The sequence below is a fragment of the Lissotriton vulgaris genome, chromosome 4_1, assembly GCF_964263255.1.
Source record: "Lissotriton vulgaris chromosome 4_1, aLisVul1.2, whole genome shotgun sequence".
NCBI classification, from domain to species: Eukaryota; Metazoa; Chordata; class Amphibia; order Caudata; family Salamandridae; genus Lissotriton; species Lissotriton vulgaris.
Window position 1 is genome coordinate 77425991 of NC_141691.1, and position 72089 is coordinate 77498079.

Sequence of the window (72089 nt, forward strand, 5' to 3'; positions counted from 1 at the left end):
GCATTACCGGCCTGCAGGTGTGGACACTCGTCTCGCCAATGCCCTATCTGGCCGCACCCATGACACGGGAACTTTTTCATGGCCTCCTCCCGACTCATTTTAACTCGGGGCTTTCCTCCCCCCCCAGCTGTTGCGTTCTGTGTGTTATTACTGGTAGTTAATTTGCTTAGCTGTTTTTCTTGTTGTTCAGCCAATTTCACTTGAGCCCACATCACTTTCTCCTTGAGGGCTTTCTTTTTATTTTCGATTTCATTCTCACAATATTTTGCATACTTCAGGACATCATCTATTGGTTTTCCCTGCCAACTGATTTTATTATCTCGAATCCATTGGGATATTTCAGGCCTTAATCCCAATACAAATCTATAACTGAAGTGGGTCATGTCCTTCATGTCGACATTATCAATACCACTGTAAGTTTTGAACACCAGTAGTAACCTTTCATAAAAGGAGTGAACAGTTTCGTCTCGCTCTTGGGTAGTTCTGTCTATTCTGGTCCAATCAGTTTCCTTAGCTGGTACCTTTTTCTTGAGGTATTGTATGACTTGTTCATACTTCCTCATTACTTCAGGTGCAGGAGCCCCTGTTTTCTCATCTCTGGCGTATTCTTCACTGGGCCAATCAATCTCAATTTTACAGTCGGTCCACAAATCTACAGGGACCACAATGTCGAAAAATCCATCCAGATCTTTCAGCAGACACTTCTGAACTTTTATGAAGCGTTCGACTTGTCTGTCTGTACCAGTCGACTGGCTTCTCTCGTAATTTTGGGAAATCATTTGTAAATGACACAATATCCTGTCGAGACCAAGGGACATGGACATATTTCCCTCCCGGGACCTCCCTCATGGGGCACAATTTTTCGGCTGGAGTCACTTCCCTTACCGCGAATTCTGAAGTCTGCGACCTAGCTTTACTTTCTTCCCTTTTCTTTGCCCACCGGGTTCTCCATTTTCCCACTTCTCCCCACTTCTGCAGAAGTTTTAACAATTCCTTTATTTGGATCTGTTTTCCCACCAAATTCAAGCTTTCCAAATCCTTGTCTGTAAAGTCTACTCTATAGGGTTTCTGAAGGATTTTAGAATTACTGACATCAATTCCCATCTCTGTGGCTGTATCCATTATCTTTTCATGGAGCGACCTAGCACTCCGGGTCAAGTTTTTGCTGATAAACAGTAACTCTTCTTCATTGTACGAGCTTAGGCGCTCAACTCCTACATTTCCAGCCATCATTTCTTCTATTTCTATCCTTAATTTATATATTTCCAATGCTTTGGTTTGGGGAGTGGTCTCCTTCTCCAGCCCCTTTGACCATCTGTCTAATTCTTCTGGGGATACTACCGTAGCACTCCTTACCCCTGACGTACCTTCAATCACTACCTCCTTTGGTCTAGCTCGACCTCTTGCCCCCGATGTACCTGCCCTAGGCTCCCTAATGGGCAAGTCCATCAGGACCACAGATTCACATTCACTTTCTTGATCTTCATCCATGTATACTTCCCTCTTCGGGGTCGGGATGCAAGGAATAGGCATTATTGGGGAGAGAACAGGAGGACGGGGACTAGTCATGTCATTTTTATACAGTGGGATAGCTGGACCAATAGTTACAGGAATAGTCAAGGAATCGGGATGGGGATGTATCTGGGTAAGGGTTCGAACTAACTCCTCTCGCTGTCTAGCCAGAGCTTCTCTCTCCCTTTCTCGCAACGTCGTGTCTGCAGAATTATCATGCAACACCTGAGGTACTAAGGAAGGATAAATACTCGGAGCAGTCGGAGCAACCAACTGTGGGGGCCCCTCTCCAAACGGCTGATAATTCGGGACCACAGGTTTAGGTCTGCAAAACCCATCCTTTTCACTAGCTTTACTGCTTGTACCTGTTCCACCTGTCTCGCTATCTCTTCGACTTCTGGGATAGTTGGAAAACGGGTTCATGGGACTCATTGGCTCAAACTCGGCTGCATAGGGACAAGGGGTTTTCATTAACAAGTCTTCTAGGTGCTCATCTTCTGACTCACCTATGGGCATGGTGTGATGGGTCTTTTCTTTACTTTTCCCTTTTTCTGGTTCTGCTACTCCCCTCATTGGAAACAAACCCTCTGTCATCATGTTTAGTCTCCACTGTTTCATCTTCTGCTCTTTAGTTTCATTATGGACCCTCGGATACCATCTACTCACTCCCTTGTCCATCCGGGGTCTATCCCTCTCAAAAGCCTCAATTTCCCACTCCTCTAAGGCTTCGTACTGGGTCAGTCGGGGTCTAGGATGCAATTCATTCATGCGGGACCTTAAGTTAGACAGGATCCTACCATTAAAGGTACCATTAATAGGAAACGCTAAAACTCCATCATCTGCAGAATATCTTACCCAATTTTCTAACCACACGCAAGTATGATACCCCCTCTCAAACATCATGAATGAAGCAGGTGTATTCGGGGGAGGAATGATCACCCCCTCCCTCGTTCTAATGGGCTTGTCTGTTTTAAAAAAATTCTTTATTTTATCAGGGAAGGACATTTTCCTTTTCTGTCCGTACATCTTTTGTGGTCTACCTCGTAGGGTCTGTTCTTTCTTGAACCCTAAGTACTGTGGATTTGGTATGAACTCTGGATACCACCTGCAAGTCTCCAGACTCGCTTCTAACTCGGCTTGATCAATTTTGTTTACCTTTGTGCTTCCAATGCTAGCGCGACTTTTATTTCACAATATCCAATCAGGTTAGAGAATACAAAAAACCTTAACCAATGGGTGCGCGGCCTCGTCGCGAGACGGAATCTCACGCTTCGGCACTCACCCCTCCTTCACAAATTCAGTTTCGCTACACGCCCGCTGTTCTGACTAATACCAGCGCGGCACGGAGTGACGTCAGAGCAGCTCGCCGACTGACTCCCTCCTTTACAAGGTAACGGAAACTTTTTACTTTTTCTAAAGTGCGAGTGCACGTTTTAGTTAACAACACACAACGTCTGCCACTATGTCTGAGTGTTCTTAAGAGATACAAGAATTTTCTTTCGCTACTAGTAAACCACTTCTGTCTACTTTTCATTCAATCGAGATAGACTTCTTTGCCTGCCTCTTCACACTAGTAACATAGAACCCGTTATTCCTCTGACTCATCCACCTTAGTCGGGGATATATACTGAGCCAGGCTTTCACCAGCGAACTATCTTACTTACCAGTCAAGCCTCGGAGACCTTACTACTCCTTCCGTATGCGCCCCTTACTAGGTGATATCGCAGTGAAAGTTTTATACAGGACTCGTAGTTATCATTCACTCCAGAAAAAGGTCCTAATTAGTGCTTCCAGTTATCCTTAACCCTGCACTAATACTTCAAACCTAGTGACTTCAACAGCTAACCGGATTCTGCTCACCGTTAGCTAAATACTTCCCCGGGGATTCGGACTACACTGAACAACCACAAAACAGTTCTTCGGTTAGTATAACATTTATAGCAGCAATGCAAAAATCATATTCCAACACATATAAAACCTTAAAACATTTCAAAATGTATAAACAGTTTTAAATCAAATACAGTAAAATCAGCAGCACATTTTATTTTCCACGGTTTGTTTATCAACTATCCTGTCTACCTAATCTAACTAGTCCAAACCATCCTCTGCTAGCCAGAAAATACTGTTAGAGCGCGCAGGCCACCCGGGTCACCAGAGCTTACTTACTCTTACACGCACTGGGCCCTGACGTGCAATGTTTCCAAAATACCACACTAATCACTTGTGGCGAACCGGGTGATGAGGGTTTCCTTTCCTCTTGCGCGCTTCTAAGAGTATTAAGGATTGGCTTCACCTCTGCCTACCATGTACCTGACTTACCACAGGCACAAATACTATGACGGACCTGGAGCTAGAAGGGAAAAGGTAGACAAAACCTAACCAATTGCTCTTAAAATCAGTACACTTATCCACAACTTCATGTAATGACCACAGACACCTGAGGAAGTTCAAAGTTTTATATAGAATTTCAAAGGAAGTATAACAGGTCAATAAGTGATAGGCAAAATAATACGTCACACATTAACACCAAGTAATCAGATAACTGAGAATTAACACTAGAACCATTGATAATATGGGAAACTAGTGGGAGGAATATTAGATTACAGTTAGTCACTGTCACTTTATACTAGAACACTGGATACGGACGGGACCTAGAACATGTACTTATCTTATGCGCTTAAAACTATTCTGGCAAGATTCACTGCAAACCAACTAAAGGGAGGGGGAAAAATCGGAACATTCTAGTAAAATGACAGTTTGATGATTTCCTAAGGGAAGGGAGAGAATTGGAACAATTCTAATAATCACTGTTATAACCAGCTTTCAATGTAGATAAAGTAGTTCCTAAGCATTTAGAGAAAGAGAGAGACAGAGAGTGACACACAAACCCACGGGACTATAATTACCTAATTCAGAGAGATGACTAACCCTGGCCACGGGTCAGTTGAAAGGACGGGGACAAGGACCCTCAGGTAGGAATGCCAGAGAGCGAGCAGGTACAGCTCACGGACAGCAAGGACAGGATACCCCTCAGGATTTGGGATCAGGACTGGGTTCACCAAGGTACGACCAACACCCACAGCTTTCCAGAAGCAACGCCTGCGTTTACTCCTTCCCGCAAGGATTCAGCCAGATACCCCAAATGGATTTTTGAATTTCCCAGCAAAGTGCTTCGCCAGCACTTAGGATTATTTCCACCCCTTAGGAGTTTGTGGAAAATATGGACAGAGTGCTCCGCAGCACTTCTCAAGTGAGCACCTATAGAGATCGTAGGGTCAGTGACAGGTCTGCTACTCGGACAAGTCGGACGATTTTCCTAAGCCAAACTAGGGCAATTATACTATTTTGGGGACCCTCAGACCACCCATCAATGTAGCAAGTGACAGTTTCTCATGTTATGATTGGTCAGGAGAGGTGGTGCGGACAGTACCACCTCTAAATTTCACCGTTCCCATCATGAATTTTTAATATTTCAGGCCCGCCCCTCAGGTTCACGTTCCCATCCATTTAGTACAATGAAGAATACGAGTTTTCAAAGCATTGCAACAATGTTCTTGGTTTCTCAAGGTGAGTTGCATCTCCTGAGCTGGGTTCTCAGGCGCATTTGGCTTCAGGAGCCAGCTGGCAGGCTTCAGCTTCTGCGCAGTGGAGTTCTGATCTTGTCATGTGACGATGCCCAGCAGAGCCTCAAGCATGGCTCCACTCCCGATTTCCCCGCCCCAGAGACGCGGTACATGAAAAGTAAGCGAAAACAAATTAATATCATACACAAAATGATCACACTGTATACCATGATAAATTCTAACCCACCCTTACTTTATAGTGGCTATACGATTAGAGATTTAGTGCAAAAGACAGATAGGCAAAAAGCAGCAGGGGCAAGCAGAGAGCGTGGTGAGAGACAAGCGGCCATTTCTGCATCAGTGCGCATGAGCAATACAATCCCTCCAGAATGCGAGTGCGTCACATCACATGGGTATGACCGACGCATGCGCAGACTGGTTTTCGGCAGAGCAGCCGTTTCTGTTAGTGCAAGCTTCGTAAAGATGAGAAAACACATATGCGAGCCTCTCGGGGACACCCGCGTGTAGGGGAAAATGCTAAATAAAGGACGAACAGATTGATTAATATGATTATACGTACGGCGAGGTTCTTGAATGGGGCAAGTCGTATTTTGGGCGGTGATGAACAGAGTGTCTGAGTTAAACAGACCACTCTTACCCAGTCCAAAGATCAGGGCTTGATCCATCACCGTTATTTATCTCACTGCCCCATCCCAGCTCAGAACCTGGCTATATGCAAATCAGTCTGTCCCTGGCCCAGTGCATCATGGGAACAGGGCAGACTAAACTACCAAGCCAATTCTTCACCAGAAAGGAGACAAGCTACCGGGGACCGGTTTCTGGCATTTCAGCCTTCTTCGGCCCGGCTTGCTTGAATCCTGATGGAGCAGTGAGAAAGGGACTCATGTCTGAGTATACCCTGCCACACCTATAGTGGCCAAAAACGATTTAGAAAAGGGGGTGGTGATGAACAGAGTGTCTGAGTTAAACAGACCACTCTTACCCAGTCCAAAGATCAGGGCTTGATCCATCACCGTTATTTATCTCACTGCCCCATCCCAGCTCAGAACCTGGCTATATGCAAATCAGTCTGTCCCTGGCCCAGTGCATCATGGGAACAGGGCAGACTAAACTACCAAGCCAATTCTTCACCAGAAAGGAGACAAGCTACCGGGGACCGGTTTCTGGCATTTCAGCCTTCTTCGGCCCGGCTTGCTTGAATCCTGATGGAGCAGTGAGAAAGGGACTCATGTCTGAGTATACCCTGCCACACCTATAGTGGCCAAAAACGATTTAGAAAAGGGGGTGGTGATGAACAGAGTGTCTGAGTTAAACAGACCACTCTTACCCAGTCCAAAGATCAGGGCTTGATCCATCACCGTTATTTATCTCACTGCCCCATCCCAGCTCAGAACCTGGCTATATGCAAATCAGTCTGTCCCTGGCCCAGTGCATCATGGGAACAGGGCAGACTAAACTACCAAGCCAATTCTTCACCAGAAAGGAGACAAGCTACCGGGGACCGGTTTCTGGCATTTCAGCCTTCTTCGGCCCGGCTTGCTTGAATCCTGATGGAGTAGTGAGAAAGGGACTCATGTCTGAGTATACCCTGCCACACCTATAGTGGCCAAAAACGATTTAGAAAAGGGGGTGGTGATGAACAGAGTGTCTGAGTTAAACAGACCACTCTTACCCAGTCCAAAGATCAGGGCTTGATCCATCACCGTTATTTATCTCACTGCCCCATCCCAGCTCAGAGCCTGGCTATATGCAAATCAGTCTGTCCCTGGCCCAGTGCATCATGGGAACAGGGCAGACTAAACTACCAAGCCAATTCTTCACCAGAAAGGAGACAAGCTACCGGGGACCGGTTTCTGGCATTTCAGCCTTCTTCGGCCCGGCTTGCTTGAATCCTGATGGAGCAGTGAGAAAGGGACTCATGTCTGAGTATACCCTGCCACACCTATAGTGGCCAAAAACGATTTAGAAAAGGGGGTGGTGATGAACAGAGTGTCTGAGTTAAACAGACCACTCTTACCCAGTCCAAAGATCAGGGCTTGATCCATCACCGTTATTTATCTCACTGCCCCATCCCAGCTCAGAACCTGGCTATATGCAAATCAGTCTGTCCCTGGCCCAGTGCATCATGGGAACAGGGCAGACTAAACTACCAAGCCAATTCTTCACCAGAAAGGAGACAAGCTACCGGGGACCGGTTTCTGGCATTTCAGCCTTCTTCGGCCCGGCTTGCTTGAATCCTGATGGAGCAGTGAGAAAGGGACTCATGTCTGAGTATACCCTGCCACACCTATAGTGGCCAAAAACGATTTAGAAAAGGGGGTGGTGATGAACAGAGTGTCTGAGTTAAACAGACCACTCTTACCCAGTCCAAAGATCAGGGCTTGATCCATCACCGTTATTTATCTCACTGCCCCATCCCAGCTCAGAACCTGGCTATATGCAAATCAGTCTGTCCCTGGCCCAGTGCATCATGGGAACAGGGCAGACTAAACTACCAAGCCAATTCTTCACCAGAAAGGAGACAAGCTACCAGGGACCGGTTTCTGGCATTTCAGCCTTCTTCGGCCCGGCTTGCTTGAATCCTGATGGAGCAGTGAGAAAGGGACTCATGTCTGAGTATACCCTGCCACACCTATAGTGGCCAAAAACGATTTAGAAAAGGGGGTGGTGATGAACAGAGTGTCTGAGTTAAACAGACCACTCTTACCCAGTCCAAAGATCAGGGCTTGATCCATCACCGTTATTTATCTCACTGCCCCATCCCAGCTCAGAACCTGGCTATATGCAAATCAGTCTGTCCCTGGCCCAGTGCATCATGGGAACAGGGCAGACTAAACTACCAAGCCAATTCTTCACCAGAAAGGAGACAAGCTACCGGGGACCGGTTTCTGGCATTTCAGCCTTCTTCGGCCCGGCTTGCTTGAATCCTGATGGAGCAGTGAGAAAGGGACTCATGTCTGAGTATACCCTGCCACACCTATAGTGGCCAAAAACGATTTAGAAAAGGGGGTGGTGATGAACAGAGTGTCTGAGTTAAACAGACCACTCTTACCCAGTCCAAAGATCAGGGCTTGATCCATCACCGTTATTTATCTCACTGCCCCATCCCAGCTCAGAACCTGGCTATATGCAAATCAGTCTGTCCCTGGCCCAGTGCATCATGGGAACAGGGCAGACTAAACTACCAAGCCAATTCTTCACCAGAAAGGAGACAAGCTACCGGGGACCGGTTTCTGGCATTTCAGCCTTCTTCGGCCCGGCTTGCTTGAATCCTGATGGAGCAGTGAGAAAGGGACTCATGTCTGAGTATACCCTGCCACACCTATAGTGGCCAAAAACGATTTAGAAAAGGGGGTGGTGATGAACAGAGTGTCTGAGTTAAACAGACCACTCTTACCCAGTCCAAAGATCAGGGCTTGATCCATCACCGTTATTTATCTCACTGCCCCATCCCAGCTCAGAACCTGGCTATATGCAAATCAGTCTGTCCCTGGCCCAGTGCATCATGGGAACAGGGCAGACTAAACTACCAAGCCAATTCTTCACCAGAAAGGAGACAAGCTACCGGGGACCGGTCTCTGGCATTTCAGCCTTCTGTTGTAAATATTTTTGTCCACCCTAAGCGTGGAAGGGTATTCTCAGATGTGAGACCCTTGCTCATTGCACCATCAGGATTCAAGCAAACCGGGCCGAAGACGGCTGTAATGCCAGAAACCGGTCCCCGGGAGCTTGTTTCCTTCCCAGTGTAAGAATTGGCTTTTGTAGTTTGGTTTGCCCTGTTCCCATCATGCACTGGGACAGGAACAGACTAATTTGCATACAGCCAGGTTCTGAAACTGGGATGGTGCAGTGAGCTAAAAAACGGTGTTGGATCTAGCCCTGATCTCTTGACTGGGTGAGAGCTTTCTGCTTAATTCAGAGACTCTGTCCCTCACCACCCCTTGTTGTAAATATTTTTGTCCACCCTAAGCGTGGAAGGGTATTCTCAGATGTGAGACCCTTGCTCATTGCACCATCAGGATTCAAGCAAACCGGGCCGAAGACGGCTGTAATGCCAGAAACCGGTCCCCGGGAGCTTGTTTCCTTCCCAGTGTAAGAATTGGCTTTTGTAGTTTGGTTTGCCCTGTTCCCATCATGCACTGGGACAGGAACAGACTAATTTGCATACAGCCAGGTTCTGAAACTGGGATGGTGCAGTGAGCTAAAAAACGGTGTTGGATCTAGCCCTGATCTCTTGACTGGGTGAGAGCTTTCTGCTTAATTCAGAGACTCTGTCCCTCACCACCCCTTGTTGTAAATATTTTTGTCCACCCTAAGCGTGGAAGGGTATTCTCAGATGTGAGACCCTTGCTCATTGCACCATCAGGATTCAAGCAAACCGGGCCGAAGACGGCTGTAATGCCAGAAACCGGTCCCCGGGAGCTTGTTTCCTTCCCAGTGTAAGAATTGGCTTTTGTAGTTTGGTTTGCCCTGTTCCCATCATGCACTGGGACAGGAACAGACTAATTTGCATACAGCCAGGTTCTGAAACTGGGATGGTGCAGTGAGCTAAAAAACGGTGTTGGATCTAGCCCTGATCTCTTGACTGGGTGAGAGCTTTCTGCTTAATTCAGAGACTCTGTCCCTCACCACCCCTTGTTGTAAATATTTTTGTCCACCCTAAGCGTGGAAGGGTATTCTCAGATGTGAGACCCTTGCTCATTGCACCATCAGGATTCAAGCAAACCGGGCCGAAGACGGCTGTAATGCCAGAAACCGGTCCCCGGGAGCTTGTTTCCTTCCCAGTGTAAGAATTGGCTTTTGTAGTTTGGTTTGCCCTGTTCCCATCATGCACTGGGACAGGAACAGACTAATTTGCATACAGCCAGGTTCTGAAACTGGGATGGTGCAGTGAGCTAAAAAACGGTGTTGGATCTAGCCCTGATCTCTTGACTGGGTGAGAGCTTTCTGCTTAATTCAGAGACTCTGTCCCTCACCACCCCCTGTCCTAATAGTAACCCAGCGTCTACTTGACATGGCTAATTGTTCAGAGATCATCCGCAGTCCGAGGAGTGACCTGCGGCAGCAGTACACTATCTACGCAGAATGAGTCTGATTCAGAGCCCCTAGATCCCTTCCCCAAAGGTGAGCTAGTCTCCAAGCTCAGTTCCCCTGATTTGATGAATTAAGCCATAGCCTGGAGAGCCGCCGCTCATTCTCGCTCTGTTTGGTTTGGACTCAGCCTCTTCGACGGGTTGTGTTTAGGTCCTCATTGGGACCATTTTCTGACCCGGAGGTCGCGTTACCCCTTAGCGGAGGCCATTCCTGAGGCCGGATCCACGGACCTATATGATTCAAGCCACTTCCAGGGTGCCTCTGGAGATTTGCAAAAATGAGTTTTGCCATCTAGGATTATGCGGAGCCTAGCAGGGAACATTAGAGAGTATTGCAGACTCTTATCTCGCGACACCTTCATGACTTCTGTGAAGTCATTGTGCAACATTCCGTCCATCATCTTGTGTGTTTTGCTGTTCACCCTATGTGGGAAGGGTATGCCCAGACGTGGGTCTCGTGCTCACTACACCATTGGAGTCAAGCTATCCTGGCTGAAGACGGCTGATAGCCAGAAACAGGTCCTAGGATACTTGATTCCGGTCCAGGGAAGTCATGGCTTGGCAGTTCGGGCTGGACTGTTCCCATGAGGCACAGGGTCAAGACTGATTTGCATATGGCCATGTCTGAACTGAGGTGGCTTGGTGAGCAAAATAACGATGGCTTAAACCCAGATCTGTGACTGGGGGTGAATGTTTTGCCATTGTGCAACATTCCGTCCATCATCTTGTGTGTTTTGCTGTTCACCCTATGTGGGGAGGGTATGCCCAGACGTGGGTCCTGTGCTCACTACGCCACTGGAGTCAAGCTATCCTGGCTGAAGACGGCTGATAGCCAGAAACCGGTCCTAGGATGCTTGATTCCGGTCTAGGTAAGACATGGCTCGGCAGTTCGGGCAGGACTGTTTCCATGAGGCACAGGGTCAAGACTGATTTGCATATGGCCATGTCTGAACTGGGGTGGCTTGGTGAGCAAAATAACAATGGATTAAACCCAGATCTGTGACTGGGGGTAAATGTTTTGCCATTGTGCAACATTCCGTCCATCATCTTGTGTGTTTTTCTGTGAAGGAGGCACGTCACCAATGTACCTCTATGGTGCAGTCAGCAAATATCGACACTTTACTTTTGTCAATCGTGAATGGACCTTTATCTTAACCTTTCTGCATAAGAGTGTCTCTGTCCCGGAAATGCAATAGCCTTGTCACCACTAGGCATGTGTGTCGGCCTAGCACGGGCGGCGGACCTGGACCCGATGAGCCCTCTCAAGGGAGTAGAAAGTAGAAAGGCCCTCTGGGGCCACCGCCTTGTGGAGCCATGATTCAAGAAAGGTTAACATGTTCTTGCCCTCAATTCCTTCCGGCAGGTCCACCACCCATATATTGTTCCTCCGGTTGTGACCCTCGGCATCATCTGTTCTTTGTTCAAGAACACGGACACGGTCTATAATCCCTTCAACTGTGTGAGCCAGGGTTTGATGCATGTGTTGAATGTCCACAGTTGAAGTTTCCACAGTCTACACACTTTCCACTAATTTGTGGTGTTCAGCATGGAGCAACCTAAGCCCTACAGAGACAGTACTGATGTCCTGGTGGAGAGTGGGCTAAGTGTCCACTATAGCTTCCAGTATTTTAGCTAATTGCTGTTGAACCGGGTCTGCCTATACCGGGACCTCCTACTGGTGCTCAGGAGTATCCTCCCCTCGATCCGTGGTCGCCCCCATCATTTTCACTCTGGACTTCCCCATCTCATATTGCACAGAGGGCTCAAGATGCACTATTGGGATCAGGCTGATGACCAATGAAGGGTTAAAATTATTTGCCCAGTGATGATCAGTGGACAAGGCGGTGTGCGTATGATTCCAGGGTGCCCGTCAGCTGGGGGCTCCACCGAAATCTACAAGAGCAGGACCCCCTTTGGGCAAAACAGGTCACCCCTCGTCTCCCAAACCATTGTCTGGTGGGGAGGAAGGCATGGGATGAGGCAGCAAGCCAACCAGACAGCCCTGTGGGGGCCGCAGTGTCACAGCTGACCCCACTGTGCCTCCTCTAGCCCATCCATGCACTAGGTCCAATTCACGTCGAGCCCCATCAGTGTCCCCGGTCCAGAAGGTGGAAAGCTTCTGCGGGTGGCAAGTAGGGGGGCACAGTGGACATATGTTTGAGCCACAAGAGGTCTTCGGCTTGGTGCTTCACGCTGGTGTGGGGCCTCAGGCTCCCCTCAGATCCAGGGTAGCATCCACCTCATGCCACGATTCCATGTCGCGGCCCCAGTGGGTACAAGTTAATACTCCACCATCTCCTCCCAGGGGGTGCCCGCACCATACCTCTCAGGAGCAATCAGCCTTTATTGTAGACCAAAGCTTCCTGGGCTTGAGAGATCCACTGTCCCCGGTGTAGCTGCGTGCAGCGGTAAAGTCTCCCATCCAGCGCCCGTCTTTGTTGGCCTCCAGCTCGTAAAGCAGCGGGTAAGAAGGTTGCAATGAGGGGGGGGAGCATCCTACTCGGCCCGTCTGGAGTCTACCGAAAGGGGTTTCTACTCCTTCGCAGTCAGACTGAGGTCATGCCCCCTCAGAGGCCCCCCCACAATCCGGGACTACGCCTGCCTCCACAAAGAAATAACGGTCGCAGCTGAGTACCAGCAGCCGCCTCCTGCCTGAACCCGTGGCTGCAACTTCAGTGATGACGCAGCAGCTCCCGTGGTCCACCACACTCAGGAGGCCTCCGTTCACCTCGCAGTGGCGGTGTATCAATGCCGTGCTGCTCGCCACCGACGTCCTCTAGAGAAATCACCGTGCCGCTGGCATGCTCAGATAGTCTCGGTTCGGGGATGGTCTGCCTTTCTGAGCTTGCTAGGCAAGCTCAGCTCCAGCTGCCTAAGTCGCCACATTGGGCTTCAGCACACGGAGCTGAATGCCAGGCTGTGGGCCTGCAGCGCCTGTTCCAGCAGTTCTAGACCCTCCCCCCAGATCTCAGCTACATACTATCTGGCGGGCATTGTACTTTTATGGGACTGCTCGTCTCTTCCACTATTAAGTGGTACAGTATATATGCCTGGAATTGATGGGGCAGCAGGCTCACACGTCCACCTTGCTCAGCAACCGAACCATGCCACCCACCATAAAATGACCTTAGATTTCTCAATAACTCCATCTCTATATATTTTACCAAATATTTTTCAACAACAGAAAAGAATATTCTTTACCCATTTTAGCCACTGGTCAGGCTCTCCGTTTTCTCAGTTCAACTTTTCCAGCCCAATTCTGCTGTGAAAGCATAACCATGAAGCTACTTGACAAACAGGTCTTTCTCTCTGCGTATCCCACTAGTCTGGTCACCATTTTCAGAGCACAACAAAGTAACTATCCTGAATCTACATACACCTCTTAAAAAAAAATAGGAACTCCGCTACAATCTTCATTCTTGGACCTCACCTTCACTAGTCTGTCATCTTGGTTATCTCTAGCCTCTATAAGACACTAGTGAAATGTATAACAAGCACAGCCTCGTCAAACACCATGCAAGTTGCTAATGGAAATGGAAGCTCTAAATCCACAGAAGGATGCCACTTCTTACCCACAATTCAGTGCTGTCAAGAAAATTCTCAGAGTGGCAATGCTAAGGGTCTCCTCTACCGAGTCATGCCATCCAAGGTGGCCATGCTAAGGGTCTCCTTCATTGAGTCATGCCATCCAAGGTGGCCATGGTAATGGCCCCCTCTGTTTAGTCATGCCATTCAATATGGCAATGCTAAGGGTCTCCTCCAATTAGTCAGGCCATCCTAAGTGGCAATGTTAAGACCTCCTCTGTGGAGCCATGCCATCCAAGGTGGCAATGCTAAGGGTGTCCTCCATTGAGCCATGCCGTCCAAGGTGGTATAACCAAGGGCCTCCTCCATTGATTCATGCCATCCAATGTGGCAATGCTAAGGGCCTCCTTCATTGAGTCATGCCATCCAAGGTGGCAATGCTGAGGGCCTCCTTCGTTGAGTCTTGCCATCCAAGGTGATATCGTTAAGGGCCTCCACCATTGGGTAATGCCATCCAGGGTGGCAATGCTAAGCACCTCCTCTGTTGAGCCATGCCGTCCAAGGTGGTATCACCAAGGGCCTCCTCCATTGATTCATGCCATCCAATGTGGCAATGCTAAGGGCCTCCTTCATTGAGTCATGCCATCCATGGTGGAGATGCTAAGGGCCTTCTCTTTTGACTCATGCCATCCAAGGTGGTATCTCGAAGGGCCTCCTCCGTTGGGTCATGAAATCCAAGGTGGCAATGCTGAGGGCCTCCTTCGTTGGGTCATGCCATCCAAGGTGGTATCGCTAAGGGCCTCCTCCATTGGGTAATGCCATCCAGGGTGGCAATGCTAAGGGCCTCCTCCATTGTGTCGTGCCATCCAAGGTGGCAGTAAAAAGGGCCTCCTCATTGAGTCATGCCATCCAGGGTGGCAATGCTAAATGCCTCCTCCGTTGAGTCATGCCATCCAGGGTGGCAATGCTAAGGACCTTCTCCGTTGAGTTGTGTTATCCAATGTGGTGATGCTATGGACCTCTTCCGTTGGGTCATTATATCCAAGGTGACAATGCTAAGGGCCTCCTCCATTAATTCATGCAGTCCAAGGTGGCATGCTGAGGGCCTCTTCCACTGATAGATGCCATCCAAGGTGGCAATGCTAAATGCCTCCTCCATTGAGTCGTGCCATCCAAGGTGGCAATGCTCAGGGCCTCCTCCATTGAGTCGTGCCATGCAAGGTGGCAATCCTAAGTGCCATCTCTATTGAGTCGTGCCATGCAAGGTGGCAATGCTAAGGGCCTCCTCTGTTGAGTCATACAATTCAAGGAGGTAAATGCGGAGCAGGTAAGTACCAGAACAGTCGAGTGTGACATTTGGTGAGTGTGCAATGTCTACACCCCGACTGTTGCTATTTGCAGTTGTAAAGTATGTTCTAGGATTTTAGGTCTCAGAATCGAAAACCACATATTTCCCCTCATTTCTAGGTTCGCATATCGAGGAGATTGAACTGTTGTGCAGACAAACCTCAGCGTATAGCGCCATCACCGCATGACTAACCACTCGTTTTGGGCGTAATCATGAGTTTGTACCTGAATCAAGAGTTCCACGAGTACATGACTTGTATTTTCAACACTTCTGATTTATTACTGTTCCTGGCACTTTACAGACAAGTTGTTTTTTTCACATTGTTTTCACTCTTCTAACTCTTCTAGTGCTGAGTGTTCCCAGAACAATCATTCACTTGGTTCCTCTACCTCATTTTATGTATCACTACCATGTGACCATCTACGAAGCCCAACATATTCATCTGTAAACCCCATTTATCTCCATTCCTCTCCAGCATCACTCTTCTTGGCACTGGCCCGTGCACAAGCTTTCTGAAGTCAGATGTGTGCTTCTCAGTAAGGATACTGGTTCCTGTAAACTTGGATCCTCTGCAAACCATGACCCCTTCCTGTTTACAAGACTAGATGACATCCTCAGCTAGTCTGTGATTGCCTTCTCAGCTTCAATGGCCCAATGCCACTACTGCTTCCAACAAAAACACAAAATCAGAACACTACCAATTTGCAATTGTAAATGTATTTATACAGCACTCACAATCACTGACGAGGCATTGAAGTGCTTTTTGGCGAGAGGAACACTACTCCAGAACCCAGGAATAGCAGTTAGTAGGGTTTAACCTTTTGTTTTCTTTCTTTCTTGTTCATACGTTGTGTTATGTTTGTGCTCTTGATTACTTCGGGGCTCAGTCGAATTTAGAATAGAGATAGTTTAAAAGTGGATTTGAAAAGGGAAAGTTATAAGATTGTTTTTGTAAGTAGTGTGTGTGTGTGCTTGTTAGATGGGGGCAAGGCAAACAAACATTGGAAAAACCAATAGGGCAATCTATTGGCTGTGGCATCTGGCATCTGGGAAGGGGGTGGACAACGGGAGGGCTTGTGGAGGTGGAAAACGGGAGAGAGGGTGGAGGCGAGGAACAAGAGGGCACATGCTTTAGGCCACTTCCCTGCCCTTGTGTTAATGATTGATGATCCACACGCATGAAGCATAGCTTGACTGCAGACAATGCAGCCGCCATCTTGGACTAGTTTCGAGTTATAAAGGCATCGGTTTGTGTAGCAATCATGATTTCTAGAAAGTTCAATGTTGGACATTGAATTGAATGCGTCTGCTCAATATCGATGCGTTCTACATAAAGTTAGGCGTATAATTCAGAAATAAACATGAATGTGAGTTGGGCGAGTTTATCTTTGTTTAAAATAACGAATTGTGGCGACGCACTCTAGTGTTTGGAGCGTGCGCCAGAGGCATTGTGGTTACGCGCGAGCGGCCATTTTTTGGTGCCGCGATTTGTGAGCGGATTTGCGAGCGGCTGCGGACCCACGTTCCCGGCGCTCTGATTAAAGAGTTATTTAGCCTAAACATAGTCCGTGTTTTATGTATAAACGGACCTCCATAAATTGGCGACGAGGCCGGGCTCCCAGACAGCGCGCTGGAGGACGGAGGCCAGAACCCACAGCAACTCACTAAATCAGAGCGTGGCAGAGGAGCGTGCAGCTCCAAGGAGCAGAAGACACCCACTGCAAGGCACCCACAGCATAGCGCGGCGAAGGAGACCACAGAACACAGTGGGCACTGCGCTCATGCCGCAAAGGGACACAGTGACACAGTGAGTGAACCACGAGGCCCACCCCACACCCAGGGACAGCATTGGCCGGGCAAGTAATAAGGTTGGGCCCCAATACAGACCGCTGCAAGAGAACTGGGCCCAGAACAGAGCAGCACGCGGAACCAGAGCACTGCTAGGCCCAACACGACCGGGCACAGCGAACGTTAACGCTCAGGAAGCCCAAATCTGAAGTAAACGCAGATCTTTAAGGCATTAGCTGGATCCGCCTCATCATTTGTGTCTATCAAACTTAAGCCTTACATTCCCAATTGTGATCTTCGTTCCTCCACTAAAAACCTATTGCATGTCTCCCGCTTTAAAAGGAAGAAACATGGTGGTCGGTGTTTTTCCTATTTGGCCCCTGCTTTTTAGAACTCCTTACCGCTTACTATCAGAACCACAGCTTATTATATGGAGCTCCACAAACTGTTGAAAACCTGGCTGTTTTCACAAGCCTCTGCTGAGTGAGTAGTTCTTCCTTTACATTTGTCCTTAGCGCCAAGAAACCGCCTGGTTATCGTGCACTCAATAAACTTCAATGCACTGGGAAGCTTACCGGGGGAAGGAATCCCGGCGTCCCAGGCCCCAAACCCGACAGGGCTTAGAACTGGAGCACCAATACACAGCCCGAGACAGGGAACAGAGTCCTGCTAGCATGCAGGCAAACGGCAGAGAAGAGAGACCAACCCCTGGTAGCCCACTAGGAATCGCCACTCAAAGAGACACAGCCCAGCACAGTAGGGAGAGAATGAGCGCGCAAACATCGTCCCTCACCAACCTAGTTCCGTTCTTACCCAAACCGGGAGAACCAGCCATGCCGTGGGAGGACTGGAAACAATACTTTCGAAAATACCTAGCGGACTTAGAAGATGAGGGAGAGGGCAAATTCTCAAGCGCAAGGAGGAAGAGTATACTTCTACATAACCTAGGTCCGGAGGGAATTAGGGTTTACGACAACCTGGTAAAGAAGGCCAGGCTCCCTAATGACACAGATGAGTTCCAGCATGCGCTAGAGGATTTAGATTCACACTACCGTCCAGTGGTGTACCTGGCGATAGAAAGGTGCACCTTCTTCCAAAGAAAACAAAACAGTGGTGAATCGATAGACGAGTACGTAGCAGCCCTGCAGAAGTTGGGGGTGACATGCAAATTCAGCACGCTGCACGATGAGCTCATCAGAGATCAAATTATAATGCACACAACAAACACAGTGATTCAAGAAAAACTGTGGGTCAATGGGGATGCCCCCTCAAGGAAGTGGTGGCCCTCATGAAGAAGGCCAAATGAATTGTCGAAGAGGTGTGCGGAAGCGGCAAGAAGAGAGACGGTCAACAAAACACCAGTGTGTAAGGTGACAGACAGGGGCAAGCAGTCAGCAAGCCCACAGCAGGCCCAACTGAACGCTAAGTTCCAAAAGAAATACCTGCAGAAACCCACCAGGACCCAAAGGCCACAAGGAGAGGGCAGGAACAACTGCTACAGATGTGGCAGCCAAACCCACGTCAGCAACGACAAGGAATGTCCAGCGTTCAGGGCTAAGTGCTCATTTTGTGGCATAATGGGGCATTACGAAAAGGTGTGCAGGTGGAGGCTCTGGAGATCGGAAGTGAAATATGTAACCCAAGGGACAGACGGAGAGGAAGAGGCACCAGAAGAAGAGGACCAAGAGGACGTAGTCTTGTGTGTGGATGACCAAGTCCTAGGAGTGAGTTGTGCAAAGTCCAGGAAAACGGCGTTACAGATGGAAATTGGAGGTGTACCGATCAACATAGTGGCAGATTCGGTCTCTCCATATACCATTATCAAGCGAGCAGTATGTGAAAGGGACTTTGAACCACAGATGAGCAAGGACCTGCTCCCAACAGACATACACCCGGTCACGTTCACTGGCGAACACATATGCATGGTAGGGTATTGCACCCTGAAGTTCGAGTTCAGAGGAAGGACAGCAGAAGGCAAGCTATATGTGGCCAAGATAGGACCCTCAGTCCTAGGATGGATAGACCAAGGAGCTCTGGGAATCCAACTCAACCCAAGGGGGACCACCCAAGTGATGATGACGGACACGGTGCAGGCATATGAGGAAGAGGCATGGAAGAGGAAGTACCCTGAAGTTTTCAAAGGAACAATCGGTCGGATGACGAAGTTCGCACACAAAATATGCCTAAAGGAAGGGGCGCAACCCGTGAGCCACAAATATTCCCTTCAGGATTAGGGAGGCAGTACAGGAAGAGCTTCAATGACTGGAGAAGAATAGCGTTATTCAATTCAATTCAAAAGTGCTTTATTCGAGTAATTACTCATAAAAGCAGACAAACAAACACATAATAAAATACAATTAAATTACAGAGTCAGCATGACTTTAAGCACAGACACGTTAAAAAAGGATGGTTTTTCCTTTTTTAAAAACAGATTTCATCAAGTTATAAACATCAAGGTGCAAAGTTCATATTATAAAAACATACATGATTAAAAATTAATTTAAATAAGTTTTCGACAGATAGACTCCAGGCATGGGAACAGAGAATAGATAAACTAGCAGTCTCTGAACAACTAGGCAGAGAGTAGTCACCCTACTAGCAATCTCTGCCTAATTACCCACGCCCACCCCAAATACTTTGCAGTCGCTATGATAATCCAGTTTAAGGGGGTAGTTTTAATAATGCGTAATGCTACCATGGAACTTTTTGTACCCAAATTTCTGCACATGGGAGCCAACCAGACACGTCTCGGAACAGAATATGCTTGACAAACAAACAAGAAATGCCCCAGAGTCTCTTTCCCTTCCCCACAAGCTAAACAAGTTGCTGGACCTCTATTTCTCCATTTAGATGTTAAATTACCAAGAGGTAGAGAGCCAGCCCTCAGTTGGAAAAACAGTTTCCTATCCAGGGATTTAGATATAATATCCCAGTACAACTCAAATATTGGAAACAGTTTAGCTTCGAGGAAGGCAGTCGTCATAGACCCATTGCTATTACTAAGAAGGCTCTTATTTGCAACATGTTCCCAGTAAAGGTTTTTTATAAACAACTTTGGTGGGAAGGGAGACCCGGTTGGATCCGACCACAGTTCACTCAACCCTAGTTCACTTAATGCAGTTCTCAGAGATCTAAACCATTTAATTTCATGAAATCGATCTGCCTTGATTACATCAGCAAATCCTTCTACAGACTTACTGCAACGAGGAGAGGCACGTTTCATCGTTCTGCTGGCAATTGTTTGAGGAAAGGCGCTTTTTGAACCTGAATGCCTGGAGCCCCGTAGCGCTAGTTGGTAGCGCTTTACACCACCTCTCGCGTTTCCCGCTTCGCGGGAAACGCTCGTAGTAGAGGGCCAGGCTGCAACGCAGGAGGCAGGAACATCAACGCCCACTGGACACCTGGGCCAGGAGCACCTCCCCGCCACGCCCCCCTCAGCTGGGTGAAAATCGGCACCAGCGCCGCGTACAGCGGGACGCGAGCGGGACGCCCGGACGAAGCCCGGACAAAGGGCGGGCCGTCTGAGGCCGTCCGAGGTTGTCCAAGGTTGGGTTGGGCCTGGTCTCTTGGCTCACTGCCCTGGAGCTGTCGTTGCTGAGCAGCGGATATTGTCGACCAGCTTGTTCGTAAGTTACATTGACTCTGGTTGCTTATACAGTTCATTATGCCCCCTAAAAAGTTAACCGTGTCTACTAACACTATGGAAAATTATCTGGTGCAGGTAGTAGAAAAAATCAACCTTGATAGAAGAGCCTCTTTGGGAATAGATTCATCTGCTCAATCTCCATTCATTGATATCGAGGCTGATGACCCTTTTGGCCGTTTACTAAATAACAGCACTAATAGTGCCACTCCTGATTTGTTCCCAGACACTATTACTATACAGCCAAGTGGTACTGTTGCTGGAGTTGAAGAACTGAGTGCCAACGAGGTACTGGCTGATATTACTATTAGCCAGGATCAATCTATTTCTCCTCCAGCACCGGTTCTGGGTAAACGGGAGTGCCTTAGGTCAGCCAAGAACAGAGTAGCAAACCCCCCGAGGAAATACTCTGAGGAAGAGGAGCATGATCTGACTAGTGAAGCGTATATTACACTTTCGAACGCCCAATTTCATAAATTGTTAACCTTAATGGACTCAAAGATCAAAGGTGCGATGAAGCCCCTGGTTAGCAAAATAGACAAGCTAACTTCTGAGGTCAATCGTTTGGAAGGTCTACTACAAAAATCAATAGACGTGTCTGGGAAACTTCCAGAAAGTGACTTTGCAAAGATAGAGGAATCTGTCAACAAATCAGTAATTGCAGCCATTGGTGGTCTTATCCCTGTTACTGCCCCGGTATCGAATACCCTAACGGCAAGGAATAACACTCTCCCAGGTGATTCTCTTTCTGCCTCGATCCCTGTTCCTGCTGTTGAAGACCCGTTTATTGAGAACGGGACTTTTGAACTTGTGGTTGAAGCTTCCCCATTGGTACTTGTCCTTGCCAATGTTCCAGCTCTGGCTCAAGGTGAGAGGGAAACAGCATCTTCTCTACGAAACAAATCTTTATCATGGTTAACCACCAACATGGTAATTACTCCTTGGGGAAAGCAGCAACTTTCTGAAGAACTTGTCAAAGCACGAAGGGTTCAGTGGATAGGGGATAGGGTAAAAAAGTTTAAAGGGGAATGTGTCGTTCTCCACTTCTCTGACCCTGGGGTCTTGCCCAACATCCTACCAAATATTTTACCACCTCAAAGGCGAACCACTTCAATTGTTCCTTTGACTTTGGACTTTTTCTACCCAAGAAAGGGAAGCGGTCCAAACTCAAGTATTCTAAGAACTAAATGGAACATTGTGACTAAGAGGGGGAGGAAGGATGTTGCCTCAGTTGATTGGGGTCTGGGGCTAGAAAATCGATTTTCTTCATTATCCAATTTAAGTGACTGTGATTGACAACCACCTATTTGTAACGCTGTGTCTGCTCCTGCTTATGCCATAAGTCTATCAGGTTTAGCTTGTTACCCTATAACAACTAGCCCGTTGGGGCCTTTGATTGCTGATTTACCTGGGGCACCGAATGTTACGATTGTAGACCAGGGTACAGGGGGTAAGGCGTTAAACATGCATTCTACAACCAATGGTATTCCTACGACATCAACTTCAGGGAATATCCTGTCATGGAATGTAGCAGGTATATCTTCTAAAATGGAAAGTGTAGACTGGTTTGAATTCATAAATAAGTACGACCTCTGTATTTTTCAAGAGACTTGGGCATGTGAGCCTACTTTTGCTTTGGGGTACATAAATTTTCATGTTCCTGCCATCAAGGGTCCCAAAGGGCGGCCTATGGGGGGCCTTACCATATGGATTAGACAGTCCTTAAAGATTGCTGTAAAAAGTGTGGAACTTGACCAAAAAGATATTCAGCTTATACGTCTGACCAGTGATCTACCCCTCTCCATGGATGTATATAACATCTATGCTAGAGGTGGTAGTAAAGGTAGATCTGAGGTTCTTACGAGCCTTTTTAATATTCTTGAGATCGAATCTGCAGGAAAAAACATCTTAATTGCAGGTGATTTGAATCGGACATTTGAACCTCTAATCACTGGTGATTCTCCTCTGGGATCAGAGGAAGACAAACTTTGGGACATTCCCACACTTGAGTCCCCCCCGATAACCAGATGGACAGCTGACATCTTAGGTTTAAATGCCATGTGCTTGGAGCATGGGTTACGTGCCCTGAACGGCCGAACCCAATCAGACCGTGTACCCGCCATGACATTTAATAATGGTCGAAGCAAAAGTCGTATTGACTATGTTATTTGCAGTACATCGCTATGGCCATCCCTTATTGATATGGTAGTCACTGCCAGAATAGAAAGTGACCATGACCCGCTATGCGTCTCGCATAACTGGTGGACATCTAATGTAAACCCCTCAACTAGTTGTTATTCAATGGTGCCGCCAATGATTACGCAATCCAATAATATGCGTAGGCTACGATGGTCTGGTGTTAAGACGGACCAGCATGCCCTGGAAAAGATAGGTGCAGCTGCAGACAAGGCCATTCGGGCACTGGAAAATATCACTGATCCAGCAAATGGACAAGATGAGGTTAAAAATGTTCATACGTCTCTTTTTGACGAAGTTAAAAAAATCTTTTTAAAACCCGCACGAAACATTAAGGCTTGTCCATTTAAAACAGCAAAGTGGTATAACCAAGATTGCAGGAAAGCAAGATTGAAACTAGGAGCTGCAATTAAAAATAATAATTTGACTGAGACTCGGTCTGCTAGGAAGCACTATAAAAATTGTATCGCCAGGGCAAAAAAAGATTGGGATGAAGATCATTGGCAGAAATTGAGAAGTGCTAGCGAAAGAAAAAATTCTAGACAATTCTGGCACATCGTCAAATGGGGTTATGATAGACCTCCAGAGCCTCCTAATAATAATGTCCCTCACGATGCCTGGGTTACGTTTTTTAAAGAGCAGTATTCATCCAGGGGTCAGCCTGCTAGTAATTTTAACCCCACTTATCTGTTCGCAGACGAAGATGTTTTTATGCTGGGCGAAATCCTGTCTGCTTTGAAATCCGTCCATAGGGGCAGAGCCCCGGGTAATGATGGTGTTCCGGCGGATGTCTTCTTAGATGACACCGACAGGTGGAGTAAGTACATCTGCCTTTTATTAAACCTCTTAGCCAGAGGTGCTGAAATTCCGGTTTCTTGGAGGGGTGCCGTCATTATTCCAGTATACAAAAAGGGGGATCGTGCGCAACCCTGTAACTATCGCCCAATCAGCCTGATAGACACGGTCCAAAAGGTGGTAGGACGTGTTATCATCAACAATCTGCTTGATTGGGCTGAGGAGCAGAATATTTTATCCCCTTTTCAGGCGGGCTTTCGCAAAGCAACAAGCACGGTAGACCAGGTTTTTCGCTTCCAACTTATACAATGGCGGACAGTGGTACTGGGTGGATGCAGCCTGTATGCAGCTTTTGTTGACTTGCGGGCTGCATTCGACCTGGTGCCGAGGGCAAAATTGTGGGAGGTGCTGGCTGCCCTAGGGGTCCCGTTGATTATCCTAACTTTGATTATGAGACTCCATGAGGGCACTTATGCAAAGATTCAATGGGGGGGCTATGGTAATGACACTATTGACTTTCCTGTCGAGCGGGGGGTTCGGCAGGGTTGTTCAATGGCTCCAACACTGTTTACTCTTTTTATAAACGGAATCGTTCCCCTTATGCAAGCTGAGCCTGTAGATGCTCCCTCTCTTGCTGGTGCAAAAGTTCCAATTTTAATGTTCGCAGACGATACCCTAATTTTATCAAAATCCCCAAGTGGTCTGCAAAAGGCATTGATAATCTTTGACAAATTTTGTTGTGATCATGGTCTGGAGGTAAATGCAGCGAAAACAAAACTCATGGTTTTTAATCCCAGTAAGAAATTCAAACCCAAAATTACCTTGAGCGGGCGCTGCCTTGAAGTCGTGAACTCCTTTACTTATTTGGGGATACATATCTCAAATAATAATAGATGGAACCACCACTTAGACTTAGCTATATTAAGGCATAAACAGCTTGCTGGTACCATCATTAAGGAGCACGCGAAATCTTTAACCAAGCCAATCAAACCGCCACTGATCATATATGAGGCTAAAGCAATAGGGTCTGCACTATACGGTGCAGAACTGTGGGGGCAAGAGAACCTCCAGGAGTTACAGAGGTCAGAGAATAGTTTCCTCCGTAAACTAACTGGCACCCCACAGAGTACTCCCCTCTTGCCACTCAGATATGATCTTGGTAGAAAGGAAATTTCGGCAATGTGTAAACTTCGACCAATATTATATTGGCGTAGAATCTGGACCACCCCTGAATTGTCACAATATGCAGAAGGATTTGCTGATGTAATCAAGGCAGATCGATTTCATGAATAGCGTTATAGAAGCCATTGAAAGCACTAAGTGGCTCGCACCATTGGTGGTGGCACAGAAACAGAATGGGAAAGTGCGGCAGTGCGTGGATTTGAAGGAGCTCAACAAGAACATTGTGGTCGACAAGTTCCCACTGCCCCGGATTAATGAGATGCTGGCAAAGACCAAAGGGGTAAAATGGATCTCCACTGTGGACCTCACATCTGCATATCACCAAATCGCCCTGCATCCTTCATGAAATCACCTGACGTCTTTCATCACACCCTTCGGATGCTATAAATTCCTAAGAATGCCGTTCGGTCTGGCATCCGCTGTCGCGGTGTTCCAAAACCGTATGCATCATCTATTTCAAAAGGTAGAGGGTGTACAGTACTTCCAGGATGACATCCTCATCATGGGTAAATCAAAGAGCGACCACAACGCCAAACTACACACAGTTTTAACCATACTGGCGCAAAACGGCCTCACTGCGGAGTGGGACAAATGCAAAATTGGTGTGGGCTCAGTGACATACTTAGGCCACGAGATTAGCGAAAGGGGAGTCAAGCCGAAGCGAGCCAATGTGTCTGCCATTAAAGAAGCGCCTCCTCCGAAAAGAAAAGAAGACATCCGTTCATTCATTGGCATGGCGGAGTATTACAGCAAGTTTGTTCCCCACTTTGCATCTAAAACACATCATCTGAGACAGCTTCTGAAGGAGAAGAACGCCTTTCAATGGACGAACCAGGAACAGGCAGAATTTGAGCATCTAAAGAGAGACATCTGCAAAGCTATCCGACTCAAGGGCTTCGACCAAGCGGCCCTATCCATATTGACCACAGATGCCAGCGACAAGGGGTTTGGAGCCGTGTTGATGCAGACGTCACAGGAAGGAGAGGTTTCCACAGTCAGCTTTGCCTCCAGGTCCTTTGCACCCGACGAAGAAAAATTCTGTGTAATAGAAAAAGAGATGTTGGGAGCCGTATGGGCCATAGAGCGGTTCCGGCAATTCCTGTGGGGGTCGAAGTTTCTTCTCCGCACGGATCACAAACTGTTGGTGAAAGTATTGACCTCGAGTGGCCACCCACACGCGACATCCCAAATAGCCAAGATGACCTTGAGACTACTAGATTATATGTCTACGATGTGGAGTATATCCCCGGGACAAAAAATAAAGTCGCCGATTTTTTGAGCCGAGCAGCAGCAATGGAGCCAGCGACGGGGGAACAGTCCTCGGAGTGGATAGAGTACGTCAGGGCTCTCGCACAGGACCATGAAGGGGTGATCAGCAGCCAGGAATGGGAAGAGGCATACTCCAGAGATGAAACATTGAGCACAGTGAAGAGCTATGTGACGCAAGGATGGCATGACAAAAAGCACCTGAACATCCTGTTAAGGAAATTCTGGGTAGTCAAGGAAGAAACTATCTGTTGGAGTCAATCCAGTGTTTCCGCTCAGAGCAGATAAGGTAGTGCCCCCCCAGCCACTAGTAGAGCATCTCTTGGCCATCCTGTAAGAGGGACACCTCGGAATAATGAAAACGAAAGCCCGGGCGAAGCAGGCATACTGGTGGCCTGCAATGGACAATCACATTGAAAGACATGTCCGAATGGGATGAAAGTTGCAGCCGGGCCGACAAGGCTCAAGTCCTACTACGACCATCGTTTGGGAAGTTCACATGCCCTTCAAGTCCGTGAGAAATGTTGTCAGTGGATATCTTGGGCCCCATATTGGACAGAAATAGAGTGCCAAAGTATGCAATCTTCCTGGTAGAAAGGTACACCAAGTGGCCAGAAGTAGACATCTGCGAGGAGGCTGACACTGAGGCGGTTCTTGCATTCCTCACCGCCACATTCCTGAGGGTAGGAATCCCTAAAATAATTACGTGTGACAATGGACCACAGTTTGTTTCAGGGAAGTGGAACGCATTCATGGAGCGAAACGGGATAGAGGTCAAGCACACCCTTGCGTACCACCTAGCGGGGAACGGACTCGCGGAGAGGTTCAACAGGGTAATGATGGCCTCCGTGCAAGCAGCGATAAACAAGGAAAGGACTGGGAGAAAGAACTACAAAGGATGTTGTGGGCGTATCGCATCACCCCAGCCAACACTGGAAACAGCCTGTTCAAGGTACTCCGGGGACGAGATCCCATCACGAAGGATAATCTAACGTGGAAACAATTGGCGGTCCAAAGCAAATGGTCCCCAGCAGTAGTGAGGCGTAACATGGACAGAGCACAAGCCGTGTACACGGAGTACTACAACAAGCGTCACAATGCCAAGGAAGTAACGTTAGAGAAGGGCGAGTGGGTGAGAGTGAAGCAGACTGTGCTGAAGAAGAAGAGGGACAGCAAGTTCAGCCCCCCGTTACAAGTGGTGAAACCGTATGCCAGGTCGGCCCTACTAAGCGACGGCAAGGTGTAGTCACAAGACAGGATGGCACGGTGTAACCAAGTGGTGACGTGGGAAGTCCCTGAAGAGGGGAGGATTACCGCATCTGAGGAAACTGGCGAACTTGGTAGTGCGGGATCCTCGGATGGGAACTGACAAGAATTCGAGGTCGCAGAACAAGCAAACGAAGAAGCAGGCGTGCCAGCAGAAGGAGAAGACGGAGGAACTGCTGTGCAAGTCACATCTCGCGACCTGGTAGCGGTGAAAAAGGAAGACGAATCGAGAGCAAGAGCGGTCAGTGGTGCCTACCAGAAGGGCGGCGACCAGCAGATAGGAAGCAGCCAGATGAGAACACGTACTATAGTGGGCAGACTGATAAAGGCACCCACAAGGTTCAAGGACTATGAATTGGAATCCCAGTGAGACTGTTCAGTAACTATTCCACAGGTCACCATGTGGTCCTGGGACTAATCTTGTATCCCTGCTTTGTGAGTAATGTTGTGTGGTGGGCTAAAGGGGGGAGATATGTGGCGACGCGCTCAAGTGTTTAGAGCGTGTGCCAGAGGCATTGTGGGTACGCGCGCCTGGCCATTTTGTGGTGCCGCAATTTGCGAGTGGATTTGCGAGCGGCTGTGGACCCACGTTCCCGGCGCTCTGATTAAAGTGTTATTTAGCATAAACGTAGTCCGTGTTTTATGTATAAACGGACCACCATACGAATCACTTTAGTAGGGTCATTCTCACATGGCGACTAAAATGTTTGCCTGAAATGCCCTCATTCGGCAATGCAGGGAGAAGTACACAATATGCCAGAGGTAGCAGTATAAGACACACTCTAATAGAGTGCTGAACATAAAGAAAAAAAGTAGTGCCTAAAACATAAAGCAGTGGAGGGACATAGGTAATGTGTCCATCCTCCAGGCAAGCGACAAACACATTGAAGAGGAGGGAAGCCTGATGCATCTGACCAATCAAAGTGAGAATACATCGAACCAATGGTAAGTAATGGGAGGGCTCCAATCCCACTGTTAGAGAACAAAATGCTTCGAAGAGACAGTGCTATGCCTGTCTACGCGAGATCTAAAAAGGAGCAGTGAAAGTTTGAGAAGGACGCGTATGGATGTTCACAGTAGTCAGAAAGGCTTGGGACGAGTCAGAGAGAGGATGAATGGGAATGACAGAAGGCTTTTTTTGCGAAGTGAAAATAATTCATACATACATATGCATATACATGATACCTGAATGTTTAATGAAGCAGCAATATTTACATGGTTTGTAGTCCACATTTTTCATGTGGTACATTTTATGGTTTCAAATAACTGTAATTAAGTTATATATGAATAAATATACATGTGGCACTTGTTGTAGTTATTAGTAGCAGGTGTGACCCTCCACATATGGACACAAATTTACATAGAAGCAGCAACCCTAACATTATCCGATACACACATGCATCTTGTGATGTAATATATAATTTCCCCTTACATAAATGTATCTCGCTTCAAAAGTACAGTGATGCGTACGTGTTTGTGACAGCTCTTTTCGGCACTGCGGGACGTATAGTTTGTCTTGTGTGAATATATAGTGTTTTGGTCCTCGCTGCATTTCTTCCCAATTTATATTACAAACTCAATGATGTGATCCAGGCCCCACTAATCATTTTGTGAAACTGGCTCCCATTGGTACCTTCATAATAAATGTTAGGTCCTTGAGCACAGAATTAGTATTTCAGTCACAATGCCCCACACACACCCTCGGGGTACGGTCATATTCAGCTTCCCGCTCATCATTTTTCAGCTCATCTTCATGTCTGTAAGGGAGTCTCTTAAGTCCTGAAGAACTGCAGTCTTCCTTCCATCAGAATCCATCTCCCGGCTACAAGTACTTAGACCTTGGTCACCTCTTTGCACTCCCTCCGTAGAATTACTCGGTCTCCTAGTATGGCATGAAACTCAGCCTTATGCTTAGATGAAGCAGAACAAAGGCATAGTGACAACCACTCACAACATCCCCATTTATTTATTTAAAGAGTTTTATATAGCGCTGGCTAGACCCGGAGGTATCAGAGCGCTTTACATGAGAATTAACAATGTAACAGAAAAAGTTCAACAATTACACAATAATTCCCAAAAAATAGGCAATACAATTAGGAGAGGAGAGAATTGAGAGAGAAAAGTAGTGGAGGGGGCAGGGGAGGTGAGAAAGGGAGGATAAGGAAGAGACAATACGGAGAGACGAAAAGAAGTCTGTCTAAAGACAGACTGGGTAGGTGATGACCAACGAGAGAATCCACAGCCCATCTCCCCTATAGCTAAACCAGGTAGCTCCATCGGGCATCAGACAAAATAGTTCAGTCTCAGTACATTGAGAGAGGGGAGAAGGAGAGCCATAAATAGATGGAGGATGCAGGAGGAGACGACAGGAGAGACGAAAGAAAGTGCAACAATGTGGTTCAACAATATAACAGAAAAAGATCAACAATTACACATTACATCAAACAATCAGGAATACGTTAGGAGAGGAGAGAAAGGAGAGAAAAAAGAAGTGGGGGGTCAGAAAGTGAGGATAAGGGAAGAGACAACCGTAGAGACGTAAGGAAGTCTGTCTAAAGACCGACTGGGTAGGTGACGACCAAGGAGGGAATCCACGGCCCATCTCCCCTATAGCTAAAGCAGGTAGCTCCATCGGGCATCAGACAAAATAGTTCGGTCTCAAGTGTCGAGGGTAGAGGTTCACAGAAAAACAGGGTGGGGACAAAGGGCAGGGGCAGGTGAGGGCAGAGGTCAGAAGCTGGAAAGAGTAGGAGCGGGGAGGGGAGAGGACTGGGGGAAGGGAGAGGGGGAAGATAAGGTTAGGAGAGACACGGAAGCGTTTACCCGAAGTCCGGCTGGGCAGGTGATAGTCAAAGGAGGGAGTCCAAAGTCAATCTTAGGGTGAGGGCTGGTTGAGGTCCGAACGGAGGCCAATGATTTAAGACCTGGGGAGGAAAGAGTATCATGGAAGGTCTCAATGAGGTGGCCAATTTGAAATCCGGCAGGGGGGACGAGTCCTTGAGGTAGAAGTTCAGTCTGCCCCATGATTGTCTATAGCCCAGAGGAAAGTGGGAGGGCGGCCATCATGAGGTCAGGTCTAAATGTTGGGGCAGAGATTATGGAGCCAGGTCGACGTTCTTAGGATGAGTGAAGATGAGTAAAGCCCCGTATATGAAGAATACTCCGACTTCCACACCGTGGTGCAAGTGAGGGGGTGCCCGAGGTCTGGGGGGAGGCCCGCTTCATATGGATGGACCGGGTCACTCGCGTAACTTCGGGTGGTCATAAGTTACCGGGTGGCGGCCATCACTGGGTCAGGCTCATCAAGCAGTAGAGTGATGACCTTTCCTGGGTGCTTACTGATTGGCTGTGAGATGTTGGTGAGTTGAAGACATTGAGAGTAAGGAGCAATCCGCATCTGGTTAAGAGAGCTTTCACGGGAGAAAGAATCACGGGGTGGAGGGGCCGAGTCGCCCATCTTAGGGTCAGGCAATCTCAACTTACAAGATGGTGCTCCTCGTAGGTCCAATTGCCGGTGTCGTCAATCAAAGGACTCCTAAGGTCTGGGCAAAGTTGGAGGAAGTTGTGATTTGCTCCGCTGGGTGTTCCGGTGCTTGGCGGGGCGTATAAGGAACTGTGGGGAGAGTTCTGTAGTCTAATGAACCATAGCACTACAATGCCTACATCGCTACTACGGATAGTACAGCGTATTGCTAAGTGTGAGGTTAACAGATGGGTCTGTGTCTCGCATAGACTACACAACAAAGTTCTATCGCACTTCTTGTCCAACACCTGGTGGTCAGACTCCAGAGAAAGTGTCCACCAGGCGTACTTGCATTACTGCATCATGAAACGAGGAACCACAAATGTGGTATCCCACTGAAACAACTGCGGCTGGCACTCAGAGCTGATAGAAACCCACACACCGTATGAGTAGTGCTCAAAGAGTGCAATGATTGTTGGGTGTTAGGTAACTGGAATTCCAGACTGACCTCAAAGTCCACCTTCCATGAGAATGTCCCCTGGTGCATGAGTGGGGTCTTGCAAGTTTGTGTAGGTCAGTTGTTTACCATAAATAGAATGTCAAACTTATATGCTGATTCGCACATATATCCACATACCACCACTTCACTCAGACCCCTCATGACTGGTACCAACATGTGTCATTATTCCACTTTTCATGGTTAAGTGTCCTTCATGTCTCCTGGGTAGGCGTGGGCGGAAAATCCGTTCCGCTCGCGGATTTTGCGGATTTTCGGGAAATCCGCAATCCGCGAGATTTGCGAATTTCCTGCAAAATCCGCAAATCCGCGAGCAGCGGATTTTGCTCGCACTGCTCGCACTGTTCGCGTGAGTTCGCGCCCCGCGAATAAGTGCGAAATTGCAGAAATACGTTCTAAGCAAAACTGAAAGTAACTACTTACCAGGTTCAAAAGTTCAGGCACATCATTAGTAGCCATTTCCTGTAGTGCTTCCTGAGGGGCCCCTCCAGAGTTCAGTTGCCAGTTGAAACTATTATGTGACCCTGCTCTGAACCTCAGAATAGTTACACATATGCCACAAAGGTCATGAATTACAGCTAAGGGAGACAAGCAGGAGCCAGGCTGGAAGTTAAAATCCATTAATCAGCCCCTAATTCATTATTGTCAGTTGGGGCAGGGCAGGTGTTGTAACTAATTTTGCAACAATGAAAGCACTTAGCAAGTGCAAAAGATCACTAATCAGGGCGCACTAAGGAAGCAGGTGCCAGCTAAAAAAATATTCTGTGACACATTAATCAGCCCCAAATTAATTCAGGTCACTTGAGGCAGGGAAGGTGTGCTTTGCTTTGCCGAAAATAATGTACACTGGACAACCAGAGGGTGTGGTGATGAAACAGAGGGTGGCATGGGTGGGCCAGAGGGTGGCATGAGTAGTCAGAGAGTGGCAGTGGTGACAGAGAGTGGCAGTGATGAAGAAGAGTGTCCCAAACAGGTTGGACACGTAGAAACAACAAGTTCGCAAAACTTGCGACCCGACAGGTAAGTTCGCAAATTGCGAAATTGTAAAAACCCTCGCGAACTGGCAGAAACACGGGCGAACACAAAAAAAAAAAAAAATCCGCAAATTCGCGGGAATTCGCGGATTTTGCGGATTGCGAGTTCGCAAATCCGCAAATTCGCGGATTGCCAATCCGCAAAATCCGCTCATGCTTACTCCTGGGCCAGGCCAATCCAGAGTCTCAGAGAAGACAAATCAAACCTTCTTTGCTGACGTCCACTCTAGAATCCGCTGACATTTAAACTTCAATTTACAAATCTACCTCTGGGCCACCATGCTCTACTTGCAGCACATCGTGCCCCCACTGCTCCAGCAACCATCCCAATCTGCCCTGTGAGGGATGCCGCACCATGTATGGTCACATGTTCAAATCCCAGCTGGGCTACTCAGCCTTTCATTGTTCTGAGGTCGATAAAATGAGTATCTGTGAATTGGGTAACGATAAACATCTGTTATTCAGCGCCAAGATACCTTTGGGTGAAAATGCGCTTTACAAATACTTATCTTATGTTATGCTCTGGTCATAGTCAGCATCTCGGCCTCATTTTCACACTTCAAGGTTCAAGTCTGTAATTAACTTGATAGAAAATCAAGAATGCAACTGCATATTCGCTTCAAAAGGTTAATGCACTTAGGCATAGATGCATCAAGCTAAAAATCGGTCGCAAACAGGCAGATTCTCAGAATCTGCCCCTTTGCGACCGGTATGTTTGCATTTGGGATGCATCATCCCAAATGCAAAAATCGCAATTTAAGAAATTGCAAAATTGCGATTACTTAAATTGCGATTGCATTTAAGGAATCTCAAATTTAGATTCCTTAAATGCAATGCATTAAAGTAAAAAAAAATTGTGATTTCGCTAACAGGGGGAGCAAATTACCATGAAGTTGAACTTCATGGTAATTTGCAAAACTTTGAAAAAATCACTAAAGTGCATTTTTCAAAGTTCCATTTTACACACAAACATGCCCTTAGGGCATGTGTGTGTGCAAGATGTACCCATATGCAGATTTCAGGGTTGCAACAGGGTGTCCTTTTGACACCCTGGCACCCTTGAAATTGCAATCTCAATTTGCGATTCTCTAATTGAGAATCGCAAATTGAGAATGTCTTCCCATTCATTCCTATAGGAATGAATGGGGAGGTATTCCTTAATTATGCTGTAGAGTTTCTGTTTATGATTCTTCTGCCATCCATAGAAGAAAACAGCTCATACACATGGATGATTTCAGATATGAAGACGAGTAGCCAATGACATTACACCCTTGACAGTGATGACATATGTCAATTAATCCTCTCCCATCTGATGCTTCGGATCACGTTTCCTCACTCGTTGGTCATGGAGTTGACTCCTAGCTTGGTGTCTGGTGTCCTTTGTTTTGTGTGTTTAATCTGTGTGTGTCCTGAGACCATTCTGTATCAATTGTAATCATCTATTTTTAAATATGAATGTTTTATTAAGAGCTTTGCTTATTTTATCTGTGTGACTCTTTTATGGATATTTTTATCCCAATAAAGGTTTGTTGCTGATGAAGATGACTATTTTCTTTTCCAACCGAACACCCCTTACATTTGCACACACTCAAACCAACGCATGCAAGAACACAGATGCACACATATGCAGAAAGGAAAACATGCATGCACATACAAATACATGCAGAATCAAGCATACGCACACACATAGACACCGACTCAGGCACCAACAAACATTTTGACCTGCCAGCGTGTGTTGTGTAAATTGTTTGCACAGATGGCTGGTTTTAGTATCTGTAACAGGCATGCATTCTTTCATCCTTTGCAAGCACTAAAGGCAGCCACTAGATTCAGAAAGGCACTTCAAAGCCAGCCTCTCGGTGCAGGTGTAGGCAATCAGTCTCTCCTGGACCTCAAAGTATGCTAAAATGGAAAGGGGCCAAGTCAGTAGATTATCCCCCCACACAAAATGGAGGCTTTCTCTGCCCTCCATTTTGGACCTGTAACCCAAGGCAGCCCGCTGTTTGGATCATTATCAGGCTGTGGAATTCCATGGCGGGGGTCAGGGCCGGCTGCCAGGGCCCTGAGAGCTGCTCTTGTTCCCCTCCCCGGGTCCGGCTCTACCTGCTGAAGCTTGGCGAGGCAGGAAGCCCGCGCTCTCAAGATTAAACGGATACCTTTTCAGCTGTCATGGCGCCAAAGCTGCCACCTGGCACTCCCAGAGGCGCTCTCGCTGCCCAGAGAGGTGGGCAGAGCATGTGCCTCGTGCATGCCAAATATCCCCACAATTCATATACAGCAGAGTTACCTTGGAAGTTAATGACTAGCGATGGGAAAGGTCGAAAATGCAGCTGCAACAAGGTGAAGCAGCATACACACTCCCTGCATTGGTACACCATGGACACCCAGTGACCCTGCGGAGAGTATGCAGACAGGACAAATTACCAGCTACCGACCTAATGGTTCATTCATGCGAAAATACAGTTGCAACAAGGAGACGCAATACAAATACTCCCTGCATTGGTACACCAGCCTATAGGACATCCAGTGACCCAATAGACAGTACCAGACAGGACAAAGTACCAGCTACCGACCTAATGGGTCATCTGAGTGAAAATACAGCTGCAACAAGGTGAGGAAGCAGAAATACTCCCTACATTGGTACACCATGTGCACCCAGTGACACAACAGGCAGCACCAGACACGACAAGGAACCAGCTAGCGATCTCCTGGGTCATCCATGCAACAAACACAGCTGCTACAAGGTGAAGCGCCAGGAACACTCATGCATTGGTACACCAGCCTGGAGAACATCCAGTGATCCAACAGACAGTACCATGTGAAATACAGCTTCAGTGAGGAGAAGCACCAGAAACACTCCCTGCATTGGTACACAATGTCCAGCCAGTGATCAACAGACAGTACCTAACAGGGCAAAGTACCAGCTACCAACCTCCTAGTACATCCATGCAAAAAGTGCATCTGCAACAAGGCGAAGCAGCAGAATTTCTCCCTGCATTGTTACACCAGCCTGCAGTGCATCCAGTGACCCAACAGGCAGGACCAGACAGGACAAAGTACCAGCCACTGACCTCCCGGGTCATCCATACAGAAAATAAAGCTGTAGAAAGGTCAAGCAGCAGAAACACTCCCTGCATTGGTAACCTGCCTCGAGGACATTGAATGGCCCAACAGGCAGTACCATGTGAAACACAGCTGCAACAAGGTGCTGTTGTAATTTGGCAGCGATCGGGGTTAGCATCTAGCTGAAGCCATCTTGGATTTGGCAGCCGTTTTGTATGCCATGTGCTACCACGTGCTCACCATGTGCTCTGCCCTACCTTTCTGTCGTCTGCTCTTGTACTCTGCATAGTGACAAGGTATATTTAGCCTCTTCTGCTTTGAACATGCTCAGTTGAGCTTGCAGCTGTCTATGCAGCTGCTATTAGTCTGTAATTGTCAGGATGTGTTTACTGGAATTAGCAACTGTTAGCTCCTCCCATTTGTTGATTGGGCATTTTCTGTATGACCTTATATGTACCTAAAGCCTTCTTTCTGTTCGTATACCGCCTTCTTTTGAGCCCCTGTGTGGGTATTAAAGGCCCATAGGGCCCGATGTAGGTAGGCCGTTACCGATCGGTAACGGCCGAAAATACCGATTTTGGGCCCTTACCGATCGGTATACAGCCATCGAGATGTAGGTCAAAGAAAAACGTCCAAATCGGGACAAATACCGAATCGGAATGACTACCGAATCGAAAATAATCCGAATCGGAAATACCCCGAATCGGAAATGTAACGAATCGGTAACATACCGAATCGGATAAAAATACCGATTCGGTGCATGTACCGAATCGGTAGTGACACCGAATCGGAAACAATCCGAATCGGACCTTGTACCGAATCGGTAGTGACAGCGATTCAGAAAAAAGCCGATTCGGATAACCTACCAAATCGGTAGAATCACCGAATCGGAAAATCCCCGATTCGGACAGATAGGGAGATGTAGGGAAGCACAGAAATACCGATTTTGGCTCTCAATCGGTATTTCTCACTCGGTATTTACCATGGATTACAATCAGGTGGTAACCAACTCCAACCCATAAAAATAGACCCAAAATGCATTGCAACTTGCAGGATGGCAGCTTTTTATGTCATTGCAAGGCGGCTACAGCTACAGCAGGAAGGACAGAGGGAATGGCAAAGAGAGGAACAGGTCTACAGACAGAGGATCACCCTGTTCATGCTCACAGAGGCAGAGATCCTACAGAGGTACAGGCTGGACTCAGACACCATTCTGGAGCTCATCAGGGACCTCAAACCACTGTTGGACCACCCCACCCCAAGGGCACACGCCATCCCAGCGCACGTCCAGGTGCTATGCAGCTTACACCTGCTAGCGTCTGGCAGCTATCAAAGTGGAGTTGCAGCGGTAGGAGGGGTGACCCAGAGCAGCCTGTCAAGGTTCTTCCACACATTCCTTGACGCCATGATACATAGGATGGACCAATACATCTCTTTCCCTGCAACCCACGCAGAACTGGTACAAACTAAAGCTGACTTCTACCAGATGGCACAATTTCCCCAAATCATTGGCTGCATAGATGGCATGCACATTCCGATTTGCCCCCCAGCTGACACAGAATACATATACCGCAATCGGAAGTCTACGCACACCATCAACGTTCAGGTGATCTGCAATGCAAAGTGCACCATCACAGACCTGGTTGCAAAAGTCCCAGGGAGTACCCACGACTCCTACATTTTTCAACAGAGCGGCATCTATGCACGGCTGATGGCTGGCGAATTTGGTGAAGGATACCTCCTAGGTGAGACACATCATCAGACCCCCATAACACAAAGTAGCTAAGTGTAATACATGTATGCATGTGAGTAATGTTACCCCTTTTCCTTCTAGGCGACAGTGCATATGCCCTCCGCTCATTCATACTCACCCCCTACCTCAACCCCTCCACACCCAGCCAAAGGAGGTATAACCGGGCCCACAAAAGCACAAGGAATGTAGTTGAACGGACCTTTGGCATCTGGAAAAGTAGATTCAGATGCCTGCACAAGAGTGGAGGTGCAAGGCAGTATACCCCATCACCTGCTGCAAGATCATAGCTGTCTGTGCAATGTTGCACAACCTTGCGGTGAAGAAGGGCACTGAGGTGGAGTTGTCTGACTACGAGGACCATGACGACGACGTTGCTGTGCCACAAACACAACCTGCTGGGGTGTCTACGCCAAGTGATGGCAGATACAGACGTGAGGAGATTACAGAAAACTATTTCTGAGTGAGTACAGATGCACAGACAGGTAAATGGTTGTGAGGAAAAGAAAATTTTAATAATGTTGCAACACCGTTACTGCACTGAAACTGTCAATGTAAAGAAAATAAATGTCAAAGGTCCGGGTTGCCTCACCCGCCCTGGCAAGCCTACTTTTTGCTGCGCTTAGCAGCCCCACTGGGGTGTGGCTCTCCCCCGTCCGCATGTCCAGCGGCTTCTGCAGAGCGCCTGGTGCTCCGGCGCGGCTCCGACACAGCGCTGGCCGGGCTGCTGCGGCTGCTGCTGTCCCCAGCCTCCCCCAGGTCAAGGGCTGGATTGGCCGCAGTGTTGGAAATTATCATGGCCTCCATGGCTGTTGTTATGCGGGCCATGCCCCTGGTGACCTCAGCGGTGTTCTGTGTCAAGCTTGCCTCCATATTAGCCCCACGTTGGCACAGTTGCGCGGTAGCAGTAGCAAGGCGGCTAATAGATCTGTTGTGCATGCGGGCATCCCGCCTGCGCGAGTGCTCGTGCTCGTCGAGTCTGCTGCATAGCTGTGTGACGGCTGTGGTCAGACGGCCAAGACCTGCAGCAACTTCCTTATTTGTGTCGACAAAAGCCTTAAACCCTTGCACCATCTCGCCCATCTGCAGGTTGTGCTGGCGAAGCTGGCGCTGGCAGGCCATGATGGACTTTGCCTGCATGCGCTGAATCTTGACCATGCTGCCCTCCAGCCGCTGGAAGACGCTGCCCTCCCGTGCCGGAGGTGCAGTGCTGGAAATGGCACGCCTCCGGGAACTGCTGCTGCCGCCCTGCTGTGTGGGCTGGGGTGCCACTGGTGTTGTTGTGGTGGTGGCTGGGGCCTGACCCGCTGCTCCCTGGATAGGGTTGAGTGGAGCCACAACCATACTCCTGGCAGGAGATGTGGTAGGTGCAGGGTGGGCCGTTGTTGGAGAGTTCTCAGGGGCGAACAGCAATGGGGGTGTGCCAGACATTTGTGGGGAGTGAAGAAATGTGTAGTCAAGTCCTAGGTCTCCCTCATTTCCCTGGCCAATGGTGTTGTCCTCCTCCTCCTCCTCCTCCAGGGCAGCCTGACTTGTGCTTGGCCCTGCCACCGCACTGGTAGTTGTTGCTGGTGCTGGTGCCTCAGTTGCTTGTGCACCTCCGCCTGATGGTGCCCCTAGGTATAAAGAAGCATTTGTGAATTGAGTGCCGATGTATTACAGTCACTACAATTAAAGCATTGCACATGTCCTTGCATATACTTTGAATGTGTTCCACTGTTTTCTATATTGTGGTTCTGCACTGCCATATTTTGCCTACTTCTGCTGACTACATTTACCATGATGCTTTTCTCTTGTATGTTGGTTACAGTACTGGGCTGGGGTTTGGCTGTGCATTGTGTCTAAAGGGGAGGTGTCTGGTAGGGTGTGTCATGATGCGCATGCTTCTTACCTGTAGCTGTAGCTCTGGCTGAGCTATCCAGGGTCCCGATTCCAGTCACACTCTCCCTCTCGATGGTGCTGGACACCAGTTCCTCCAGCTCAGTGAGGGGTGGCGCCGGGTTCCTGCCTCCACCAGTCAGTCCAGCTTGCCTCTGCAGCTCTGCCATTTTGCGTTTAGTCAGGCTGCGGATGTCATAAAATCTTTTTTTTAGGTCATCAAGGGTCCTGGGGGTGACACCAACTGAGTTGACCTTCTCAGCAATCTCGCTCCAGAGCCTCCTCTTGGTGCTGTCTGGTACAGTGAGGGACAGCCTCCCAAAGAGCTGCCTGTGCACCCTCACCACCTCCTCCACCAACACCTGCAGCTCCATGGTACTAAATTTGGGTTTTCTCTTGTGGCCAGCCTTCTGGCTCTCACTGCTGCTAGCCATCTTTCTCTCACAGTGCCCTGGCTCCTGCTTCCACTGCTGCTCACTGTGAATGTTCAGCTCAGGCTGCCTCTCCAGAAAGTTCTTAATGAGCTGCACCTGCCTGGGTAGCCACTCCCTGCTTGGGTGGGGGAGGGTGGATCCACCTCATTGGCTGTATCGGATTTTACCGAATCGGATTTTACCGAATCGGATTTTACCGATTCGGATTTTACCGAATCGGATTCTACCGAATCGGATTTTGCCGATTCGGATTGTTCAATGCATTCCTATGGGCATTTTGGCCATGGGGGAGTATTTCGATCTCCGATTCGGTAATTGCCGATTCGGTATTTGCCGAATCGGCAATTTCCGATTCGGTGGTAGCCGATTCGGTACATTCCGAATCACATTACCGATGACGAACGAATCGGTATTTTTCCGTTTTTTTTTTCCTACATCTCGTTTTCCGATTTCAGAATACCGATTCGGTGCGCCTCGGTATTTTGAAATCGGAAAAAGCGATTTACCTACATCGGGCCCCAAGTACCTACTGTTCAGTGTGCTACTTCATACATTACCAAAGGGTGTTGTGTGAATGTAGTTCCACCTCATGAGGTTAATAAACGTTGTATTTTATATTCCAGTTTCCGTGCCAACTTCTCCCTATTGGTCTAAGGACTTTGTGCAGAAAAGGGGAAACCCCTAGCACTGGTAGGCCTAGCTGAGGCTCACCACGACTGTGCTGCACCAGAAACACTCCCTGTATTGGTACACCATATCCATCCAGTGACACAACAGACAGTACCGCACAGGGCAAAGTACCAGCTACCAACCTCCTAGAACATCCATGCAAAAAATACATCTGCAACAAGGCGAAGCAGCAGAATTTCTCCCTGCATTGTTACACCAGCTTGCAATACATCCAGTAACCCAACAGGCAGGACCAGACAGGACAAAGTACCAGCCACTGAACTCCCGGTTCATCCATACAGAAAATACAGCTGTAGAAAGGTCAAGCAGCAGAAACACTCCCTGCATTGGTAACCTGCCTCGAGAACATCGAATGGCCCAACAGGCAGTACCATGTGAAACACAGCTGCAACAATGTGCTGCACCAGAAACACTCCCTGCATTGGTACACCATGTCCATCCAGTGACACAACAGACAGTACCTGACAAGAGAAAGTACCAACTAGCTACCTCCTAGTACATCTATTCCCAGCAGCTTGCACCTTGTTACTGGACACAGCATCCATCCATCCATCCACACAACATGGTACCTGCCAAGGCACTTAGACATGGCCATTGTGAACCCACTGCTTCAGCACCAGTCCAAAGGAGTTTTCCAACTACAGTCACAGAGTGTTCTGTAACCTTCAATCAATCAGCAAAGTGTTGGAAAAAAGAAGCAGAACAAATTTCAGCAAACATGGATAGACTTCAGGTACTGTCGGCCAGAGTCAGGGTTCAGACCCAACACAGTGAGTGAAAGAATTGTTAGCACAGTTAAACCGCAACATTATATGGACCAATCCCCATTAACTGCGCAGTGGTAGGGTTGGCCACAGGGCCTGGCCTGTAGCCAAGTCCTGTGGCCAACCTCCCCAGAGGCAGCCAACCCAACACTACACATAGCCTTCAGCTGCGCCAGGGGTTGGCCACAGAGCCTGGACCGGGGGCCCCATTCCCCCAGGACTTTTTTTTTCATGTGGAGGGGAACCACGGGGCCACCCCTTCCCAAACCTACTACACTCATTAGGCCCTGGTGACCCCATCCCCTAGGGCCCTATTTATTATAAGGGGAAGGGGGCCACATACCCTCCCGGTCTTATTAGGCCAGGGGAAACCCATACTCCAGAGCTGTTTTATTTGCCCTCCTCCCCAACCATTATAAGCCCGGGCACATCCCTAAGGCCCTGCACTTCTTAAAGGTGGATGCCATGGTGCCTACCAAGAGCACCTACCATATGCTCGCTGGGGGCTTCTGGGGGAGTCCTTAAGCCCCAGCAGCCCCAGTCGGCTCCCTGCAAGCAGTGGGAGCCGCTACTAATGCTGTTCCTCCGGTCGGGCGCAATATTTTGATCTGTTTCCCTGCCTGCATCAGTGCGGGCAAGGAAACAAATCAAAAGTCTGCTTTCATCCGGCGGCAGAAATTTCAAAGTTCCCGCCGGCTGGGAGCAGAGTTTGTGTTCATTTAATTTAGGGCCCCTTGGATAGGGTCCTTTGAGCATGGCCCCCCTCAAAAATAAGCTGGGCCTGGGGAATGGGGCCAAAAACAGCATAGGAAGGGGGACTGCATGCCCTGAACTTAAAATATCCACTGGGCCCCGGGTGCAGAGGTCCCCGGGGCCAAAAGTGGCTGAGGGAGGGGGCCGCATGTCCTCCTCCCCTTACAAAATACAACAGTCACTCGGGATGGGGTGCCTGGGTCAAAAGTGGCCCAGGGAGGAGGGCCGCATAGACCCCCCAAAAAACATGTTGAGCCCCAGGGGATGACCTGCACAAAATCCACTGGGGTAGTGGGGCCATGGCCCCCTCCCCCTAAATAAAATGTCAGGCCTTGGGGGATGGGGTCTCCGGGGCCACAGTCTGCTTAGGGAGGGGGTCCACATGCGTCCCCCTCACCCAAAAAATAAACCCCTCTCCACCCTGGTAAGGGGTTAAAAACAAGTGCTGGAGGCTCTGCTTGTTTTTTTTTTATTATGCGCGGATTTGCGGTGTAAATTTACAGCCACATTTTGAAAAAATAAACATTTGAGGCCCTAGGAGAGGTCCCTCAGGGCCCCACCAGCAGGTGTAGAAGGCCAGGATATTCCATGCCTATGTTTTCATTTTTTATACAACTCAGCTCAGAGTCCAAAGTCCTAAGGTGGCTGTCACCACTTCCTGGTTGAAGTGGTGGCAGCCAATCAGACGTTAGCTTGAGATCTGTTGGGTTCCTGGGAGGCTCCACATCCCTGGATATACAAAGTTTTTGAGCATCAATCACTCAAAAACTACTGAACGGATATACACCAACGCACATTAAGCACTGTTTCTGGACCAAGACCTACCTTTTTGCCAAATCTTGTGTGAATCCATTCGGCCGTTTACGTTTAGCTGTGTTTAAAGTTTCTATGGGAAAATGAATGGGGAAAATGCGTTTTGGGACCGCCCTTTTGTTCTTGGCCCCCTCTCTGACGCTTTCCATGCACAAACTTGTCAAAAAGTAGCACCTTTTTGGATTTAATTCAGTTTTTCTTTGTACACAAAGAATCTTTGTTTTTCAGATGATATGACTGGCCCTAGGGTTATTTGTTTGAGGCTGCATTTATGTTCAGTGATACGTCTTAAAATAATTTTTGAATTTTCTGATTGGTAAAATTGGAGAGCTCTTGAAAATAGTCATGGGCGGCTCCAGTTGTATGCGCTGTATGAGAAACAAACTGCATTAGATATGCTAATTGAATGTGAAAGGGAGATACAAAACTACCAAAAGACAATCTGTGAGTGGCTGGTATGGGGGGTATAGATGTCCAGATACACGAGCATTTCCGGTGTAGAGTGTACAAGCCAAGATAGAAGAAATGTCGAATATTTGATGGGAGGCAGAGGGGCCCTCCAACACTCCCTCTCCACTGCCTTTTATCAAAGTTGGCATTCAGTCTGCTTCATAAAAGGATAATTTATGTCAGAGTCCACTAATGGTGCTCTCTAATCTCCATCCTCTTCATACATCTTGAGTTCTTCTGTAAAGAAAACATGCTTCAGCTGCAAGCTGAGGGGGAGGCCTGCACTGCGTGGAAACATGAAGTGCTCTGGGCTGGACTGAGAGGCCTGGAATCACCAGGGGACACTTAAAGTTAATGAGCTCAGGCCTCCCTAGGGTCGAGGTGTGGTGTGCTTGTGGACTTGGAGCTTAACTCTGGCTTAAGCCTGGCTTCCACTCTTAATCTTAATTGTGTGATCCTGGGCTAATTAAGGGATGTGCCTGTGTCTTTGCTGATATGAGGGAAAAGACTTAGAAACAATCTCGACGCCTGGATTCAAAGCCATATAACATAAATAGTATTGTCTCTTTATTTATTTAGTTATAGTTTTTGTAGAATGCTCTGTGCCTCCTTGAGGTTACTTCAGAGCTCTATCTGTGATGCATACATTGGGAGCCAGAGTCCAAACGGTGAGGTGAGGGCCACAGTGACACTCCATGATGACCCCAGAGGTGTGGGCTTAGGTAACCTCTTGGTGGAATGAGTACTTTTCAGTCCCTCCATGAAAAGATTGGAGTTTGCTTCCACCCAAGGACTGGTTCAATGCACTCCACTGTCTTAGGCCCCAGACTCCCAGTGTGCTGTCTCTATGTTTATCCAATCAGAAGCCTCGCTGAGAGATGAGGCTTCTGTTGGCCACATAGCTGGTTGCCAGTCTCCACGGGCGTCCTGTGCTTCGGCCCACATTAGTCTTGTGCTTGGTGCATAGCGCTTTGAACTGAATTCTTGCACCTACTGGGAGTCTGTGGAGAATTTTCAAGGGTGGTTGTCCATTGCTGTGTAATCGTTGTTCCAGATACCTTAGGGCTGCTTCATTCCTTGTCCTCTGAAGCATGTTGCTCAGATCTGTTTAGTGGTTTAAGTGACTTTTACTGCAGCTCTGGTGAGCTCCCCTTTGTGGTCAATTCAGAGGAGTCCAAGAGTTCTCTGGAGACGAGGGAGCTTCAGACTGATTCCTTGATCGTGACCCCTAAAGTCCAACCTAACCCTAACTCTACCCATAAGCAATACCCTAACTATAGCCTATCTAGAACCCTAATCTTATTCCTAATAATAACACTACTTTGGCACCAATAGTACCACTAGTTTATTTGTTCATTTGTCTGATTCATAATGCACATAGCTGCCCCAGCGACAGGCGTCCCAGCGCAGACCGCAGACTCCAGGACAAAACCAGAGGTCAGAAAAAGCTTAGGCAGGGAAAAGCCAGGTCTTTATGGCCTTCCGTAACTCAAGATGGTTCTGAATAGCTCTGATGGGCACAGGAAGTGAGTTCCAAAGTTGCGCTGCCTTGCTGCGAAAAGAACGGCCCCCCGCTCTGGCTTTCCAGGCACGCGGGGTACAGACCAGGGCTGAAGCAGCAGATCTTAACCCTATCGCTGCTACCGTCGGCCGTTGGATTTCGCGCGTGCTACCTCCCTGGTGCTGCGCACGTCCAACGGCCGACGCGGCCGCACCAGTTTCTTCAAACATTCAGCACTGGCGCTGAAGGTTCGAAGCAGTAAACGGGATAAAGAACGCCGTGGTACGTAGAGCTCAAGCAACCCCGCTACCCCCACTGGTGCCTGAGGTGATAAGATCTTATGCGCCAAACAAAGCGCCTTAAATTGAATGCGCTTCTCTACTGGCAACCAGTGGAGTTTCTGAAGTACGTGGGAAACAGAGCACGAGTTCGGAAGGGCCACCAGCATGCAGGCGATTGCATTCTGTGCCCTTTGAAGACGCTTGACACTGGCCTTGTTCGCACCCAAATATAGGCAGTGTCCGTAGTCCAGTCTAGACAAAATTGTAGACTGAAGAATGATTTGGCGGACTTTTGGAGGAAAAAAGCCCAACAGTGGCTTCAGGCCCCGTAGAATCCCAAAACAAGCCCCAGCCACTGCCTTGGATTGGGCGTCGAACGTCAAGCCACTATCAAACCAGATGCTGAGATTCTTCACTGTCTTCTTCGGCAAGGGGGCAGGTTTCAAGCGGTCCATCCAACAGTGCTCTGACCACAACCCCTGATCCTTCCCAAACAACAAAATCTCGGACTTGCTGGCGTTGAGCTGTAAGCAGTTCATTGCCATCCAGTCTGCAATCGCAGAGAGGTCCTCCTTGAACTTGATCAAATTAGTGCACCTTTTTTGGAAAACGCGATCACTAGCTGGGTGTTGTCAGCATACGATACCAGTGACAAGCCCCTTCCCTTCGCCAGCACAGCCAAGGGCTGGAGGTAAATATTAAACATTAGGGGGCTTAACACTGAACCCTGTGGTACACCCTGGCGCAAAGCAAGCTCTTGTGAATGGAAAGGGGGGAGGTGAACTTGGAAGGACCTCCCTTCCAGAATAGACCGGAGCCACTCCAGGGCCACGCCCCTGATGCCTATTTCCTGCAGGCGACTTAAGAGTATCGCATGGGAGACGGTGTCAAAAGCGGCACTTAGCTCCAAAAGGACCAAGGCCGCTGAGTCTCCGACATCTAAGTTCGACCGAATGGCCTCCGTAACTACCAGCAGAGCAGACTCAGTACTATGACAGGCACGGAAACCATGCTGAGATGGGTCAAAGATGGCATTCTGCTTGGAAAACTTGGAGAGAATAGAATTCACGTACGATTCTGCCACCTTTGCTAAGAATGGCAATTGGGAAATCGGACGATAGTTGGCTGGCTCTGCAGGGTCCAACGAGGATTTTTTTAGCAGGGGAATGACCTTAGCATGTTTCCAGGCCCTCGGCACATACGCTGAGGCCAAGGAAAGATTGACCAGGTTGAAATTCAGCAGAGAGAGGAGAGTATGGAACTGACAAAAGTGAGCAGGAGTCAGTGGGTCCACTGGCGAACCCGATTTGATCTTTGAACAGAGTGACTCAAACTCCATCTGTGACAATGGAGGAAAAGATGACAGGGTGGTTACCTGCATGGAACACGAGACCCCCAGGTCCCCCACCACCGGGGGCAAGACAAGGGTGGGTAAACCCTGGTAAGTATTATCAACTTTGTTCACAAAGTATAAGGCCAATTCATTGCATTGCTAGTTAAGGATCTAAGCATCAACATAACCTACCCCATTCCTGCGCTGAGACTTACCCTGTGCCTAAATCTAATCCTAAATGTAATCACCTAGGAATAACCCTAAGAAATGTCTCTAACCCATCTATAACTCAATCTGAAGTCAAAACTAAATCTTAACTGAACCACAATGCTAACACCGTCCCTAGCCCCAATACCAGCAGTAACCTTAACAAAAGCTAACTCACACCCTACATAGAACCTAACCATAAACTAAACACAAGCATTTATCCTAAGCTAACCCCTAATGCAAATTTTGCTATTTTCCTATTCCAAACTGTAATCCTAAACATAACTCTGAAATGAAACTCTGTCCCTGACACTAACCGTGCCCGTTCATCCGATATATCAGACTAGCAGCCCGTCCCGACGTTGTCCGGGTAGGAATTGCTGCCGGCCAGTAGTATATTGTTTTGTAGGATTTCGTTTTGATAGCATTTCTTATCTGTGACAGGACTGTGAAACGCTTCGATTCACAGTGCACTGCTGATGCACTTAAGATTGCGCGTTCAGTAGTGTGTGAACTCGAGTTTCCCTACTTTATTTTTCCTTGCAATATTATATAGCGCGAACTCGACAACATGGCATGAGCACAATTTACATTACAGAAGAACACATTCATTTGTGGTAGACACGGGGAGACAAAGCGATTTGCCTTGAATCACAGGATGTTGAGCTGATGCCGAGATTCGAACGTAGCTCCCCAGCTCTAAAGTTCGCATTTCTAGAACTTGTGGCGGGAGGTGTGTCTAAAAGTGTATGTCGGTGCTGGCCATCAATGAGAGAGACCTGTGCATTTTTCAAATGGGTGGTGAAAAAATATGAGTATGTTGCTGGAGATGTGGACCGCCGTGCCACCAATGTACTTACCGGGGGAGGGTAAACACCATTTATTCAGCAACTTTCTTTCCACATACCATCACTCCGCATACTTTCATTACGAAAGTACCATGACTCAGCAATGCCATTATAACGCATGGTATTACATTTTATATGCTTATACCACGCATACATTTACAACGAAATTCGTTGTAAATGCATGAATGGTAAAAGCATGTTTTTTAAAAATGTTTGGATAAGGTAAGTATGGGTATAGGGGTATATGTTTTGGAGTACTGAGGTATATGTTTTGGGGTGTTTGGGTATTTTAAGGGTTCAGATATAGTTTTGGGTTATGGGGTACAGGGGTAGGTTTAGGGTTTAGGGATAGGTATGGGTTTTGGGGTACAGGGGTATTTTTAGGGTTCAGGGCTAGGTTTGGGTTTTGGGGTATAGGGGTATTTTTAGGGTTCAGGGGTAGGTTTGGGTTTTGGGGTACAGGGGTATTTTAAGTGTTCGGGGCTAGGTTTGGGTTTTGGGGTACAGGGGTATTTTTAGGGTTCAGGGCTAGGTTTGGGTTTTGGGGTACAGGGGTATTTTAGGTTTCAGGGGTAGGTTTGGGTTTTGGGGTACAGGGTTATTTTTAGGTTTCAGGGCTAGGTTTGGGTTTTGGGATACAGGGGTATTTTTAGGGTTCAGGGGTAGGTTTGGGTTTTGGGGTACAGTGGTATTTTTAGGGTTCAGGGCTAGGTTTGGGTTTTGGGGTACCGGGATATTTTTAGGGTTCAGGGGTATGTTTGGGTTTTGAGGTACAGGGGTATTTATAGGGTTCAGGGCTAGGTTTGGGTTTGGGGTACAGGGGTATTTTAGGGGTTAGGGATAGGTTTGGGTTTTGGGGTACAGGGGTATTGTTGGGGTTCAGGGGTAGGTTTGGGTTTTGGGGTACAGGGGTATTTTAAGGGTTCAGGGCTAGGTTTGGGTTTTGGGGTACAGGGGTATTTTTAGGTTTCAGGGCTAGGCTTGGGTTATGGGGTACAGGGGTATTTTAGGGTTCAGGGGTAGGTTTGGGTTTTGGGGTACAGGGTTATTTTTAGGGTTCAGGGCTAGGCTTGGGTTTTGGGGTACAGGGGTATTTTTAGGGTTCCGGAATAGGTTTGGGTTTTGGGGTACAGTGGAATTTTTAGGGTTCAGGGCTAGGTTTGGGTTTTGGGGTACAGGGGTATTTTTAGGGTTTAGGGATAGGCTTGGGTTTTGAGGTACAGGGTATATTGATTGGGTTAAGATGGGTTAGTGTTTAAGCATGTTGGGGTATTTTAAGGAGTAAGGGTGGGTTATGATTATGTGGTGCAGGGGTATTTAAAGGGAGCAGGGTGGAATTAGCACACAATAAAAGACATGGCATGAAGGGCGGAACGTACCACACGCCCCCAGCGTTTGTCATGCCCCCAGCACACGCCCACAGCACAACGCAGACACGCCCACAAGGGACTACTTTGCTGGCAGGGTTCTTTTACCTTTTAAATGTATATGGTGGGTGTCTGCATAGCCTATGTCTTTCTGCTGCAACTGCCCTTTCCAACGCTGCATTGGTTGTTGTGATTGGTGCTGTACTTTTTGAGTATACCCGCCTCAAAGGTTTAGGCTGTCTCTTTATATTATTAGTATGGATAATGTGAGAATTTACAAACATTATTTCCTCTGACACCCACTCCATAATCTTCTGGTATCAGCAGCTTCCACTGGTTCCAGTTGCAACCATGAAATTGCATCCCTACTGAAATCTTTACTAGCTGTGATCCTTGTGTGCCCCAAACTCTTGTCAAAGTCTTCCTGCATGTCCAGACACACCCTCTTCTTGCTGCTTGTGCTCATGGCCAGGGCCTGCAATGGTGCAGAGGCCCTCTATGTGATAACCTGACGCCTCCCAGTTCTTGTGAGTTCTTACCCTTTGAAAGGATGCTACTCTTTCCAGCCGAAGGTGTCAGAAGAGGAGTGTGAGCTTGCACATCTTTTTGTTTGCAAGCTTTGCTGCAGCCTTTCTTAAGGCTTTTGTTAATCTATCCACTTTTTTCAAAGGCTGCAAAGTAGTTGCTTTGACACTTTTGTGTGAAACTCATTTAAAGAAAAAATTGTAGTGATACAGAGTTTTCTGTGTGGACTTGATCTATACCAACATTTAATTTAAAATAAAATGATGACAGAAATGTTCTTGTATTGACTAAATCAATGTAAACGTTGATTCAAAGAGAACAACCAGTATCTTGTGGTATAATTTGATTCAGACAATTATGCAGCTTTACCATTTATAATGATGTGAGTGATAGGAGATTTTTTTGAAAAAGAAAAGCAAGCCCCAGGTGAGAGAAACCTAAACCAAACAAGAAGGAAAACATGGTGGTAAATTGTGTGAACACATAAGGTTTATTGGTTATTTCATCCAAAAGACAGCTAATTATATTCAATGCAATGAATGACACAGAGGGATTTCTCAATGTGCCATCTATTGTGCAAATTGCAGCGCCCTCCCGATAGCAGGGTCAGACTGGGAACAGAAACAGGCCCTGGCAAACTGCTCAGCTACCCCCCACCCCCCTCACCCCCGGGTGAGGGGGAGTGCAGCTGAGCAGTTTGTGAGGGCCGGTTTCGGCCGATTTTGTTACCAGGGGTCCGATATTGCCGACTCCCGGTAACAAAAATGGCCCCCAGGAGCCCAAAACGGCTCCCACCCTAGTGGCCTACTGGGGAAACACCCGGTGCCCACTATGGCCAGTCCAGCCCTGCCGATCGGCGATGCTGTTCGCAGATAACATCTGTTATCTGCGATCCGCATCTCCGATCGGGAGTGAGGTGCACTCTGCCATTTGGGGATTAATCTCTGCCCCTATTACGGGCTACAATTATTCAAGCCTATCTTTTGAGGTACTGGGTTTTTCGGAACCAATACTATTACAATAACCCAGCGGTGTCAGGGCAACACCCAAAGACCCCGGATTCCCCTGTCTTGGCAAACAGAGACACGGGATACTTCTCAATGACGTCAAAGACCAAAGTTTATTGGTTGCAACCAGGGACAGAGGTCTACGAAGTATACACTGGTAGTTCGACAGAGACTGCACCACCTCAATGAACAAAACTCGGTCATTTATGCCGAAAATTACGCCTCTGGCAACATCACAATTTACATTTGATGCATACGAACTAACCAATGGCAACATAGCATTTCAAAAGTAGCGAATGACGACAGTCAAAGTTAATCCCACTTTCCGTTGTCCAGCCCACCAAAACGATCGCACACATGCTTAGTTTCCTGTTCGATCAGGCCGGACAAACCCATCATAAAACCTTCAACCCAGATCGATGATCAAGTCGTAAAGGAAAGGCAGAAACAGATGTAAAGGAGATAGAGGAGTGGGAACGGTGTACCATAAAATCGTACCACGTCCTGTCCTTTGATCTTTATCAAGCCAGCTGTGGGATAAGGAACTGGCTCAGCGGGATTCGCCCCAGGCGAGGAGTCAGTTCGGCCAGGTCAACCAGAAGTCAACTAAGGCGTACGTCTCAAGGACTCGTTCGGGCACAATCATCGGGCCTATGTTAGGGCAACCACACAAGATGGCTGCCACATACAAAATGGAACCAGAGGGTTCAAACTAAATCCTCAAATGCAGAGTGTTCTCCTATATCGATTCATACGAAAACACTCAGACACGTTACACTCGCCATTTGCGGTCTGTAGAGACCAAAATCGTCCATTTCCGACGATCTTTATAAATCGGGTTCAGAACTATCAAACCCAATTCGGAACCACGGAACCACAGACCCTCCTTTTGCCCTATCATAGGCAATACACCCAGACCCATTTTAGTCTGAATCCGGATCTATATTCATCAAGTCATCGATATGTTGCTGTAGCATCATTTTATTACTATGCATCTCTCTCCGGACAGGTTTCCGTACACACAAAGTAGCACAAAGGCCACAAATAGTCGGAGCACACTGTACACAGAGACAGAACATAAACAGAATCGCTAAGACCATCCCAATGACCATCAAAATCTTCCAACCCCAAGTGGATATCAATCCCCATAACCATCCCATCAAAGACCAATCTCCTTTGTCCAGATTAAGCATGGGCGGAAAATCCGTTACGCTACAGAATTTTCGATAAATTCGCAATCCGCGAACGCTCGCGAATTTACCGAAAATCTGCAAATTCGCACGCAATGGATTTTTTTTCCTTGGTGATACAATTTTGCGGCGCGCGGAGTTTACTTACCGTCAATCAGCGTTTGCCGAGTTGTTTTTCTTGATATTTTGCGAGTGCTGCGCCATTTTGGATCTTGCTGCGGGATCCCGCGGGAATTTGGCGAGCGCGATTACGTAATCGCGGCTTGCCAACTTGCACAGCGAGAGTTTGTCAACGCGAGTACGCCGTGATCACGTATCGCGGTACTTCGCAATTTGCGAGCTTGTAGATGCGGCGAGCAGCAACAATCTCGCACTCGCGAAAATACAAAATTTGCAATTCTGCACAAGAAATCCACCAGCAAGCAGCATAAACCTTCTGGAAATAATGATTTTTATCTGAATAACTCCTCAGGTTGACATTTGCCTGCACTTTTTTTGCGAGGAGTCCATTTTGGGGAGGGAGGGGGAGGGAGGGGGTGGGAGGAAGGAAGTGCCCCACAGTCTTCAACTTCCTGTTCCTGTCCAGCAGGCTCCTCCCAGTGCTTTGTCCATCTCCTGGTCACTTTTCATTTGGATCTGGAGCTGGAAGGATTACTTTTTGTGGATGCTGCTGAATATTTGGATTTGAGGCCTTTTTGACTTTCTTTGGATCACTTTTGGATTAGAAATTTCACAAGTAAGTTTGTTTGGGGCATTACAGTTGCTGCAACTACAATTTTGGAATTTTCGATTTTTGGGCTGTTTTGGGGCCTTTTGCCCAGGGGTACTCAGTGGTGGGTGCACTGAGTCTTTCTGTGGGGTGTTTTGAATTTAAACATCATGGAGGGGCTGGATGGCTTGGGATTGTGCTGATTTTTCTGTGATTTTTGTTTTTTTGGGCTGTTGTTGCCTTTTCACCAGGGGTAGTGAGTGTTGCATGGGCCTAGTCTTTCTGTGAGTTTTCTTGAATTTAAACATCATGGAGGGGCTGGATGGCTTGGGATTGTGCTGATTTTTCTGTGATTTTCGTTTTTTTGGCCTGTTGTGGCCTTTTCACCAGGGGTAGTGAGTGTTGCATGGGCCTAGTCTTTCTGTGGGTTTTCTTGAATGTAAACATCATGGAGGGGCTGGATGGCTTGGGATTGTGCTGATTTTTCTGTATTTTTCGATTTTTTGGGGTGTTCATGGGAACAGGCCATGTGGGTGGGGGCCATTTTGAGTGCTGCTACAGGCCCTGGCCATGTGCTGGGAGGGAGGGGGCCATTTTGAATGCAGGCAGTGTTCTCAGGCCTGCACCCATTTTGCCTAGCTTTCATCCATTATGCCCAGGGGTAGTGAGTGGTGCATGGGCCTAGTCTTTCTGTGGGTTGTCTTGAATTTAAACATCATGGAGGGGCTGGATGGCTTGGGATTGTGCTGATGTTTCTGTGTTTTTTGATTTTTTGGGGTGTTCATGGGGACAGGCCATGTGGGTGGGGGGCATTTTGAGTGCTGCTACAGGCCCTTGCCATGTGCTGGGAGGGAGGGGGCCATTTTGAATGCAGGCAGTGTTGTTAGGCCTGCAACCATTTTGCCTAGTTTTCAAACTTTATGCCCAGGGGTAGTGAGTGGTGCATGGGCCTAGTCTTTCTGTGGGTTGTCTTGAATTTAAACATCATGGAGGGGCTGGATGGCTTGGGATTGTGCTGATTTTTCTGTGATTTTCGTTTTTTTGGCCTGTTGTGGCCTTTTCACCAGGGGTAGTGAGTGGTGCATGGGCCTAGTCTTTCTGTGGGTTGTATTGAATTTAAACATCATGGAGGGGCTTGATGGCTTGGGATTGTGCTGATTTTTCTGTGTTTTTCGATTTTTTGGGGTGTTCATGGGGACAGGCCATGTGGGTGGGGGCCATTTTGAGTGCTGCTACAGGCCCTGGCCATGTGCTGGGAGGGAGGGGGCCATTTTGAATGCAGGCAGTGTTCTCAGGCCTGCACCCATTTTGCCTAGCTTTCCTCCATTATGCCCAGGGGTAGTGAGTGGTGCATGGGCCTAGTCTTTCTGTGGGTTGTCTTGAATTTAAATATCATGGAGGGGCTGGATGGCTTGGGATTGTGCTGATTTTTCTGTGATTTTCGTTTTTTGGGCCTGTTGTGGCCTTTTCACCAGGGGTAGTGAGTGGTGCATGGGCCTAGTCTTTCTGTGGGTTGTCTTGAATTTAAACATCATGGAGGGGCTGGATGGCTTGGGATTGTGCTGATGTTTCTGTGTTTTTCGATTTTTTGGGATGTTCATGGGGACAGGCCATGTGGGTGGGGGCCATTTTGAGTGCTGCTACAGGCCCTGGCCATGTGCTGGGAGAGAGGGGGCCATTTTGAATGCAGGCAGTGTTGTTAGGCCTGCAACCATTTTGCCTAGTTTTCAACCTTTACGCCCAGGGGTAGTGAGTGGTGCATGGGCCTAGACTTTCTGTGGGTTGTCTTGAATTTAAACATCATGGAGGGGCTGGATGGCTTGGGATTGTGCTGATTTTTCTGTGATTTTCGTTTTTTTGGGTGTTCATGGGGACAGGCCATGTGGGGGGGGGGCATTTTGAGTGCTGCTACAGGCCCTGGCCATGTGCTGGGAGGGGGCCATTTTGAATGCAGGCAGTGTTGTTAGGCCTGCAACCATTTTGCCTAGTTTTCAACCTTTATGCCCAGGGGTAGTGAGTGGTGCATGGGCCTAGTCTTTCTGTGGGTTGTCTTGAATTTAAACATCATGGAGGGGCTGGATGGCTTGGGATTGTGCTGATTTTTCTGTGATTTTCGTTTTTTTGGGTGTTCATGGGGACAGGCCATGTGGGGGGGGGGGGGGCATTTTGAGTGCTGCTACAGGCCCTGGCCATGTGCTGGGAGGGGGCCATTTTGAATGCAGGCAGTGTTGTTAGGCCTGCAACCATTTTGCCTAGTTTTCAACCTTTATGCCCAGGGGTAGTGAGTGGTGCATGGGCCTAGTCTTTCTGTGGGTTGTCTTGAATTTAAACATCATGGAGGGGCTGGATGGCTTGGGATTGTGCTGATTTTTCTGTGATTTTCGTTTTTTTGGCCTGTTGTTGTGGCCTTTTCACCAGGGGTAGTGACTAGTGAGTGTTGCATGGGCCTAGTCTTTCTGTGGGGTGTCTTGAAATTAAACATCATGGAGGGCATGGGATTGTGCTGATTTTTCTGTTTTTTTTCGATTTTCTTTGGGGTGTATAACTGAACTGATGTTCCTCTGTCTTCCATTGCTTTTAGGTGCACAAAACTCAAGAGAACCACCAATGCCATTAAGAAGTCCTGCAGCGGCGTGTGTGTGCAGCATAACGTCACGCGACGTCACGTCTGGCCACAGACAACTCTGCAACTCGTGCAACTGCGGCCTGCTGTTCTGACCTGCTCTGAAGAAGATGGCCCCAAAAAAGTTCACCGTAGCTCCTCTAGCAAGAAAGTTGCCAGTAAGGAGCAGAAGAAGCAAGTTACCAAGGAGGCTGGTGTGCCGGCCGCCGCGTTTTTTGGGAGTAAAAAAAAAAGTACGCCTGCAGCAGCAGCGGGATCTGCTGGGGACCAAGCTGGGAGCAGCACCCCCGCTCCATTGGGCTCAGTGCCTCCACCACCACCACCACGCCAACTTAAGTCCAAGCCCTTGAGTGCTGCAGAGGCAGTCAGTGTACTTCTTCAATCACCATCGACCAGTGATGTTGGCTCATCGCAAGAAAGTAGCAGCAATGTCCCTGAATCAACACAGGTTGTTGTAACTCATCTGACAAGTGTTGAACAACCACAGCCGCAACAACAACCACATGTGCAAGTACAAGCCCAAGTACATGTGGAAGGAGAGGCAGCGCAAGGCGATGCGCAAGCAGAGGTGCATGGAGGGTCATAAGTGCCCACAATAGTTGCTCCTCCCAAAGTAGGGGCACATCAGGAAATCGACAATCAAGCCGAGGTATCATTTGAGGAAGCTACTCCTCCTGATGATCATTCATTGTCTTCCACATCCCTAGCAAGGAAAAGATCAAGGGGGGTGTCTACATCTTCTTCAAGCCCACCTCCTTCTGATGATCTGGATGAAGATTGGGAACCATCACGGCCGTCTGAGAGTGAGGCACACCATGATCTGACAAAGGTACTTAAGCGTGAAAGGAAGGTCGTCGAAAAACTCATAGTTATGGAGTGTGATGAGGCTCAACAAGAAGTGGTGGATACTGCTGCTGATGAAGCCTCTCACGACGACGAGCCAGTCATCATAAAGGTCACTGCAGCCCCAGCGGGCATGCAGCAAAGAGACATTTTGACCCTAGCCCGAGAAGCTGCTGAGCGTGATGATGATGTCGATGAGGAGGCAATGGAAACACAACAATCATTGGAGTTAACTAGTACACCAACACCTACCTCTTCCATATTTCTTCCTCGCAAGAAGGGACCTCCATCCACCTCGACCTCAATTAGAGGTGGTGAAAGTGCACAACGTACTAAAGTTCGGCAATCCACATCCTCCACTTCATCGGGCATTAGCAGCAAGACCACCACCACCAGTATCGCCGCCTCCTCCGGCCCCCACAGACAATTCAAGTCCCCAGCTTGGGACTTCTTTAGTGTTTGCTCAAAAAGGGAAAACTTCGCCATTTGTAGCATTTTTAAGGTTGCAGTTAGTCGTGGTAAGTTTGGTACCAACTATGGTACCGGAGGCCAGAGAGGTCATCTTAAGAGACAGCACCCTGTCCAATGGTTTGCGCACCTACAGGCGATCAAGGAAGCCCTAATTGCACGTAATGAAAACGTTGATTTTTCATCTGATGATGACGAGGAGGAAGAAGACGTGTCAAACACTTCACTTACACCCAGTACCCCTGTCAGCAGCACACCCCATGTGAGCCACACTAAGAGTGTGGGAGAGAGTGAGACACCAATGCGAAAAAGTTCATCAGCGAGCGTAACTGGGTCGAAGATATCATCATCATCATTATCCCGTAAATGCTTGGTCCAGGGCAACATTAAAAAGATGTTGTTTACAGAAGCGCAATATGAACGCAACCACCCACTGACGCGTCTGTATAACACTAAGCTGGCTAAAATGCTAGCTCTGGACCTTCTCCCTTTTTCTTTTGTAGAAGGGGTTGGTTTTCTAGAATTAGTGGCAGCGCTCTGCCCTAAATGGAAGGTTCCTAGCCGGTTCTATTTTGCCCGAGTTGCGGTTCCAGCACTACATGAAGATGTTCTGGAGGTGATTGGGGCAGCTTTGCAGAAGAGTGCTGTTCACACTATACATCTGACAACAGACATGTGGACCAGTGGCGCAGGCGCTGATTACATGTGCATCACTGCACACTGGGTCTCTTTTTCAGGGGTTAAAGCAAAGCTAAACGCAGGTGTTGACCCGGACCAAGTTTTTGAAGCTGCTCGGAAACATGCAACACTAGCCATGTTTGGTTTGGAGAAACGTCACACAGCACAAAACATTTTGGATGAGTTTAACACAAAGGTCCTTGACTGGCTGTCCCCAAAAAAACACCAGATTGGTTATGTTTCCACGGATAATGGCGCCAATGTAGTTAAGGCCATGGAGCTGGGTCAGTATTTCAGAGTGCCGTGTTTGGCGCACTGTATAAACCTGGTTGTCAAAAAATTCTTGAGTGATAAAGACAGTCCAGCGTACGAGGTAGTGGAGACCTGCCGAAAAATGTGCAACCATTTCAGCCATTCTTTTAAGGCCCGGAAGCATCTGAGGAGCCTGCTACATCAACGTCGAATGCCTGTGAAAGTACTCATCCAGGAGGTGGCAACACGTTGGAACTCAACCTTCTACATGCTTGAGCGTCTGTATGAGCAGTATACGGTACTCGATCACTATTTCTTAACACAGGGTACAGCTCAGAAGGACCTGAGGATGGGTGCGGCGCAATGGGACATAGTTAAAAGCCTGACACGCATGCTTCGTCCTTTTGAGGTCTTCACGCGTGCAGTCAGCAAGGAGGACTGTAATTTGGCAAAAGCTATCCCATTGTTGTACATGCTGGAGCACCAACTGAAGGAGGTGTGTTCTGTGTTTCAAAAAGATGAAAAAAACAAAGACCCTTTTGTTTTGGCGGAGAAATTATTAGAGCGCCTACAAGGTGATGAACGTCTTAAAATGATCCACTCAAACCAGCATTACATTTGTGCTACTATTCTGGTTCCACGCTACAAAAAGGCGCTGGCAGGCCGAGCATTCTTTCCTTTTGATGATGAACATGTTCCAAAGTACAAACGTTGGCTAGCCTTGTCAGCCAAGAGGTTTGAAAGAGAACGGCAGAAAATTGAAGGAAAAGGCAGTACATCAGCATCAGCAGGCCATCCCCAGTCAAAACAATCCACTTCTGCACCTGTGGCTGTGGCACAAGTGACCTCTCAGCCGTTAAAGACACCAGAAACCGGATCATCTGCACCAGACACAACAGAAACATTGGAGGCTGAAGAGGATTGGCTAGCTCCGCTTGGGTTTGGTTCTCAAAAGGTCACAGCAACAGCTAAGCAAAGTGGAGGAACCTTGGAGGAGGACCTTGAGTCGATGGTGAAGGACTATCTGAATGACTCAACAGAGGTCTATGTTAATGCTGACCCATTGGATTATTGGCATGGGAAAAAAGAATTGTGGCCACAGCTCGCCAACCTGGCTTTAAACTACTTGTCTTGCCCACTCGCAAGCGTGTCTTCTGAAAGTGTTTTCAGTGCTGCTGGTGCCATTGTAACTCCCAAACGGAGCCGCCTCTCGCCCAAAAATGTGGGGAGGTTAACAATGATCAAGATGAATCAGCACCTCATACCACCAGATTACAGAGTACGTGAAAGCGCGCCGGATAAGGACGAGGTGGACAGCAACGTAGATGAGGGAATTTCTACTCTGTCAGGTGACACTGAGCTCACCCTGCCTGAATTCGCAGAGTATGATGACGAAGCCTTATTCTTATTCCTGGACCTTAACACCGAGGCCTGAAAATGAGACAATGAATCAATAACTTTCTTTTTCGTCCTCATTCACTTTCATTCCTGTGTGTCTGTCTTTCTTTGTTGTGCACAGTTAATATAATTCAAACTTTAATCACCTAATCACAAAAACAAGCTCATCAGCAGAACTGTCTTCACTTGTTTGCTTATTGATTTGAAGGTGCCGCAGTCTGCATTCCTCAGGTTCACAAGTTCAGAAGAACATGCTCCTCTATCCTCCTCCTCCAGACTCCTATTTCCATCAAAGCAGAGGGCTGGATTACGCCCAATGAAGAAAGACTCAGCACTTGTTGGGGTGTTCTACTTCTTTGCGGGTGAGTTGACGGCTCTGGGGCCATTGCTGGGAAGCTCCAATACCGGATAAAAGTGGTTTGGACCAAATCGGAGGCGGAATTTTTTTTGTGTTTTTGGTGACTTGCTTGCCTTTGAGGTGCTCTTTGGGGGGTTCCGGCTGTTTGTGGGTGAGTTTTGGGGTCTGGGAGCACTGCTGGGACACTCTAATCTTGATTGCATTTGCTTTTCAGGAAATCCGTGGTGGTAAACCGGAGTTATGGCCTAGCTACACAGCGCGTTTGGACCGAAGGCCGAGAAATATTGTAAGTATGAGATTTTGCTTTTGGGCTGTTCGGGGGTGTTGTGCTTTTTGGCGGGTGGGTTGGCGGGTCTTGGGGCATTCCTGGGAAGGTCTAATACCGGATAGAAGTGGTTGGGACAAAATCCACGCAGATTTTTTTTTGTGCTATTTTTGACATTTTGCTCAATGTAGCGTTTTCGGGGGCCTGTTTGGGGGGCTTCCTGGTGTTTGTGGGTGGGTTTTGGGGTCTGGGAGCACTGCTGGGACACTCTAATCTTGATTGCATTTGCTTTTCAGGAAATCCGTGATGGTAAACTGGAGTTATGGCCTAGCTACACAGCGCGTTTGGACCGAAGGCCGAGAAATATTGTAAGTATGAGATTTTGCTTTTGGGCTGTTTGGGGGTGTTGTGCTTTTTGGCGGGTGGGTTGGCGGGTCTTGGGGCATTCCTGGGAAAGTCTAATACCGGATAGAAGTGGTTGGGACAAAATCCACGCTGATTTTTTGTTGTTGCTATTTCTGACATTTTGCTCAATGTAGCATTTTTGGGGCCTGTTTGGGGGGCTTCCTGGTGTTTGTGGGTGGGTTTCGGGGTCTGGGAGCACTGCTGGGACACTCTAATCTTGATTGCATTTGCTTTTCAGGAAATCCGTGGTGGTAAACTGGAGTTATGGCCTAGCTACACAGCGCGTTTGGACCAAAGGCCGAGAAATATTGTAAGTATGAGATTTTGCTTTTGGGCTGTTTGGGGGTGTTGTGCTTTTTGGCGGGTGGGTTGGCGGGTCTTGGGGCATTCCTGGGAAGGTCTAATACCGGATAGCAGTGGTTGGGACAAAATCCACGCTGATTTTTTGTTGTTGCTATTTCTGACATTTTGCTCAATGTAGCGTTTTCGGGGGCCTGTTTGGGGGGCTTCCTGGTGTTTGTGGGTGGGTTTTGAGGTCTGGGAGCACTGCTGTGACACTCTAATCTTGATTGCATTTGCTTTTCAGGAAATCCGTGGTGGTAAACTGGAGTTATGGCCTAGCTACACAGCGCGTTTGGACCGAAGGCCGAGAAATATAGTAAGTATGAGATTTTGCTTTTGGGCTGTTTGGGGGTGTTGTGCTTTTTGGCGGGTGGGTTGGCGGGTCTTGGGGCATTCCTGGGAAGGTCTAATACCGGATAGAAGTGGTTGGGACAAAATCCACGCTGATTTTTTTTGTTGCTATTTCTGACATTTTGCTCAATGTAGCGTTTTCGGGGGCCTGTTTGGGGGGGCTTCCTGGTGTTTGTGGGTGGGTTTCGGGGTCTGGGAGCACTGCTGGCTATGGATACTTTACTTTGCAAGAGGTTTGAAGCAAATCCATGGTGGCAGAGGGGAGTTAGGGCCTAGCTGCAGAGCGCGCGCGGAGTGATTTGGGAAATTGGCAAAAAAATGACTAAGTCCCCATTTTTGTACTTTTGCTCTGTGGCTGTTTGGGGGTCTTCTACTCGTTTTCTCCTGGGTTGACGGCCCTGGGGCCATTGCTGGGAAGCTCTAATACCGGATAAAAGGGGTTTGGACCAAATCGGAGGCGGAATTTTTTGTGTGTTTTTGCTGACTTGCTTGCCTTTGAGGAGCTCTTTGGGGGGGTTCCGGCTGTTTGTGGGTGAGTTTCGGGGTCTGGGAGCACTGCTGGGACACTCTAATGTTGATTGCATTTGCTTTTCAGGAAATCCGTGGTGGTAAACTGGAGTTATGGCCTAGCTACACAGCGCGTTTGGACCGAAGGCCGAGAAATATTGTAAGTATGAGATTTTGCTTTTGGGCTGTTTGGGGGTGTTGTGCTTTTTGGCGGGTGGGTTGGCGGGTCTTGGGGCATTCCTGGGAAGGTCTAATACCGGATAGAAGTGGTTGGGACAAAATCCATAAGGAAAAGCCTTTTGGCACTTTTTGTAACTTAGGGTTCGTTAGGGTTAGCCCTAGCAGCAGGATTGCATGTGTTTTGGAGTGTTCTAGATTTTTGCAACTGAGTTCTGGGGTCTTAGAGCACTCGTGAGAATGTGTAATTTTGGTTGCAAGTCATTTGAAGAAAATCCATGGTAGGAGAGGGGGGATTTGGCATAGTTAAAGAAAGCCTCTGCCACTATTCTTAACTTAGGGCTCGTTAGGGTTAGCAGTATTTCTATTGCATGTGTTTGGGTGGGGGGGTTTTCGAGTCTTGGAGCGATGCTGGCTATGGATACTTTTGCTTGCTTGCAAGTGGTTTGAATACAATCCACGGTAGGTAAGGGGGTATTTGGGCCTACTTTTACTTTCGAAGTACGTTTTGTCACCAGTTTTCTGCTAGGCCTCGTTTTTTGAGATCTGATTGGGGGTCTTCTACATTTTTGCAACTGGCTTCAGTAAGGGTCTGGGTGGAAGCACTTCTGGGAAGGTCTAATTTTGTTCTAAAACATAGTTTACAGTACACCTAGCTTGAGGGGAAAGATCCGCTAAATTAATTTGCCCATACTTATTTATCCTTGAAAAGGTGACTCAGACAGAGTACGCACTTTCAAAAATGTTGTACTGTCTATTAGGAAAATCAAAGTGTGACTTTTTGCACTACGCAGCGTACATACCTTATATTTATTTATCAGTGCTGTTTTTCGTTCAATAATTACAGGCCGGGTTTCAGTCTGCAATGGGGAAAAAAGGATGGAGTCAGGCTTCACATTAGCGAGCCGCAATTCAGCATCCGCCAGGCAGGCAGTGGACAGGGTGTCTTCTGGTCACCAACATTGATGGACGAAGCGCCAGCTGGAATGGAGGAGTGCCGCTAATAAGAGGAATTGTTTGCTGCATGCAACTTACTTACCAAATTCAACAGGACAACTACAACAATACATATACAGTATCCATTCTTTTATTCAATGAGTGTGTGTGACTGCATTTCTTGGATCTCTCTCTGCTTCTAAAATGATCCCTACAGCCATTCTATAGGTTTTACTTCGGCTATTTTTTAAACCTAATTTAATGTAGCCCTGTACTGTCGCATTCTGTCATTCACGGTTGTCGAAAGTACTACTTACTTTTCTGTAACAATGCATTCAGTAGTTCATGCACTTCCTTTATGTCACGTAAAAGATTTATGGTTAGCTTTGTACCCAAACATTTCTTTATGTTCAATTATTGTTTGTCCATGCTGTGCTTTTTTTTTTTTCTCTCAACAAAACCTACCCAAAAAGAAACCCCCATTCCTATCCATTTTACAAACCCTAACCCTCTTCCCCCGGGTTGTGTGGTTTTGCTTGATGTGTGACTAAATGACATCAATAATTCCACACACTTGCTGGGGAGGATAAGGTCATAGCAACAGGTTGGTGAAGGAATCCGAGGATATATTCTAGACTTACTCAGCTTCAGTACTATTTCTTGTGGTATTAGCCAATGTCAAAGAAATCCTACACAAGTACAAGTTATACTATAAATACTTTACCATTTGTTAGGCTACATTGTGACACTGTTGTAGTCTAATGTTCTGTCACCTGCTATATTCTCTATCGTACCGTTGTAATGCTACAGTAAGGACAAACCAGGTTTCATTTTCTTTTTTTCCATAGCCATGTAACTGCCACTGTGTCACACCACTAGTACCACCGCAATGAGGAGGAAATTTCAGCCGCCCTGGATTGCAACCTTAATCGCCATTTCCCGTGGAGCCAGCCCTGGGCCTAGCCCTACTTTCAAACAGAAATTACAGGTAAGATAAGCGTTTGGTTGGAGGTAGTATAATGGAGTATTAGGAGAGACGAGAGATTGACGATAGTACTACTAAAGTCCTAGGCATATTCAGGAAAACAAACTTACTGTTAAACCCCCACCCACCAGACTCAAAAGCAGTAAAAAACAGGTATGGTCAGATAAAGTTTCAAAAAGTATATTTTTATAGCCCTAACAAAATAATCTCCCGCAAGACCCTCCCTAACCCCAACGATTGTCCTTCAAAAGTCCCCAAAAAACCCAACTCCCAATTCCCACCCCCCAAAAGTCTCTAAAAAAGGGGCAAGGGACACTATGGCAGGGTGCTGTTGACTTTAGCTGCCAGGGCATCATGCTCCTTGCGGAGGGTGGCATGTTCGAAGCGGAGGCCCTCCACCAAGTTCTTATAGTTCAGGACCTCCTGCTCCAGGTAGGACAATCTGAGGGATAAGCGGCGCCGGCGTGCCTTGCAAATCCTGTGGGGGGCAGCTGCTGTCTTTGCTGCTCGGCGGTGGCGTTTGGCTTTGGTAGCCCGGCTCTGTACCGCTGGAGCACTGCGCTGGCTGGCAGCCCGCACGGAGGAGGATGCAGCTGTCCCAGTGGACGTTGTTGTAGTACCAGACTGCGTCTCCTCCTCCTCCAGGGCCACCAGCCGCCGATATTCAGCGACAGTGGCATCCAGCCTCCGTTGCCGGGCCATTCGAGCCAGCTCCTTCCTCCTTGATGGTGTCTTGGATTTGGAAGGAGCAACTACATGAAGAAAGAAAGACATAGTCTGTAACCAATGCTCCTTAAGATTAACACAAAATGATTGAGCAGAAAGTTGTCACAGTACAAGTAGCAAATTGAAAGCACAGTACATAACTATTGAGGACAGTATCTATGTAACCTCCGACTGCTTCATCCTTGCTCTAACATTAGTGGGAGTTTAAGGAACAAATTCTACGAGCACTATGGACTTCCATTACAGTCGACTATGACAGTACACCAGTCTTATTCTTCTTCTTCTCTCTTGTTTAGGAAAATTGGTACGTTATCTTATGCAAGCCGGCATAATGCCAGCGCAGTGAACTTGCACCCGAGAAAAACAAACGCACACCATGGTGAGTGAGACAGAATGGAATGGAAATAGATTTATTGAGCGCGATTGCTGCCCGGGGGCGTCCAAGCGCTAGGGGTAAGAATCGAGGGGACAGGTGACGTGACGTGACGCCTTAGAGCTCGGAGGCTTGGGTGAATAGTAACGTCTTCAGCTTTTTGCGGAATGACAGCAGGTCCGGGTTGGAACGGAGTGAGAGGGGGAGGGTGTTCCATAGTTTAGCGGTGTTCAATGAGAACAGCCTACCCCCGGATCTAGCTCTCTTTACTCGAGGGACCACTGCCAGAAGAGCCTCAGAGGAGCGGAGATTCCTGTTTGGGTGGTAGGGAATGATAAGCTTGCTGTTAATAGCGGGTCCTGTTTTCCAGAATGCCCGGTGTGCGATGCACAACGCCTTGAACGACACTCTGTATTTAACTGGCAGCCAGTGAAGACTTTTCAGTGCAGGTCTGGCTGACTGGGCTCGTGGGATCTTTAACAGGGTGCGTGCTGCGCAGTTTTGCACTATCTGGAGTTTCCGAAGAGTCATCTCGGGAGCCCCCACGTATAGAGCATTGTTTGAGTCAAGGCGGGACTGGATGAGGCCTTGGACTGCTACTTTCTTGGCTTCTGGAGGCAGAAGTGGAAGGACCTTCCTTAGAGTTTTGAGGATACCGAAGCAGGTGGCGGACAGCTTGGTAGCCTGGGTGGAGAAGGACAGCTTGCTGTCCAGCCACACTCCTAGGCTCTTGACACTTTCCTTGGGGGTGGGAGGAGTGCCCAGGGCTTGGGGCCACAAGGAGATAAAAGATGTTGGCGAGGCTGGGCCTAGAAGCAGGAGCTCTGTTTTATCTCCATTTAATTTAAGGGAGGAGCTGGTCATCCACTCCTTGATATCCTCTAGGCAACTCCGCAGGCCTCCTTGGGGGTGACTGATGTTCTTTTGAGCCAATGATACCACTAACTGCGTGTCGTCGGCGTACGACACAATTTTGATGCCGTACGGTTCGACGATTCCAGCCAGTGGTTTCATGTAGACATTGAATAACACAGGGCTCAAAGAGGAGCCCTGTGGTACTCCACAGCTGAGGGGCTTGCTGGTTGATATTGTGTCACCATCGAAGATCTGAAAGGATCTATCGGACAAGAAGGAGCCGAACCACCTTAGAGCGTTGCCAGAGACTCCGATGTCCTGGAGACGGTTCAGCAAGGTGGCATGGCTGACCGTATCGAAGGCGGCGCTTAGATCAAGGAGGATCACGGCCACTGATCCTCCCTGATCCAGAACCCTTCGAGATTCCTCGGCGACCGCTAATAAGGCGGTTTCGGTGCCATGTTTCGGCCTAAACCCTGTCTGGGATGTATCCAGTAGGGAGTGATTTTCAATAAACTGGACCAGTTGGACGTTTATATATTTCTCCAACACCTTGCCAGCCCAAGGGAGAAGAGAGATGGGACGATAGTTGGAATAATCGTCGGGGTTCAAGTTTGGTTTTTTTAGCAGCGCCCGCACCATGGCTTGTTTCCATGTTGTGGGACCAACACATGAGGCTATGGATGTGTTAAGGAGTTCCAGGATAACAGGCAGGGTGGCTTCGTGTGCTTGCATCAGAACTTCTGGTGGGGCTGGGTCGCGTGGAGAACCCGATTTGACTTGCCGTGCCATTTTACCGAGGGTGTCGAGGTCCAAGGGAGGGAAGTGCTCGAGGGTTGACTGGACAAGGGGAGGGAGTATTCTAGGGGAGGGTGAGTCACCTATCTCTGAGACTGTGGCTCTGGTTTGAAAGGTGGAGTAAATTTTCAGGACTTTATTGTGAAAGAAGTCCGCAAGCTCGTCACATTGATCTTGGGTTTTAGACGGAGGGGGGGCGGTGGTGACATTCAAGCAGTGTTTTATTATCTGGAAAATTTCCCTGGGTTTTGATTTGGCCTCTAGAATTTTGCCAGAGTAGAAAGTTGCTTTCGCCGTCTTGATTCCATCTCTGTAAGTTTTTATTGCCTCTTTATATGCGTCCTTTTTTTCCGGGAGAAAATCCATACGCCAGGCTCTCTCTTGTTGCCTGCAACGACGTTTTAGTTCTCTTAAAGGGTCAGAGAACCAGGGCGCTGATCTCTGCATTCTTTTAGATGAGGATCTCTGGAGAGGGAGGATCGTGTCTAGTGAGTTAGTGATCCAGTTAACATAGTTTTCGTTTGCTACACTAGGGTCTGAGCAGGGAGGCGGATGGGTGGCGTCCAGGCTAAGCAGCCAGGGTTCCAACTGGAGTTTTGACCAGTTTCTCCTAAGTGTAGTCCGGGGGGGTAACTGAGGGACCTTGTGGGTTGCCCAGGAAAATGGTATCAGAAAATGATCCGACCATGGGAGGGGGATAGGAGGGTCGACAGTCAGCTCGCTGCAGCTGCTGAAAATTGGATCAAGCAGGTTGCCCTTCTCGTGAGTTGGAGCTGTGACCAGCTGGGACAACTGCAGGGCTCCTAGGTCGTCTAATAGCTCTTTGGCGATATTATCTGAGGGGGAATTGAAATGGAGATTCCAATCTCCCAAAACTGTGTAGTTAGCCACGGACAGAGCTCTTTTAGCAATGATCTCCGGGAGCGACCTATGAAACAATTTTGATGGGTCAGGAGGACGGTAGATCAAGGTGCCCGAGAAAGAAGTATTAGCATTGAACTCTATACAGAATTCCATGCTTTCGCATTCGGGAATATTTTCTGTTGTGGTGCGGCAACGGTACTGGTTTTTGAGTATAATCGCCAGACCGCCGCCTCTCCCTGCTGGTCTGTCCGATCTAATGATGTGGTATCCACTTGGTAGAGCTGCGACTATGTCTGGGTCAGAATGGGTGGAAAGCCAGGTCTCTGTTAAAAAGACAACATCTGGCTTGCGCTCCTCCAGCAGTATGGACATTTGGGTGCTATGCTTAGGCAATGATCGACAGTTTAGTGCCAGCATGCAGTATTTCGGAGTCGAGGGGCCTGCTAAGGCTTTTCGGAAGGGGTGTTTGCAGTCAGGGCAGCAAGAAGGAAGGGATATGGCTGCAAAGGTACGGGTACATGTGGCAGTAATTCAGCTTCCAATGGACCGTAGGGCAATGGGGCTGTAGGTCCTGACCGGAAGATCGGGAGAGACAGGGGGGGTGGCCCCTGGTCCCGTCTGGTCGCGGACGGGCGCAGACGGGCTTGCCTTAGGCGCGCCTTTGGCGCGCAAACGGCGCTCCCGCTGCGCTCGTCCGCTGCGCTTCCGGTGGCAACACATGATGTAGCTAAAGAAGGGGGCGTGGCCTGCAGTGTGGGCGTGGCCCAAGGTCTCGCCTGAATGGCGTTTGTCAGGTCGTTGCAGCCGGCGCTAAGGAGCGTTTCACGGCTGTTTTAGGTGGGCTTAGGTAGGCTTTTAGTTGCACAAGAGTGAACACAATATTCAACAATTTTAAAAAAGTCGGCGCTAAAAGCTCCCGGCGTGTGCCTGCGGAGTCCGATCAATTCTTGAGGCGGCGCTCTATTTGGCGCGTTTTTATTTGTTTCCTAGGCAGAGGGGGCGTGGCCTGCAGTGTGGGCGTGGCCCAAGGTCTCGCCTGAATGGCGTTTGTCAGGTCGTTGCAGCCGGCGCTAAGGAGCGTTTCACGGCTGTTTTAGGTGGGCTTAGGTAGGCTTTTAGTTGCACAAGAGTGAACACAATATTCAACAATTTTAAAAAAGTCGGCGCTAAAAGCTCCCGGCGTGTGCCTGCGGAGTCCGATCAATTCTTGAGGCGGCGCTCTATTTGGCGCGTTTTTATTTGTTTCCTAGGCAGAGGGGGCGTGGCCTGCAGTGTGGGCGTGGCCCAAGGTCTCGCCTGAATGGCGTTTGTCAGGTCGTTGCAGCCGGCGCTAAGGAGCGTTTCACGGCTGTTTTAGGTGGGCTTAGGTAGGCTTTTAGTTGCACAAGAGTGAACACAATATTCAACAATTTTAAAAAAGTCGGCGCTAAAAGCTCCCGGCGTGTGCCTGCGGAGTCCGATCAATTCTTGTGGCGGCGCTCTATTTGGCGCGTTTTTATTTGTTTCCTAGGCAAAGGGGGCGTGGCCTGCAGTGTGGGCGTGGCCCAAGGTCTCGCCTGAATGGCGTTTGTCAGGTCGTTGCAGCCGGCGCTAAGGAGCATTTCACGGCTGTTTTAGGTGGGCTTAGGTAGGCTTTTAGTTGCACAAGAGTGAACACAATATTCAACAATTTTAAAAAAGTCGGCGCTAAAAGCTCCCGGCGTGTGCCTGCGGAGTCCGATCAATTCTTGAGGCGGCGCTCTATTTGGCGCGTTTTTATTTGTTTCCTAGGCAGAGGGGGCGTGGCCTGCAGTGTGAGCGTGGCCCAAGGTCTCGCCTGAATGGCGTTTGTCAGGTTGTTGCAGCCGGCGCTAAGGAGCGTTTCACGGCTGTTTTAGGTGGGCTTAGGTAGGCTTTTAGTTGCACAAGAGTGAACACAATATTCAACAATTTTAAAAAAGTCGGCGCTAAAAGCTCCCGGCGTGTGCCTGCGGAGTCCGATCAATTCTTGCGTTACTGTACCGGTCCAGTACATGCAGGTGGTGAAGCTCTTACTTTTCTATTACGGGTGGCACTGAGAATACTCTGTAAAAAAGGGCTACTGCTTAATTAATTTAGCTTTCACCCTACAGTGCAAATGAGTATTAGAAAAGGAAAATGAAGAAGCTACATAATCTGGTTATCTATCACTTCACATGGGATGTATTTGATGACATATGGGATGACTTTAGGTGCTTTGCTTATTATTGAGTGAACAGTAATACACCCACACATGAATGACGTACTACTACTAAACTAAAGTTATTAAGAGAGGTAGGCAGTGTCCACCGTAATAACCGGATATATGCTGTGCTTGCAGTTGCAATACAAACTACTGCTACTATTCATGGTAGTATTTGGACAAAATTACAACTTCTTTTCCTTGCCTTTCCTACACTGGAACGGACGTGCGGGTGCGGTGTTACATGCTCTTCAAAGTAACACTTAGTTCATCCAGTGACCGTCTACTCTCTCTAGATACACATATGCTATCTAAGAGTCAGATAGTACCATGAATGATCCAGGCATCCATCCATTCAAAGTATATGCACACATACAGTTTCTGTTTCACCCACCCAGGCTGTTCTCCTTCCACCCATCCTTGCTTCATCATTCACCCAGCCATGCACCATACCATATTCTTTCCTTCCCAGCCACCTCGGGGACCAAGCAAACACATATCATTCTTCTTTGCCAGTCATCATTACATTTCTCGTCCTTCCACACTTACTTACACCCTTCTTTCGCTTTTCGTTCATCCCATCCATCAAGTTCATCTCAGATCTGATTGGGATTCTTCTCGCCAAAAACTTCACAGCTAAGTCGAAGTACATTTAGAGGAGGCTACTACCTGGTTTATTTATAATACACCCGTGCAGAAAGCACACTCTGCAGTCTTTTTGGCACCACTGATGAATGCTTGCTTTTTATTTTTAACACGCACCACTTTTTCTCCTAACAGACAGAAGCTTGACTTCTAAGAACATGAGCAGGATCAAGTTCAAACCAGGTGAGAGCTCGGCTCGACCACAAGAAATGTGTCCAATTAATCGTCAGCACTAAGCACTTTTCCATTTTCAGTTAAACATTTACTTTTATGACAAACCTGATTTTAATAAATGTGTTTACTTTTAATAAAGCTTTTAAACTTAAATAGACTCTGAGGTTTTTGGTCCTCCAGACTAGAGTGGATGAGCTAAAGGTTTTGCAATTTTTGCAAGCATGAGTCCGTGCCTCTGACATCATTGGGGAATAATCATAATCATCGGTGACTTTGGGAGCTAAATGACTCTGCCACACTATCTAGTCAGTAAGGAGATTGGGGGTTCGACTACAAAGTCTGTTATCACTGAGGTATGTGGAAAGTCTAACAGCACTTATTATAATTGATAAGCTAAGCAATGCATTATTTAGTGTCCATAGTTCTGTTTGTGCAGATTTGTCCCTGCAACAGTAGTAGAATGGATTGTCCTCCTATCCAAACCAAAAGTAAAGTAGTATCTTATTCTTTCTTGGTGGTCATTCACCTTTTTATTGTTGGCAATTGTCAAAGCATAAACATTTAGAAGACTTGAAAAGACATTATGGACAATCCCAGAGGACTGCACTCTGTGCATAGAGCTATTGCTGACTAGAACGGGAGTCCAATGGAATTGCCAAATGTGCAATCTTAGTTAGCTACACAGACAGACTAATAAGAATAATCTAGTAATACCACACGGAGTCATAGTCGAGGCAGGATAAGAATTTAGATCCAGTCTACAAGAATATCAAAGACGATTTAGAAAAAATCGAATGAGGAACGCTGGGAAAAAATAAGTACTCTATATTAAAATTAAAACTTACTGGGGCCAGCAAAGGAGCCCTCGCCTGCCCGATCCTGGCCTGCATCCTCAACAGCACCCTCCTCCTCCTCCTCCTCCTGTGTCCTCCTCTTGCCCATGGGGGAAGCTGATGTACAACATGAAAGAAAGAAAAACAGAAAACATGGATGATATTTGTCAACCAAATCAAACATTTCAAAAGAACTAACAAAATATTTTGGCGAAATAGCAAATAGACAACTATTCAACGGGATATATTATTGACCAATCTCATGTGGTCTACTACGTTATTAGTATTGCTTGATTTGCGGACCGTCGAATTGGAAACTTCTTATGTAACTCACTACACAAAGTACTAAAAAGGTTTGCCTAGGATTGGCAGGCAGCAGTCCGCAGCACGCGAAGTGACAGCCAAAGTCCATCGTGATTGCAGATCAGCGACAACACTAAAGTTTCCTACTACATTAACCAGTCATTAAAATACTCAAACTATCAATCCACAACCACTATTTCTTCTTATCGCCATGTGTACAAAGGAAGGACTGGACTTGAGTCTGTAGGGGCTGATTTAGAAGCACCTTGCGGCTCTTTTGCTCCATTGTTGCGTGACTTTTGTGACGCAGCGGCAGCACAAAAGAGGCGCAATGGTGCGGCGTATATTAACAACGTGACGCATATGGGAGATGCATCACGTTGTAAAGCCCTGCGCCATCAGGGGGTCTTCCGGCGCAAGGGAGGGCGTTCCTGCGCAGGAACGCATCCTAAAAGTGGCTGAGGGAAATCTACAAGATTTCAATCACTCACTTTAACGACAATGATGCGTGACTCAAACCCTGCGCCTGCTTGAAGCAGACGTACGGCTTCACGCAGCATTGGGGAGATAGGGCACCCCAGAGCATTGATGGAGCTGCGCCATCGTTGCGACGCAACTCCAGCAATGCGCCGCCCTTACAGCACAGATGCGTAACGCTTTGGTGACGTTTTGGGCCCATGGTGCGCCGCATTGTAAATACGGCGCACCATGGGTGATAGTGGCGTGGCGCACAATTACTGGCGCATCCCTGCTACTTTGCAGGGATGCGCTGGTAATTCATCTGAACCTTAGTGTGTAGCATTACGCAGTTCTTTAAACTACACTCATACATAATTTCACAGGCCAATAAAATGAACACAAAATCGAAAACAAATAAGCATAGTAGCAACACTACTGAGAAAGAGAGCAGTGCACCTGAAATGCACAGAAGATTTTGAAATATAATATACCTACAATATAATGAGCAGCATTATTGCTCTTGGTAAAAAAAAAAATTGCAATATAATAACACAGCAGGAGAAAACAGAGTAGTAAAGAAATAGCTACTACTACTACTCACCAAGCCCGGGGATCTCGAGGCCAAGCAGGTCGAGCAGATCTCGTTCACGGGTCAGGACATCCGTCCAGCGGTGGGTGGCCTGGTTGTAGGTGCGCCGGACCCGAGAGTGGTGGTACATGGCCCGGCACACCTTATCCCAACGCTTCCGGCGATCCCGCATCCCGTACCCGCCTTCGATCTTGCCGCCTGCCATTATGGTCCTGGGGAGGTGGCGCTGTACATAGAACACTAGTGCGCCCACCTCCTCCGGGCTGAAAATCTCCCGGGGTGCGACTGTCTTCCCCCTCAAACTCCCGCACGGGAGCCAGGCACGGGGTGCGGGACCCTTCCCCTTCTCGGGATGCTTCCCGGCTCCCTTTACCATGGTCTGGGCGGAAAGGAATAAAGAAAATAGAATAGGGAAGAGAAGAAAAGAAAAGAGTTTAAAAAAGTAGTTTAAAATTAACAAAAAGTAGCAGTAAACACAAAAATATAGGGCTAGAAAAATAGAGGGACAGATAATAAGTAAAATAGATCAAAAAAAACTTCAAACAAGCAAAGAATGGCACAGATTTAGAGAGGATACAAGAAGCATGCCCAGAACCATAGCAATGAATGAGAAACAAGATGGCTGCGCCCGTTCACGACCGCGCGGGTAAGTTCACGCGAGATGTTCCTCGCGAACACTCGCGAACTTGCGAGCCGCACACTTTGCGAGATTACACTTCGCGCCCGGAAACGGAAATACGTCATGCAAACAAGATGACCGCGCCCTTGAACGACCGCGAGGGTAACTTCGCGCCTTGCGCTACAAGCGGCTCGCGAAAACGCACAAAACCTTGCGAACTAACACGCCGCAAAAAAAGAAATCGCATATTCGCATGAATTCGCGGCTTCCGAATCCGATCTCGCGCGT